The 72089-nt window shown below is 30.9% G+C and overlaps 2 protein-coding genes and 2 long non-coding RNA genes across 14 annotated transcripts; 3 read left to right on the top strand and 1 right to left on the bottom strand.

Moving 5' to 3' along the window:
• Positions 1 to 1964: 1964 nt before the first annotated feature.
• On the top strand, positions 1965 to 3091 carry LOC118070397 (uncharacterized). The gene is made up of 3 exons (XR_004690778.1): positions 1965 to 2452; positions 2546 to 2688; positions 2760 to 3091. It is a non-coding gene; the product is annotated as an uncharacterized lncRNA (long non-coding RNA).
• Positions 3092 to 19523: 16432 nt separating this feature from the next.
• On the top strand, positions 19524 to 19893 carry LOC118070400 (uncharacterized). The gene is made up of 2 exons (XR_004690779.1): positions 19524 to 19652; positions 19733 to 19893. It is a non-coding gene; the product is annotated as an uncharacterized lncRNA (long non-coding RNA).
• Positions 19894 to 31624: 11731 nt separating this feature from the next.
• On the bottom strand, positions 31625 to 36353 carry LOC118070383 (uncharacterized). 6 transcript variants are annotated; one of them, XR_004690768.1, is made up of 5 exons: positions 35214 to 35507; positions 34814 to 35070; positions 34421 to 34640; positions 32126 to 32799; positions 31625 to 31834 (listed from the first exon to the last, which is right to left on the bottom strand). XR_004690768.1 is itself a non-coding variant. In XM_035088960.1 (4 exons), the coding sequence occupies exons 2-4, from the start codon at positions 34897 to 34899 to the stop codon at positions 31820 to 31822; spliced, it is 321 nt and encodes a 106-aa protein (XP_034944851.1). In that variant the 5' UTR covers positions 34900 to 35070; positions 35214 to 35484; the 3' UTR covers positions 31625 to 31819. The 6 variants fall into 6 exon arrangements, 1 of the variants encoding a protein (XP_034944851.1); XR_004690766.1 differs by lacking the exons at positions 32126 to 32799; positions 35214 to 35507 and adding an exon at positions 36020 to 36353; XR_004690764.1 differs by lacking the exon at positions 32126 to 32799 and having other exon boundaries at positions 35127 to 35485.
• Positions 36354 to 41917: 5564 nt separating this feature from the next.
• LOC118070376 (uncharacterized) lies at positions 41918 to 67503 on the top strand. Of its 6 annotated transcripts, none has more exons than XM_035088947.1 (8): positions 41918 to 42151; positions 43101 to 43357; positions 43531 to 43750; positions 65848 to 65975; positions 66053 to 66208; positions 66287 to 66575; positions 66661 to 66789; positions 66859 to 67089. In XM_035088947.1, exons 2-8 carry the CDS (start codon positions 43272 to 43274, stop codon positions 66991 to 66993), a joined length of 1143 nt encoding a protein of 380 aa, XP_034944838.1. In that variant the 5' UTR covers positions 41918 to 42151; positions 43101 to 43271; the 3' UTR covers positions 66994 to 67089. The 6 variants fall into 6 exon arrangements, with proteins under 6 accessions (XP_034944838.1, XP_034944840.1, XP_034944839.1 ...); XM_035088949.1 differs by lacking the exons at positions 41918 to 42151; positions 66859 to 67089 and adding exons at positions 42688 to 42957; positions 67156 to 67503; XM_035088948.1 differs by lacking the exon at positions 41918 to 42151 and adding an exon at positions 42690 to 42922.
• Positions 67504 to 72089: the final 4586 nt, after the last annotated feature.

Here is a 72089-nt window from a genome sequence, read left to right as displayed (position 1 = left end):
AAAATCTGCGTTTTGAATCTATCAATGATTTTACGTTATTCAAAATATAAAAGTTTATCAAGTGTAAAATATTGATTGCTCTAAGTTAGCCTCATATGTAATCTCTACTTATTGATTCTATCATTCTTTAACAGCGGCTCGTGTGACTCCCCAATTTTCCGGCTTATCTGATCCAAACGCTTTTAACTCAATTAGTTTCCTCCCCTCGCTATTTAATGTCCAAATTTTGAAATTTTCCTAAATCACGGAACCTTTTCCCCTCAATGAATTTTAATAGCCAAAAAAAATCACGCAACCAAATTTTCAGGGGATCTTTGATTAGGATTAAAAGCTTGTTAATAGGTGTTTCCGTGTTTTACTAATCCTTTTTTTTATGACCTTTTTGTAAAAATCTTAGCCAGAATTGCTATGACAACTATGTATTCTACAATGAGACGAAAAAAGTTTATTCCAATAATTAATTTATAATAATATTCATTACAACATTCCATGATAGCAAGAAAAATTTCCGTAGAAATCTCCTTGTATCCTTTACACTCCAAGTTGATCAGGTTTCGAGCGTAAAAATTACACAGAATATTGTACTTCAATTCTTACTTCCCCAAAGGAATTTTATGAGTTACGAAAATTTGTTTACAAAAAGGTTTTTAGAGAAATAAAAGATACTTCACCTCTCTTTAAGAAAGAATCTAGTAAAGTTCTACCACTGAACAACGATCATATTTGCGCATTTTGTTATTTATTCATTTTTATTCCATCATGACTTATTTATACATTTTTTTTTTATTACAGCTGAACTAACACGTTTTGTAATTAACCGAAAATACCATACGTTCTGCTAAATATTCAAGTAAACTATTTGATCAAGTTTAACTCCACTTCTATTTTTTTTTTATATCATATAAAAGAAATGACAATATTCGTGCTCGGAAAGAGTCCAACGAGATATCATATGAAAGAAGTATTTACAACATTATTTCTTTAATTTCCATCTGGGCTTTTCTCTAATTTATCCCACTTCTGACACCAAAATTTTATTTGAGTTACGTCCCCGTAACAGAACGGTCTCTTTTTTGAGTCAAGACACAATCGCCTTCTACTCCACTCGGGTGCGGAGACCTCGCAGAGTTTATTTTAGATGGAAAATTAAAGAAATAGGTAAGGTAATCAGTGCTGGCAAACCACTATGGTGCAACAAATGAAGAAGAGAGTTGTTCCTTTTTATTACAGATAATCTTTATTAGCTTTTACTCACTTTAGTTGAACAGAAATTGTTTTACGAGGGTGAAATTGATAGGTAGCAGAAAGTTGAAGCGCTGTTCAGCAGGTCGGTGAGTAGCAGGTTGTAGTGCTGCCTGAAGATACTCGGCTAGGCTCCCTGGTTGGTTGATTTACAGCCGCTTGGGCTCCCTCGCCGTACCGCACCTCTCTCTCTTACTCGTAGACTTCGACTTCGCTCGTTCGCTCACGTATATATATTTTCTCTGACTACAGTTCAAAAATTTGCCCCAAGCAAATTCAGCAGAGACTGAAGTTCCTTGGGAAAATCTGGACTATTTATCCAGGGTTCCAACCCCTCTGAAAAGCTGGAGGTGGTAGCTTTAATGTTCTTTCTGCCAATCCGGTAGATTTGAATATCCAAATTTCCTTTAGTCAAGCTATCCACGTGCGGGCCTCTTGAACTGCCTTTTCGCCCGCTTTCTCTTCTTTCCTTCACCTGTCTGTCCACCTAGCGTCCTTGAGTTTCCCCTTGGTGCCTTCAAGTCTGACTTCACTCACTGATTTTTCTTTACCTGACTTTCCTCTGCTTACTGTTTCTTTTTCTTTTTTAAATTTAATATATTTTATTTTATTTTAACAAAAATGTTGTGTACTCTGGTACATAACAATTCAATAATTAAATGCCCAGCTATTGAATAAATAATGATTACTGGATGAATACTATGTGCAATTTTTAAAAAAAACAGAAATTAAATTTAATTTCAAATGAAAGGTAAAATAACATAATTATCAAGCTCAATTCATTTTTTTTTAAATTAATATTTCACTGGCATAAACGTGGAAATATTTAGAGAATGTTTAAGGCTAACCTTTTAGTAATAGTTGATTGTCTTTAGCTGATATTAAAGAGCGTTTAAATTGGCTGAAACACAACACGAATCCATGGGACCAAGTTACTGAACATTGGGAGAGGACATCTCAAATACGTTATAAAAAACTTATTTCCAAAAACGGTACAATAGATGATTACATACATCAGTACTCGGTTTTACAAAACTCGTCAGGACATGCCCTCATCAGTATAGATTTTGCTGAGCTATATAATAAGAAAGAGGTTGACGCATATAAAGCATGGGAGTCATTTTTTAGTCGGCTTTATCCAAAAATAAACAAGAATAATTTAAGCAAAGCAAATTTTTAACGTCACTGTTAGACGAAGAAATGTCCGATTGTAAGTTGAAAAAAGATTAATTAATGCAAGATTGTATAAAAACTATTTGTTTGTAATATGAAAAAAATATTGTTGCTTTTTTTTGAATTATAGATTCCAGAATACTGGTCCAAATTATGTTATTGTCATACATATTACCACCTCATGATACATTTACACAAAAGAAAGGGAATCATAAATTTATCTATAAACCCACAATATTGGAATTTTAATCAAGCGTGATTGTACATTCAAAAGTAATAATAAAACGATATTTTTCTTGGAAAATTCTGATGTGATATTTTAATGTTCAAAAAAATTTTGTTAGAATGCAGATGAAGTGCTGAATATTCACGAGAAGAAAATAGATGATGCAGTTTCGAAATCAATCACCGTACAACTGTACATTGTGGCTATTGGCCGAACACTAAAAGAAATAGTTAACTATGGTATAGTTTGTTACGCCGCGACTACCTCACATCATTCTTGTACTGGAATTATGCTGACGGTGATGTCCGTCCGCCTATGTCTCGAGACTCAGAGCAGCTATTTCAATTTTTTTTCTCAGGCGCAGTAACACCTTCACGATGCACTACTTTTATATTTGATAATTCATTCATATTTTTTTTTAGTCAGTAGAAAGGAAGCCTTGATCGAAGTAGAAACAAAAACTATTAGAATCAGTAGAAGGATGAGAAATAGAATATAATCAATAAGATAATAGTATTCAATGATCAATTGAAATAACTGTTCACCTATAATATTAGTGTAAACCAGTTAAGTGTAACTAAGTTTAAGTGAATTAATAAATTTGTGATCTCTTAAAATAAAATTTGTGTTTACAAATTAATTAAACTCCTGAAAACTATCCACGGCATAACCAGTTATAGATGAAGTACGTTATATTTTTGAATATCTTTTAAAATCACTACAGATACTTTTTCAAATTTTTCATGTTCGTCACGCAGAATATCCCCATGCATCCAAACATATAATGCATGTTTTGCAATTATTATTTAAAGTGAATACTAAATTTGATGCACCTAGTAGTTTGACGAGTAGTTAAGCAATTAGAACTAAGTGAAAAAACTACAAAATAGAAAATTTTATGATTAAAATTTGATAATATTGAATGCCATTAGTTATAGTTATCGTTAAAAGATTTAAAAACCAAAGTTCCTCAAATTTTCGAAATAACAATGTTAAAGTTGCTTAATGCATTGAATATTCCATTTGACTATGATTTATAAATGTATAATCACATTTTTTTATTAACCAAAGGTATTTTAAATATATATAGAGCTAGACGTTATAAATTTTGAACTACATTTGTTACAATGACGTACATTTGTCCACGTTGAAACATATAGAAAAAACTATAACGCTTTTATCAATGCATATGAAACTAAAACATGCAGGTACTATGTATGATCCTAAATCTTGTGAATAATGTAATTGTTTTAGAGTTTTTAACAATTTCTATACCTTAAAAAACATTTAAAAATGAAAAAATTTACAAATAAATTTGATTTAAAAAATAAGCCAATCTTCAGTAATATTATTGTTTTACCGACATTACATGAGAATGAAATATTAGAATCGCCATCGTCATGTATAAATGATATTCAACCAAAACCTAGCATTAGTGAGTTTAAAAATGTTGTAACCGAAATGTCGAGAGCGTTTGTTGGGAAGTAGAAATTCAAGATATAATAACAAATACTACAGAATTATTTAAATCAGGTTTTATAGATATATTAAGGTAAATGAGCACCGATGTTTCTAAGAATTTAAATGAGTTTGAGACACAAGAAATGTTGCAAATACTCTCAAATCCGTTTGAGAGTTTAAAAACCGAGTGTAAGCGCGAAAAATATTTTGAAGAGGCTGGTTTCCTTATTCGGCCGATTAAATTTTTCATAAGTTCAGAGAGCTGTAAGAAAAAAATCAATAACGTTACAACAATCACAGTAAAAAATGTAACCAGTTAATTTATATCACTTCGACAAACTTTAAAACGATTTTTAGAATTAACAAATGTTTACGATACTATTAAAGCAGACATGGAGAATTGTGAAAGACAAGATCAAATATGATCATATTTAAATAGAGAATTATGGACAAAATTAAAAGCAAAATTCGCAGGGAAATTTGTTATACCACTTATGTTGTTTTTCGACGACTTAGAGATTAATAATCCTATAAGTTCACACAAAGGAGTAAACAAAATTTGCGCTATTTATTGTAAATTACTAACAATTCCTCAACAATATACTTCAATGGTTGAAAATATTTTTCTCGTTCAATTTCACAAATCACAACCCTTGCGTGATTTTGATAATCTAGGTATACACACCATTTTTGGCTTTCATGAAAGCTTTAATTCTAATCATCATTGTCATATATGTTATGCTGATAAACAAATTTCACAAACTGCAATAACGGAAGATACCAAGTATTTTAGAACTAAAGTTAATTTTGAAAAAGATGTACAAAATTCAGATCGTGGTATTGAACAGATTCGGTTCTACATAACATTCCAAATTTTCATATTACTGAAAATTCGTATTGTGATATAATGCATGATAGTGTAAAATATATGTGTGTCCATCTATAAATGGATTGACTAACGACAGTTTGTTAGTTAACGGCGATTGCTTGATGATTAGATTGTTTATAGCAACGAGGGGAGAGTTTGTTTATCTCCAGTATAGGACTGAGACTAGCTAACATTAGACGTCTTGTCTTTGATTCTGCATTTGAATCTGTTATTTTTAATAAACTAACTTTTAATAATAGTTGTTCTCATTCTATTATTTTACAATATATTAGAAGGTGTTTGCCATTATGAAATTTGTAAAATTTTGAAAAATCTCATTGAAATTGATAAATTATTCACTCTTGAAAATTTCAATAACAAAATAAAATTTTTCGATTTTGGTAATGTTAAAAAATCTGGCTATGTTCCAATAATCACACCAAGTAACTGAAATGAAATTTTTATGAGAAAACTTGGGTTTAACTATAGGAAATTTAATACCAGAAAAAAATCAATCATAGAAATTATATTGAACATTAAGAGAAATTTAGTGTATTCACGTTAATTTTGAACAACGGACTTATGAATTCTTTATCAGACTTGCGTTTCGGGGCAAAACATAAAAAGTTCAAAGAAAACGCTCATGTTACTCGGTCCAGAAAAAATATTTATTATTCGTTAGCAATAAAAAATCCAATTAGTTTTGCATATAGACTAGTAGGCAGAAAAGGATTCTAAGACAGAATAGTTTACAGTCAAAGTATTCTGATCATTTTTGATCAACTACAAAACTATGATGATATTCGAGCGCATTTAAATAAGAATCACTTCGTCGATTCTTATCATTCATTTTAATCAGTAACAATTAATGGCATATATTTTCAAAATGACATGGTTATCGTTGTTTGCGAAGAAAATATTTTAATTCAATTTGGTAAAATTGAATACATTATAGTAAATGACCTCGATAGATTGTCTGTAGAATTTATGTTATTAAATTATAAACTGAATGTTTTAGAGATCATATGCATTTTTTTTGTTTTTTGGTAAAATATACGTCACAGTGGGGTATTGTTTTACATAAAAATTTACATCATTATAAGCCGCGGTATATACATCAATTAACAGATAATAAGATGTATGTGTCGAGTTAAAATACAAAAAAAAAATGTCAATGGCATGGAATTTCATAAGTTTTTGCACGTAGATTAGTATCATTGAAATTTCATGATAAGTTTTCTAAATCGACATTTTATTCAGATATCTGCAATATTAGGTTACTCTTTGTATATTAACATATATTTAAAATTCATTCTTTTTCATTCGTTTTTAATATAAATTATAGCAGTGTTTCAAAGATACATCAGAAATAAGTAACATCCGTTTCAACCTTAGTTCAACCATTATTTAAAACATTTTATTATATAAGTAACTGCAAGTTTGTAAAAATACAATATATTTGTGTTAAAAAAAAATATATATTATGATTTAATGATTAATTCGAACATTTATTTAATATGAGATTTATTGAATTTAGTTTTGGCATGTCTTCAAGGAAATATTATTGAAGTGAAGTTGTAATGAAGTTGATTTAAAAATTAAATATTTGACTGACGGACTTTTAGTTTTCAAGATTTTGAATTGTATAGAATCACGTTGTTGAGAAAATCTCAACTTGTGAATTTAACCTAACCGTTTAAGGATAGGAATGATTGTGCCGATACAGAGCAAACAGAAGTCAGGTTTTATAATAAATAAAGTATCTTTATTTTCAGCACTAACAGGTACACTAAATACACTGACAAACTTTTTGTTACTGAATAGGAAGATTAAATATCGCTCGAAATCACTGAATGTCAATTTCGATTTACTGAATTTTCATTGAATTTCTGATAAATGCTTAACTTGGTGTATTTGGTGTTATTGACCTCCCACACGAGCTCAACACGCTTCACAAGTCAAGAAGATGTGATTGAGCACGTGGCGTTAGCCTATCAATGCAATGCAAAAGATGAATTAAGTTAAAATACTCGAAGTTACATTGAATTGTCTTGAACTCTTTCTATTGTAGACTACAACTTGAATGTTTCTGATGATTTACAGTAGCGCTAGTACTGATGATTGACTCAAAACTCTCAAATTTGTTAAGAAAGAATGTGAATGGCGTGTACACGTGAACAAGAACAGTGAAAGAATGGCGACAGGAACTTCATTAGTCAAAAAGGACACTGAAAATTAGTCAAATGAGTAACTAGATCAAGAATTATTGATTATTTGGTCGATTGGTTATCGACCCAGTCCCAAGATGGCCGCTGAAGTTCCTGTCAGCTGGCAAATTCAAACTGAGAATTAATTAATTCTTAACAAATACAGTTAAGGAAGTTCGATAAAGTAAAGTTAATGGTGAACCTGTCAGTTTATTTTTTGCAGTTTGGGGACCTTCAACTCATCCCGTTAGTTAATTTTATTGATTTGTTTTTTTATTTCTTTCATTTATTCGTATTTTGTTGGCCGGACACGACCTCTCTCCACAAGCTACACAACTAAGGACCAGGACATGCCCTGTTCAGGAGGATCCTGATTTTGTAGAACCATCTTAGTTAAGTTAGATATAAGTTTAAGGTTTAGTTTTAAGTATTGAGATTTTGAAATTTTTCTGTGAATTTTGAGTTAGTTAGTAAGTTTTGAGATATTGAGTTTAGATTTAAGTTGGTATTAGTTAAAGTTACACCAGTTTAGTTATTCTGGTGAATAAAAATAACTTTGCGCCCTAGGTGAAGTAGTTGTAGTCTCCCAGGGATGGTTCTAATTAGGATTCCCACCTGAAGGAAGGTGCGTTATGGAGTACAACCTTTAGGGGGCAGGAAATGACGTTACAATATATAAAAATTATGTGAGTCTTAGTACAAAGTACTTGAAAATGTCATAAAATGTCTTGACAATTTTTTTGTAGCTATGTTTACACATGTTTTGTAAGTATATAAATAAACATAATAAAACATGAGAAAGAAGAATTTATATTACTATGATGAAATAAATAACAAAAAAAAAACATTATGAGTTTCCCAAAATTTTCCCCAGACATTTCCTAAAAAGTAGCAGGATTAGTTAGTTAAAATTCCAGGGTTTTTCCAGAAATTTACCAGAGTCTTTGGCAATACTGCCGAAACTCTGGTAATGTTCCAAATCACAGACTTTTTCAGAGTTTTTTCCAGAGTTTTTTCAGAAATTCATTTCAATACGGGCAACTATCATTGGAAACTCTATAAATATAAAATAATGAACTTTTTATAATATGATTCTTTCAATAAATTGTAAAGAGATTTTTTTTCAAAGATTATTACCTTTCAACTCTATCTGATGATGCTGATAAATTTCCTGGGACATCTGCCAATTCAACATTCATAACCTGAGCTAGGGTTATAGTTTGTCTTTTATGTAACTCGTTTGAAATTTTTGTCAAGCTTGTCAAATATTTTGATTTTCCACTTATGGAAAGATCAGAAAATCGTTTGTACATTTTTTATATTATTTTTATTGAAAACTTCCAAAATGACATATACATACACATTTAATTGCTAACGACTCCAATTTTCAATAAGTGTTGTGTATGTAATAATTCCGAATGATTACCCTATGAACATAGCAGCACTAGTATATACCGACAGTGAATGATAGAAATACTTATATAAAAAAAGATCCAAAGAGAATATTAATAAATGAATAATAGTTTCATTAACATGCAAAGATTAAATGTAGAAAAATAATAATTCTCATTAGTTTATTTATTAATTGTTTTGTTTATAGACATTGCTGCTAATGTTGACCAACAAATGAAAGTGCGACGTGGATAAATCCTTATGTCCCAGAAAGGCACGAGGATACACGCATCTAGCTCAACGCCTTGCGACATACCACTACGAGTCCAACTTTAATTGACCGGAAGCGCTCGGTTCCTACATGTCGTTTTTCGACTTTGCAGCCTCGGGTGCGGGCTCGGGGAGCGTGACATCCGTCCCCAATAAGATGTCAGTCAAAGGCATTTTTACAATCTTTTAAATTTAAATCTTTAAATGTATAATCTTACTGATTGTCAATCAAATTCTATGATGCCCAGATTTTTTATCTAATGATTATTTTAAAAATAAGCTTTATTCTTTTAATCTTTTAAAATTGGTTTTTTTTTATTTTCAATCGAGATGAGAATAATAATGAACACTTTATTAATATTATTTTTTAACAAGCTTTCTTGTACAATTTATAACTTACTTCTAAATTTAATGTATCCAAACCAATGTTGTCTATGCTTCATAATGCAGGATATTTTCCATTTATGCATTCTTTGTTAAATTTATCTAATATAGATGATATTTTTGTTCGATTATATAAAAAAAATCCTCCTTCTTTATTACTGATAACTTTTTTATCAGCTTCAGGATTTTCTGCTATAATAACTGGATGACTTGGTTTCTTTTATGTAACTTCACATATAATCTTCATTGAAATTACATGGCTATTTTAAATTATTATTTATTATTATCATTAGATTATAAGCCTAAATATACACTCGGCGTCATTAAGGCTGGGCTGAAGTCAGAGAGGCGACTGATTCCCCCTATCCAAATACATGGGATCGGGATATTTTTAATTTTTTCGCCCATTTACTATTATTTCTATAAAATTAGGTACCAAATTACAGAGGAATCAATGCCGGACTGACGTAAACAACAATTTTTTGTATATAGTTTATATTTTCATTAAAAAAATTAGAAAGAATAATGAAAAAATTATGAATTGACTTGCCGCGCTTAAATTTCAAGATGGCGGCCACATCATTCAGATGAAAAATCACTAATTATTTCATTTTTATACGTTTTTCGCCCAAAATTCGTGTTTGCGTCAGTCCTTGCCACCTGTCTGAATGTTAAAAAAATCAATTCATAGTATAAAATTGAATAATTTAGAAATAATTAGAAATCGTGTATTCCAGATGATATTCTCCGGAAAATTAGTTTTAAAAAATTCTGATAGGTGACAGCATTATGCTCGCAGATGACCTCAGTCATCCATATTGAAAAAATGCTCAATCCGTATCCAGAACTGATGGTGCCCTGCATTTTTGGCGAGTAAATTCGGTATGTGTGTGTACGGGTAATATATGTATGTGATGTAAACATAGTGTATCACTTTACAATGCCCTACACTTTGATGACTATTGCAGTTAGGATAAATGAAAATGATGATACTCATTTAACATTAATTAATATAATACCTGCAAATGACTTCAAATACATATATTCATCCATTAGTATCATTTTTATTAGGTATAAATGTTAATAAGGAAGCTCAATTCCAAGTCGGCGTATCCAAGCATGTAGTGTAAAAACAAATATACATTTACTCAATATCGAGATTATGCTGGCCATGTGGTTAGGGCATCAGAGTTCTATTTTGCCGGGCAGGGTTCGATCCCAGTCATAACCAATTTTTTTTTTTCTACTTTATTCGTTAGATTAGCATGTAATTATAATATTGACATGCTATAATTGATCTTTTATAACAATTTGATTTTTTTTCTCTTTATTCATTGAATTTATTGACGCTAAGTCGAAAAATATTTGAACAGAGCCATAAACTTTCTTTTTGTATAAATACATTGATAATAGCCTGTGTTTAACAACTTATACATCTTTACATGTATTAACAATGTTATGTTATTAACAAGTTAATCATATTATTATCAACATTGAAAAGTAGTTTAAACAATCCGTGGCGAGTTCCGGCACTTCGCTGGCAAGCTCTACCCCTACTCTCTATGCCCAAGCCTGCAGCTTATAATTTTTGAGCATATATAGATGTTTTGTAATCATAATAGCTCGGTGGTTAGCGCATCGATCTTTCATTTTGATGGGCAGGGTTCGATTCCAGTCATGGTAGTTTTTTTTTTCTTTTTCATTTGTTAGATTTGCATGTAATTATAATATTAACATGCTAAAATGAATTCTTACCAACGATTTGATTTTTTTTTCTCAATTATTTATGTAATTTATCGACGCCGAGTCGGAAAACATATGAACAGAGTTATAAACACTTTTTTTACTATAGCTATATGAACGTAGCTTTTTTTTAAGCAATTTAGAAATATTTAGAAGTAGTTGAAATAATCCACGGGGATTTCCGGCACTTCGCCGGCAAGCTCTATCCCCACCTTTCGTACTCAAGCCTGCATTATACAATTTATAAACATAAACATGATGTCAGAGATAATATGTTAGCTCTGTGAGTAGAACACCAAGCTTTCATTTTACCGATTAGGGTTCGATCCCAGTTATAGCCAATTTTTTTTTTTCATAAAAATTTTATATAAATACAATAATTGGTTGTTTGTATAAGTTCAAAATCAATTCCTAGTGTCTTTTAAAGACAACATTTTCTAAAAAAGAGAATTCATAGTAACTCGTTCCTCACCCTCAGCTTATTTTCAGAAAAACAAGTTTTTTTCGTAATTAATTGGAAGAATAATGTAATAAAATATATGAATTGATTTATAAGTATATAAAGTCACTTGAACAAGATACAGAAAAAAAAATTGCCTATGACTGGGATCGAACCCTGCCCAGCAAAATAAAAGATTGGTGCTCTAATCACTGAGCTATTATGGTTTCAATAATAGTGAAGATGCTTGAAAATTATAAGCTACAGGCTTGGGCACAGAGAGTGGGGGTAGAGCTTGCCGGTGAAGTGTCGGAACTTGCCGCGGATTGTTTAAACTATTTTTTATTGTTAATAAGTTGTTAAAAAAGGCTATTATCAATGTATTTGTACAAAAAAAGGTTAATGACCCTGTTCAAATATTGTCTCATTTGTCATCGATTGATTGAAAAATAATTTTACATAAAAATTGAAATTTAAAACTCATTTTCGGCATGATAAAATTGCAATTACATGCAATTTGAATTAAAAAACAAAAATTTTCCGCAATTGGAATCGAACACCGTTCGGTAAAATAAATGTCGAATCTTCTGACTACAGAGCCAACATATGTTCATTTGCTTTGTTTACGTTTAGATATCATAAGCTTCAGGCTTGGTAACAGAGGGTGGGGGATGTGCTTGCTCGTCAACTGTTCGAACTCGCAGTCTTCTCTGAAAAATAAGACGGAGATAAATAGATATATTCTGTGCTCTGTCTTGCTCGAAACAGATTATTCTGAAATTTGTAAATTTCTTGGTGCCCTAAGGCTCCCTTTTTGTAGTGCATCCCTGAAAATTATCATTTTTCGAACGATTTCCCTGTTACCTACTCAATTTCAGTTGATGTCAAGCTTCGGCCTTTTGCCGGACAACACGAGGGCGTAAAGTCAACTCCGGGAAACTTTCTGACTTCAGCCCAGCCTTAAAGCAATTTAGAAGTAGTTGAAATAATCCACGGGGATTTCCGGCACTTCGCCGGCAAACTCTATCCCTACCCTTCGTACTCAAGCTTGCATTACACAATTTATAAACATAAACGTAGTGTAAGAGATGATGTGTTAGCTCTGTAAGTAGAATACCAAGCTTTCATTTTACCGATTAGGAGTCGATCTTAATCATAGCCAATTTTTTTTTCCTTTTTTTTTTCATTAAAATTTTATATAAATACAATAATTGGTTGTTTATATAAGTTCAAAATCAATTCCTATTGTCTTTTAAAGACAACACTTTCGAGAAATGAGAATTCATAGTAACTTGTTCCTCACCCTCAGCTTATTTTCAGAAAAACAAGCTGTTTTCCGTAATTAATTGGAAGAATAATTTAATATAATATATGAATTAATTTATGAGTATATAAAGTCACTTAAGCAAAAAAAGAAAAAAAAATTGCCAATGACTGGAATCGAACCCTGCCTAGCAAAATAAAAGACCGATGCTGTAACCACTGAGCTATTATGGTTCCGATACGCTTATATATGCTCATATATGCTTAAAAATTATAAGCTGCAGGCTTGGGCACAGAGAGTGGGGGTAGAGCTTGCCGGAGAAGTGCCGGAACTCGCCACAGATTGTTTAAACTACTTTTCAATGTTAATAATAATATGATTAACTTGTTAATAACATAACATTGTTAATACATGTAAAAATGTATAAGTTGTTAAACACAGGCTATTATCAATGTATTTATACAAAAAAAAAGTTTATGGCTCTGTTTAAATATTTTCCGACTTAGCGTCAATAAATTCAATGAGTAGAGAGAAAAAGAAATCAAATCGTTATAAAGGATTAATTATGGCATGTCAATATTATAATTACATGCTAATCTAACGAATAAAGTAGAAAAAAAAGTATTATGACTGGGATCGAACCCTGCCCGGCAAAATAGACCTCTGACGTTCTAACCACATGGCCAGCATAATCTTGATATTAACATTTATACCCAATAAGAATAATAATAATGCATGAATATATGTATTTGAAGTTATTTTCAGGTATTATATTAATTAATGTTAAATGAGTATCATCTTTTTCATTTATTCTAACTGCAATAGTCATCAAAGTATAAGGCATTGTGAAGTGATACACTATGTCATATATCTAACCCGCACAAAACAGGCATCTAGGAATGCCTGTAAAAACTGGCGCCAAGTCCAAATTCAAGTAAAATTAGTATAAATGGAAAAAGGTAAGATCAAAAAAACATGTGAAATCAAGTAAAACGCCAAGTCAGCTGCGTCTTTTTTCATAATTTTTTCGAACTAGCAATGTACTATTGACTTATAAAATTTCAGTTAATTTTGAAGTACAAAAAAAAAAAATCTTCAAAACCAAAAAACTATGGAACTTGGCCCAATTTTTTGAATTCTTTCAACAGTTCCATATATTATAGTTCGTACATAAGAACATTTGAAACTAAATTGGGCAGACTTTAAAGACAAAATTGGGCCAAGTTCCATAGTTTTTTGGTTTTGAAGATTTTTTTTTTTTGTACTTCAAAATTAACTGAAATTTTATAAGTCAATAGTACATTGCTAGTTCGAAAAAATTATGAAAAAAGACGCAGCTGACTTGGCGTTTTACTTGATTTCACATGTTTTTTTGATCTTACCTTTTTCCATTTATACTAATTTTACTTGAATTTGGACTTGGCGCCAGTTTTTACAGGCATTCCTAGATGCCTGTTTTGTGCGGATTTCACTTCTTTTTGGAGTGAAAACTTCTTTCGGCGCGTTGGAGCAATTTTTAGTAGGGGACAAACTTGTAAGTTCACATCACCAAATCATCCGCGTTACTGACATAGTAACGTTGATATAATATCTATAGCTATGAAGTTAAAGCGTTCCTCTTGTATAACAGTAGAAGTATATACATATATACATATATATATATATACATGCAAGTGGACGTTTGGTAACATTTTGTGAGACCAAAGTGGAAGTTTGGTGACGAATTGGAATTTTGGTGACTGTCACCAAACTTCCCTACAACGATTATGGAAGTTTGGTGACAGTCATCAAACTTCCAAAATAATTATGAAATCTATAAAAAAAAGAAAAGTAACAGAAAAATACGATAAATGTCGGATATACGGTTAAAAACCATATAATATAATAAGTTCTGTTCTTCAAAAATCTAGGGGAAGCAGAATAACTGAGGAAAAATCCAAATTTGTTACAAAAAATAGATTTATCACAATTAGTTATTTAATTTTTTACCTAATAACGGATATTGAAGATTAAAACAAATAGTATTGATATGGAATTTTGGTGACTGTCACATTTACATTCTGTGTTCACTGGGTAACTCCTCCAGTTACAGGAGCACTCTTACTGATGATGAAAGGAAATGATCGTAAAACTCAATTTCTGTTCTTTTACAACAAATGGTATGTTACGAACAAAAGAAGTATGTTTATATTCATTTTACACAGTGGATAACATTGTTTCAGTAAAAGAAAAAATTTCCCGTTGAAAGATCTCAAATTGAATAAATCCTGTTTTCAATTGTTTATAACAAATTTAATTGTTATAAACAATTCACATTAACAAAAAGTAGCATATAACTTTCCGAACAACCCCCTCTACATATCTGTTAAATTTGGTCGCAATCGAATTAACCGTTTTGGAGATTACCCCGAACAGACAGATAGACACCAGAAATTAATATAGTAGTATATATACGTGCAAGTGGAAGTTCGGTAACATTTCGTGCGATCAAAATGGAAATTTGGTGAAGAATTGGAATTTTGAAGACAGTCACCAAACTTCCAAAAAAATTTTCTTCTTCCAAATTAATTTTTTTTTTCAATAAGGTTACTAGAAACAACGCGCGCTCTCCGAGCGCGCTGTCTCAAGACAACAACGTTAAAAATTATTGAATTTTTATTTTTATTTATTTCGAAAATTTAAAAATTTATAACAATTTTAGATAGTTCCTATGCTACATAGGTGTATTTTCTGCTTTTTCATTACTCTGCAAAGCCAGTTTCTTATTTTTCTAGAATAGAAAAAAGTTCAACAAAAAAATGTCTTATAGAAAGAGTGAAAAATATGATATTTCAATAAGACATTATTTAAAGCCAATCACAAAATTTATAACAATTTAAGGTAGTTCCTATGCTACATGGGTGCATTTTCTGCTCTTTTATTACTCTGCAAAGCCAGTTTCTTATTTTTCTGAAATAGAAAAAGGTTCAACAAAAAAATGTCTTATAGAAAGAGTGAAAAATATGATATTTCAATAAGACATTATTTAAAGCCAATCACAAAATTTATAACAATTTAAGGTAGTTCCTAGGCTACATGGGTGCATTTTCTGCTCTTTTATTACTCTGCAAAGCCAGTTTCTTATTTTTCTGAAATAGAAAAAGGTTCAACAAAAAAATGTCTTATAGAAAGAGTGAAAAATATGATATTTCAATAAGACATTATTTAAAGCCAACCACAAAATTTATAACAGTTTTAGATAGATCCTATGCTACATGAGTGTATTTTCTGCTTTTTTAATTACTCTGCAAAGCCAGTTTTTTATTTTTCTGAAATAGAAAAAAGTTCAACAAAAAAATGTCTTATAGAAAGAGTGAAAAATATGATACTTCAATAAGACATTATTTAAAGCCAATCACAAAATTTATAACAATTTAAGGTAGTTCCTATGCTACATGGGTGCACTTTCTGCTCTTTTATTACTCTGCAAAGCCAGTTTCTTATTTTTCTGAAATAGAAAAAAGTTTAACAAAAAAATGTCTTATAGAAAGAGTGAAAAATATGATATTTCAATAAAACATTATTTAAAGCCAATCACAAAATTTATAACAATTTTAGGTAGTTTCTATGCTACATAGGTGTATTTTCTGCTTTTTTATTACTCTGCAAAGCCAGTTTCTTATTTTTCTGAAATAGAACAAAGTTCAACAAAATAATTCCTTATTGAAATTTCATATTTTTCACTATTTTCATAAGACATTATTTTGTTGAACTTTTTTCTATTCCAGAAAAATAAAAAACTGGCTTGGCAAAGTAATAAAAGAGCAGAAAATACACCTATGTAGCATAGGAACTACCTAAAATTGTTATAAATTTTATGGTTGGCTTTAAATAATGTCTTATTGAAATATCATATTTTTCACTATTTCTATAAGACATTATTTTGTTGAACTTTTTTCTATTTCTTATAATTGTTTTTTCATTCAATCATCTAGAACATCATTTTATCCATGATTCCAAATGAAATCTACTAAAATCGATATGCAACACGCGGGAAACACTTTTTACTTTTTTTAATCATATTCTTTTGTTGTTATTATTCGACAAACACTTATTTTTCATTGATCATTTAAAACTTTTCTTTACCAATAATTCCTAAAAAAGTTTATTTAAATCGATATACAACACGCAGGAAACATTTTTCATTATAGTCCAGTCAATATAGGAGGCTTGGCTCCATTTGTCTTGAAAATTTTTGTACAAAGGGCAATTTTTAATTTTCTAATGTCAAAATATCCGTAATGACCTGTAGAAAAAATGTGCCCAAAAACGAAAGTGCGCTGATTTTTTTTATATGATTTTTTCGCATTTTAGTGGTCCCGTGTATCTAAGCGAGACAGCACTATAGGCGGCACCACGCGCTAGAGAAGGACATAACTATCGGAATGAAAAAATCGTATTTTCGATAAAAAAAATTGTAGTTTTCTTGTTCAATATTATTTTATTAATTATTTGATGAACAAAAAAAACCTACAAAATCATCAATTTCTTAAAGTTGGTAATTTTTTCATTTATTTATAAAAATTTGTTTTTTTATTTATGTATAAAAAATTTCTTCATTATAGTAAATAATATATTTATTTATTATATTCATTCATTATTTATTTACTTATTTTAGGCAAATATTTCATCAAATAATTAATAAAATAATATTGAACAAGAAAACTACAATTTTTTTTATCGAAAATACGATTTTTTCATTCCGATAGTTATGTCCTTCTCTAGCGCGTGGTGCCGCCTATAGTGCTGTCTCGCTTAGATACACGGGACCACTAAAATGCGAAAAAATCATATAAAAAAAATCAGCGCACTTTCGTTTTTGGGCACATTTTTTCTACAGGTCATTACGGATATTTTGACATTAGAAAATTAAAAATTGCCCTTTGTACAAAAATTTTCAAGACAAATAGAGCCAAGCCTCCTATATTGACTGGACTATTATTCAGAACATAGATGTCTCTTGGTTAGGCAAGAGAGAAGGAAATATTACGAGGTTAACGTGAAAGAGAGTGATAACAATACGTAACGCAAGAAAGAGGGCACTGTAGGGAGCCCAATGTGAAAGAAAGTGACAAAAGACATATTCAGTAAGAGAGAACACATGATAGAGCGCTCGATTAAGTAGAGTGAAACAGCGAGCGAAAAAATCTTGAATAGCAGAAATATCGCTGTTAGGGGCATGGCTTATTTATAACTCCGTTAATAATTAATAAAAAATTCTCGTTTAACGTTTAATTGGAAGCTCATGATATAAGATAACTACCTATTAAATATGAAATCATAATATGTAGCAATTATAATGATATTTGCATATAAAGATGCGTTGATGACGTCACACAAAATTTTTCGTGTATAGAGTAGTCGGTAGCCTCGGCGCTCATGGGGGAAAGAGCGCGCTAGTGAGAAAGAGAGAGAGAGGGAAAAGGTGAATGTGCACTTGGCGCCGAGTATCTACTGCTACTCTAGATACTCCTATATTGTTAGTTCCCGTAAGTGGGCGCGTGGCCTCTGAAGTGAGACAGAAAATGAATATGTCTGTCTCTTTTCATTTGAACTGTTGTGCGCAAGCGTCACTACCGTAGAGGGAGAATTGGCAATTGGAGAAGGGCAAGCCACCTCCCTTTCACAACTTAAAATTGAGTTATAGTAAATAAGTTTTCGTGTGCTTCGTAGCTCAGCGGGGGAGCGTGACATCCGTCCCCAATAAGATGTCAGTCAAAGGCATTTTTACAATCTTTTAAATTTGAATCTTTAAATGTATAATCTTACTGATTGTTAATCAAATTCTATGATGCCCAGATTTTTTATCTAATGATCATTTTAAAAATAAGCTTTATTCTTTTAATCTTTTAAAATTGGTTTTTTTTTATTTTCAATCATTTAATATTCAATCAAATTATAAAAATTTTTCTTTTTTTAATGTTTATCATTTCGTTGAACAGTCAACTTAAGAAATTAGGACTGGTAAGTTATCTTGCGTCGGTATAGTAGAAAAATAAATTCAACTAGTGTCACTGTTTTCTAATAGATGACAGTAATTACACTGTTTTCAATCAAAAATTCAAAATACTTATATGATTTTAAATTTTGAATTGTTTAATAGCAACTTTACTTACCAAAAATAAATATTAGATTGATCTTCTTGAAATGGAGCATAATTTTCTTCAAAACCAATTACTTATATCGATATTTTTCATCGTTAGAGATATACCACATCAAGTTATATTGAGTTAATTTCTTTACAATATCAATTACACAATTCAAAATAATAAAAAAATACTTTACTTTTAAATTGAATTTTTCTTCAATATATTTCCTTTTTTTGTTTCATCAATCATTTAAGTTACTGAATTACTTGCTATTTCTTCAGTTAGTTTGTGTTTTAATTGACTATCAGTAAGACAGTCTTCTAGTATTATCGTAATTATAAATAAAATAAAATATATTATTTGTATCATTAATTTACGCTTAGTTTAACTTTTCTAATAAAGTTAGTTTCTTCCATTGTGTAATGAAATTTTTTAAACAGGTTTTTTTTCAATATAATTTTTATTTCAAACTCTTTTTTCATTAATGACATATTTTTTAAAAATCGAAATAAATTTTCACACAAATAAATTATATATTGAAGAGAAATAAAATTAAGATCCTATTAAATTTTTATTATTACTCAATTAAGTTCACACGACAATTAGTTTTAACACAAAAAAGTAATTTTTTGGGTAAATATTAAAACACATTTAATATATATATTTATACATATTCATAATTCTGTATTGAATTAAATTTCATTTTTCAGATCGATTAATAAACATAATTTGTGACAGTGACATTGAATATTGTAGAATAATGAATGAAACTACACGACAGAATCATTCTCGAGCAATTCAACATACAATTGACTTGTACATTAATAATTTACAAGAGTCCTTGAGAAATGGAAGGTACTTATATAATTTGTTAATTTATTCAATCATTTCATATTAAATTTAAATAATTTGTTATAATATCAATTTATATATAGGATGACATTGTCAGAATATTTGTAGGCAGTAGTTGAACGCACAAATATTCGACGGGAGCTGAGACAACGTGGCTCATAATTTGGAAGTGTAGAAAACCAAAGTTAAAGAGATACCAGCAAATGTAAATTTTCTTAAATATAAATAAAAGTTATACTTATAACTTCAGGAATGATTTTTGAATTCTTTAATTGACCCTGATTATTTTATTTTAAAATAATTGAATTGAGTAGTGATTTATATTAAAATTTATTAATAAATTTATATTCATATTATATTTATATTTAAATTCAGGTAAATTGAGGTATTTATTACAAATACTGATTTATTTTTATAAAAACTTAAGTAATAAAACTTTTTTTTTTCGTTGCACAAAAATTGTTTATGTTTATTAAAGAAGAGAATAATACTGACAGAGATTATTTTTGGAGTTTTTCAACTTTTTAATAACTCAGTTTTCAAATTTTTTTCACTTGGATTACGTTATTACGTTAACATTAAGATAAAAATGTTATTATCATTAGATTATAAGCCTAAACATCGTTATTTATGTAGTAGGAATTACATGACATTACATGAGCCAGAAAGAAGACTTTTCTTTGTACAAGCATTTTGAATTTTTGATTCGAAACAGTGCAATTACTGTCATCTTTCAGAAAACAGTGACACTAGTTGAATGTTTTTTCTACTATACCGACGCAAAATAATTTACCAGTCCTAATTTCTTAAGTTGACTGCTCAACGAAATGATAAACATTAAAAAAAGAAAAATTTTTATAATTTGATTGAATATTAAATGATTGAAAATAAAAAAAACCAATTTTAAAAGATTAAAAGAATAAAGCTTATTTTTAAAATGATCATTAGATAAAAAATCTGGGCATCATAGAATTTGATTAACAATCAGTAAGATTATACATTTAAAGATTCAAATTTAAAAGATTGTAAAAATGCCTTTGACTGACATCTTATTGGGGACGGATGTCACGCTCCCGCTCAGCGGTAAAGCTCCCGACTCCGGCAGTGAGTCTCGGGTACTCAAATCTTTTTTTTTCTTCATTCTTTTCTTTTCTCTATTATTATTATTATTATTAGTAGAATAACTTCAATTAATAATTGTTTAAACATGTATAATAATTAAATCATTTATATATAATAATTTAATATCTAATTTCAAAGGTATTTCTATACATTATTTCTTTGTAAATAAATTTATAACAAATAAAATAATCTAAAGTTGTAAGAACAAATTAATTTTTATTGTTCAATAATTCTAATTCAATTCGATGACTATAAATAATATTTTTAAATACCAGTATAAATTAAATTGTTTTATAAAAATTACAATTGAAAGTTTTTGGAGAATTAAAATTTTAAAGTCTTTTCCCCAAGCTGCCCCAACTCCTTGAGTTTGACCCAACATCCACAGTAGTAAAATAACATGTAATAAATGCGAAAAATAATAATTAAGTCAATTATTGTTCCTTTGAGTTATTATTTTTGTATTAGATTTTACAAACTACATACTAATCACTTTTGTGCATCACCACAATAGTTGACATTGCACTCCTATTTTTTAATTATACATATATAAATGTGATGATGATAAATAAATATTCATGATTATTAATTTAAAAAATATTTTTTTTCCTGTCTATATTTTAATGACAATTATTATACACTAAATACAATTAAAATGTGATAATGATAATGAAAAATAGCATACAAGCTATTGGATTTTAAATATCTTTATTTAATAACTTAAAAGTTTACTGTATAAAAAATGTAGCATTCATGAGCTCTGAAATTAATTTTAAACAATTTACAAATGGAAATGTTTTTTTTCTTTGTTAATGAAAAAAGATTTTATTTCATTTTTTTAAAATAAAGTTTGCATATTCTACTTCTTATAAGCACCTTCATTCAAATGAACAACATATTTGAAACAGGCATTTCAGAAAAAATGGGGAATTGATTAAAGGATATAAGGAAATAAAAAACTAAGATAAAAAAAATAATATTTAACAATAAATAATTTATTATTTACACATACCAGTATAACAAATTATACATTATTAAACTTATTGGTGTTTAAATAATACGAGTTTTGTATATTTTTGTCTTATAAAATGATCCTTCTTGGACATTTTTTTGGCTTCATAATGTAACCGAGTATTTAAATATAATTCAATAACGTATTTGCAAAGTTGCGATCGATGATTATCCAAAATATCTTGTGATAAAATGTGTTCATTCATGATTTTATTGTCAAATTGCATCCCTATGTTGTTAAATATTTTATTTATTAAAAAATGGTTTAATTGAAGGTTTACTTATTTCCGATTGATATTTTCTGATAATCTGTTCGCAAACTTTGCAAATAGCCATGTGATCCTTTGATGGTGTTATATATGGTCCGCGATTTTTTATTTGCGATAATAAAGGCATTGTGCCTTTAGTAGCGTCGCCTTTTGATTGTATAATACAAACTTGACATTTTACATGGAGTCAATTAAAATATATAAAAAATTGGATGTAGCATGTAAAACAGACGCTACTTCATATGCAAAATGAATATCTCATATCTCATTTCTTGTACAAATTGAAATGCTATCTAATGCGCACGCTTCATTTACGATCATGCGCACAAGTCGCAGCGTATAATAAGAGAGACAAACGCATATATGTCTGCACCGTAATGTCTAAGTCTCTCTCCCTATACCGACTAGCAATATAGGAGTATTACATGTATGCACTATGTTTACATGACATACATATATTAAACGTAACACTCATACACAAATTACTTACCAAAATGCAGGGCACCATCAGTTCTGGATACGGATTGAGCATTTTTTCAATATGGATGACTGAGGTCATCTACGAGCATAATGCTGTCACCCATCGGAATTTTTTCAAACTAATTTTCCGGAGAATATCATCTGGAATACAATATTTCTAATTATTACTAAATTATTCAATTTTATACTATGAATTGATTTTTTTGACATTCAGACAGATGGCAAGAACTGACGCAAACACGAATTTTGGGCAAAAAACGTATAAAAATAGCATAATTAGTGATTTTTCATCTGAATGATGTGGCCGCCATCTTGGAATTTAAGCGCGGCAAGTCAGTTCATAATTTTTTCATTATTCTTTCTAATTTTTTCAATGAAAATATAAACTATATACAAAAAATTGTTGTTTACGTCAGTCCGGCATTGATTCCTCTGTAATTTGGTACCTAATTTTATAGAAATAATAGTAAATTGGCGAAGAAATTAAAAATATCCCGATCCCATGTATTTGGATAGGGGGAATCAGTCGCCTCTCTGACTTCAGCCCAGCCTTAATGACGCCGAGTGTATATTTAGGCTTATAATCTAATGATAATAATAAATAATAATTTAAAATAGCCATGTAATTTCAATGAAGATTATATGTGAAGTTACATAAAAGAAACCAAGTCATCCAGTTATTATAGCAGAAAATCCTGAAGCTGATAAAAAAGTTATCAGTAATAAAGAAGGAGGATTTTTTTTATATAATCGAACAAAAATATCATCTATATTAGATAAATTTAACAAAGAATGCATAAATGGAAAATATCCTGCATTATGAAGCATAGACAACATTGGTTTGGATACATTAAATTTAGAAGTAAGTTATAAATTGTACAAGAAAGCTTGTTAAAAAATAATATTGATAAAGTGTTCATCATTACTCTTATCATTAACGTAGGAAGAGCGGTAATTTATTTATAATTTTATTTTTGGATATCCAATGATTGTATCAAACTGAATAGATTTCAAACTTCATCACGAATTATGTCTACAAGTAATATGTTCATTTCTGTCACACTTAAGTAAAAAAATTCAGTATTTATTATCATTGATATCGTATTTCAATGGTAAGATAAAATAAGATATAACTCATATATGTATACAATTTTTCATAAAAAATAATATCATCCAACAGGAAGGATGTACTCATTTACTACCAACATTAATGGCCATAATTTATTTACTCAAAGCTCTTCAAATTGTTTATAATAATTCTCTTAATATTAAATATTAATTCAATATGAAGAATGTGATGTAAAAAATATAGAGATAAATAATTATCTTTTTTAATGATTTTGAATTTTGAACTGTTTAATAACAACTTTACTTACCAAAAATAAATATTATATTGATCTTCTTGAAATGGAGCATAATTTTCTTCAAAACCAATTACTCATATCGATATTTTCCATCGTTAGAGATATACCACATCAAGTTATATTGAGTTAATTTCTTTACAATATCAATTACACAATTCAAAATAATAAAAATATACTTCATTTAAGTTACTGAATTACTTGCTATTTCTTTAGTTAGTTTGTGTTTTAATTGACTATCAGTAAGACAGTCTTCTAGTATTATCGTAATTATAAATAAAATAAAATATATTATTTGTATCATTAATTTACGCTTAGTTTAACTTTTCTAATAAAGTTAGTTTCTTCCATTGTGTAATTTTTTTTTTTAATATAATTTTTATTTCGAACTCTTTTTTCATTAATGACATATTTTCTAAAAAACAAAATAAATTTTCACACAAATAAATTATGTATTGAAGAGAAATAAGATTAAGATCCTATAAAATTTCTATCATTACTCAATTTAGTTCACACGACAATTAGTTTTAACACAAAAACGTAATTTTTCCATTAAGTATTTTTAATTACTCAAATAAAAATATATTATACGTGTATGTAAGTTACATAATAATAAGTATATTTTAAAAAAAAATAACTTAATTTGTTTTTTCTATTCTAAAGAAGTGTAGCACAAATGAGGTTGAAGAAAATAAATTTCTGTCTAATAAATAGTATTATTGATCAACATGTAACGAGTAACATACTGCTTTAGAAAAATTAAGAAAGGTTTTTTTTGTACTTTAAGGTTTTTAGACTGTAAATGTAGATTTTTATATTTTTTTTACTCGTCCATTGAACATAATAATTAGCTCGTAATTTTAATCTTAATAATTATAATTTACTTTTCTTAAGACTTAATATTCTTTCATTTGTTCATTATTTTAGAGAGTAATGAAAGTAATTTATAAGAATATTTTTTACTAAAAACTGAGATTAAATTTAAATCAATTGGATAGAATAAACTATGAAAATTAAAGTCTATCCCTGAATAGAAATAATAATTAGAAAATGACTCGAACAATCGCCGGTGACTTTTGTCTGCAAATTATGTATTTATACTTTACGCTCAAGTTACGTCGCCGATATGCAGCTGCACAGTGTTCAATCATATATGTGCATTTAAGGCACAAGCATATATGACGACACATAGAAAATTTGGCTTTTGCCTTATTTATTAAACAAATAGCGCATATTTCTTCATCATTGTCTTCTTCCATTTCTACGTCTTCAAAGTCGAAACCATCAATACTTCTCCACAGCCCTGATCCATTAGAGTTGTTCTCTCTTGCTGGAATATTAATTCAAAAAATTTATTATCAAATCGGTATAGAGTCATAGAGTATATATTAAATTCAGGAAAAATGAATTTTTATTACCTATTTGCATCATTACAACATCATTTTCAGCACCTGGGAGAATTATTATTTTTAACTCCTGGGAGAGCTTCAGTATCATCCTCTTCAACACTTAAGACAGCATCATCATTCTCAGTTTCAGAAACAGCTTCAGCATCATCATCTTCAGCTTCAGAAACAACTTCAGCATCATGATGTTCAGCTTCAGAAACAGCTTCAGCTTAGTGATTATGATTTGAATTTATTCAATTATTTTATATTAAATTTAAATAATTTGTTATAATATCAATTTATATATAGGATGACATTGTCAGAATATTTGTGGGCAGTAGTTGAACGCACAAATATTCGACGGGAGCTGAGACAACGTGGCTCATAATTTGGAAGTGTAGATAACCAAAGTTAGAGAGATACCAGCAAATGTAAATTTTCTTAAATATGAATAAAAGTTAGACTTATAACTTCAGGAATGATTTTTGAATTCTTTAATTGACCCTGATTATTTTATTTTAAAATAATTGAATTGACTAGTGATTTATATTAAAATTTATTAATAAATTTATATTCATATTATATTTATATTTAAATTCAGGTAAATTGAGGTATTTATTACAAATACTGATTTATTTTTATAAAAACTTAAGTAATAAAACTTTTTTTTTTTCGTTGCACAAAAATTGTTTATGTTTATTAAAGAAGAGAATAATACTGACAGAGATTATTTTTGGAGTTTTTCAACTTTTTAATAACTCAGTTTTCAAATTTTTTTCACTTGGATTACGTTATTACGTTAACATTAAGATAAAAATGTTATTATCATTAGATTATAAGCCTAAACATCGTTATTTATGTAGTAGGAATTACATGACATTACATGAGCCAGAAAGAAGACTTTTCTTTGTACAAGCATTTTGAATTTTTGATTCGAAATGTGGGGACTAGGGAACATCCACATATATTATTTATTAACGTGAACACTCAATTATTGTTTAACTATAAATTTATTTATTTAAGATACGTAGAGAATTAATAACAAATATAAATATAATTGCAAGTGCGTGAAGCGTCACAAGCCTGACAAATACTGAATACTCTCACGCCCGTACGGCGATTGCAGGAACTCTTGAGCTTGTGGGTGCTCCGCGCCGGTAACTTCCCAATTTACCAACTAGCGGTTCCCCACACCACCCCCTCCTAGTGAAGGCAAGGCGGCAGAGATCTCATGGATTTGATTTTTAGAGAGATCTATGTTGACTCTCTTCTTCTTCTTGGCAGGATACGTCCGTAGAGATGAAGAAAACGTTGTCTGACATGGTTGAAGGCTTGATGGCTGAGGTAGGTCTCGTTGTTGAAGTAAAGTCGGTTGACTCGCAGTCTCTGACTGCTGAGCAGTACTTGTCTGTTGAGAAGTACTTGGAATTGGGTCCAAATTTGATTGTTGAAACTGATTAGTCTGTTGTAAGGCACTAGGTTGATTTGGAGTGTTGAAAACGTCATCAGTTGCTAAATGTGCTGGTTTGAGACGTTCAACGTTTACCACTGTTTCTTTGCCGTTTAAATTGATAAGAAAAGTGCGGTCACCCTCCAATCTCTTGATAACTTCATGAGGGCCTGAGTAGGGTTGCTCCAACGGTCTCTTGACACCGTCTACTCTGAGAAAAACATGTGAGCAGGTATACAAATCTTTGTAACAGAAGGTTTTCTGTTTACAATGATGAGCAGCAGGAACTGGCTTGACGTTTCTCATGTGAACTCGAAAGTCTTCTAAGAAAAGGTTAGGATCTTCTGGCGGATCTTCGTGCGTGAAGAATTCTCCTGGAATTCTAAGTGTCGACCCATATAAAAATTCAGCTGGCGAGGCCTTTAACTCTTCTTTGTAGCACGTCCGCAGGCCTAAGAGAACTGTAGGCAGCACTTTGGTCCAGTGAGGATTCTGGTGGCACATGATAGCTGCCTTCATTGTACGGTGCCATCGCTCTATTAAACCATTGGCAGGTGGATGATAAGCAGTGGTACGGATGCGTTTGCCACCAACTAGGTTAAGTAAAGAAGTATATAAGGCGCTTTCAAATTGAGAACCTTGATCTGTGGTTACTATCTTGGGACATCCAAATCGGGCGATCCAATGAGTAAAGAAAGCATTTGCGACCGTGTCAGCTGTGATGTCTTTAACAGGTATGGCTTCCGGCCATCTGGTGAACCTGTCCACCATGGTGAGACAGTATTTGAGTCCATCAACTTCTGGAAGTGGTCCAACTAGGTCGATATGCACATGATCAAATCGTTGGTCTGGATTTGTGAAAGTACCTGGTTGTGTGTGTACGTGACGACCGATTTTTGATTTCTGACATGGGACGCAATTGCGTGCCCAATAGGTGATGTCCTTGTTCATCGATGGCCAGACATACCTCTGTGATATTATCACATTAGTACTTCGCCCACTAGGATGAGACAGGTTGTGAAATGTATCGTAGACTTGACGACGAAATTGCTCAGGAACGTACGGTCTGATATCGTTTGTAGACACGTCGCAGTATATGACCTGATGATCTTTTCCATAGGTGAGTTTCTGGAGCTTGAGGGATGACTTATCATCAGCTAGAAGTTCTTGAAGTTCTTGATCTGTAGCTTGAGCTTGAGCCAACTGGTTAAAATCTATCGTTGTAGGAAATCGCAAAGCATCTACACGTGACAAAGCATCTGCCACACTGTTAGATGCACCGTTGATATACTGGATGTCTGTTGAGAACTGGCTGATAAAACTTAACTGTCGAAGTTGAACTGGTGTAGTCGATTTATCATTCTTACGTCGAAAAGCGTGTATTAACGGTTTGTGATCTGTTCTGATAACAAAATCTCTTGCTTCTAACCAAGGTCGAAAGTATTTAATAGCTTCATAGATAGCTGTCAGTTCTCTATCATATGTACTGTATTTTTGTTGACCTGGTGATAACTTGCGTGAAAAAAATCCTAATGGTTGCCAAAAACCATTTGCTGATTGTTCGAGGACTGCACCAACTGCTGAGCTGGAGGCGTCCGTCGTTAACCGTAGACTTGCTGAATGAACTGGATGAGCTAACAGCGTGGCTTGAGCAAGTTGACGCTTCATTTGATCAAACGCACTTGATGTTATCGAGGTCCAAGGAACTGGACGTTTATCACCTTTCTTAGAATCCTTGAGAAGGTCGTTCAGTGGTGCTTGAGTTGCAGCTGCATTCTTGATATGTCGTCTATAGAAATTAATTGCGCCTATGAAGCGACGTAGCTCAGCAATAGTTTCAGGCTTTTTGAAGTTGACTAGTGCATTAACTCGATCAGGTAGAGGTGCAACACCATCAGGAGTAATGCGATAACCAAGAAAATCAATTTGATCTGAACCAAAAACACATTTATCAGCGTTGATGCATAGTCCATACTCGTTGAGTCGCTTGAAGACAGAACGAAGGTGTTCTTCATGCTCTTCTTGAGTTGTAGAAGCGATGAGTAGATCGTCGATGTATGCGTAAACAAATTCTAAGCCTGATAAAACTTCGTTGATGAATCTTTGGAAAGTTTGCGCAGCATTCCGAAGACCAAAAGGCATACAGAGAAATTCAAAGAGACCGAACGGTGTAAGCACTGCGGTTTTAGGCACATCTTCTTCCGCAACAGGAATATGATGAAAAGCCTTTTTAAGGTCGATCTTTGAAAAAATTTTCTTGCCTGCTAAGATTGATGTATAATCCTGGATAAGAGCGATAGGATATCGGTCTGGGATTGTCTGGCTATTGAGTTGCCGATAATCTCCACAAGGTCTCCAATCTCCCTCTTTCTTTGCTGCCATGTGTAGGGCACTAGACCAAGGACTACTACAAGGTCTGACGTTACCCAAGTTAATCATGAGTTGGAACTCTGCCTTAGCTTGTTTCAAACGCTCTGGGCGAAGTGGTCTAACTCTACAAGAACATGGCGAACCAGTTGTTGGAATGTAGTGTTTCACTGAATGTTTCTTTGAAGCGTTGTTGGAAGGATTGCCTAAAAGACCTGGAAATTCTTGAAGGATGGATGAGTAACGTGAATTACTGCTTAACGATGTAATTGTATTAAAAGGTGCAGGTGCAAACGTACCTGATGATTCAGCGCCAGTGCTAGTGTCAATGATTTTACTGTGACTTAAGTCGACTGCTATATTATATTTATACATCAAGTCGGCTCCAATGATTGGATATGGTAGATCAGCGATGGTAAATATCCAGTTAATTGGTCTGCGAAGTCCAAGGTTGAGTGTAAGAGCTTTTTCTCCAAAAACTTGAATAACTCCTTGGTTAGCTGTGTATAAAAATTGACCAGTAGGCTGCTTTCTGTCACTGTGAGCTGGTGGAATGACCGAAACTTGTGCTCCAGTGTCTATGAGAAATTGCACTTGAGAAATTTGATCTAAGATGAATAGCCGGCGAGGACTGTTTACACCATCAGCAGTCGCCGAGTCTATTGATGGCTGGCCTCGTTTCCCTGGTTGCTCTCAAATGAACATGGCCTCAAACATTTCTTGGCCTTGTCGCCAAATGATCTGTGATAAAAACAGACTCTTTCACTAGAGTTAGGAGACTTAGAACGGCTTCTAGACGAGCTTGAATTTGAACTGCGTGATCTACCGCGATTACCTCCCTTATTACTCACTGAATCTACCCTCAAAGACAGCTTGCGTACTTCCTCAGCTAATGCTTGCAATTGTTCAGCAATTTCACTCAGAGGTTCAGGCTTAGATACTGCTGCAATTGTGCTAACTTCAGTTGACTTGGGCTTGAGAATCTCGGTCATTTTATCAGCTAGGAGAGCTAGGTCCTTGTTACTTAGAGATTCAGCTGCTGTCAAGGTGATTTGAATGTCTTTAGGCAGCCTATCCAACCACAATGTCCTGATGAATGAAGCATCTAAGGCGTTGTCAGCAAGACGACACATCTCGGCGTAGAGCTCTGAAGGTTTTTTTCCAGTAAGAGTTAATCCCGAGACCAATTTTCTGAAGCTACTCTCTTGAGTCATAGCATATCGAGAGATGAGTGCGTCTTTGATGGCTTTGTATTTATCTTGCTCAGGTGGCCTGCTAATTATGTGCTCAATGGCAGTAAGGTGCTCCTGGTCTAACCTGCCAATGACTGCTTCATATTTGCTTTGATCATCTACAACTTGCTTGCTGTTGAAGGTTGTTTCAATTGATGTGAACCACAGCTTGACATTCTCCGGCCAGAAGCTTGGTAACTCTTTACGTTCGATTCTAGCTGCACGAGGAATCACTGGGTAAGCATATGGATTAGGTGGCAGATAAAATGGCGGTTGACCAGGTGGTAATGTTGGTGGAAACCTCATTCTCACATCCCCTGATGTGGCTTGATTTACTGCTGGGTTGTACATACCGTATTGATAAGGTGTATGACCTTGTGGCACATGAAAATACCCTGGCTGTGACACTAATGGTGGTACCCTGTCTTGATGTGTTGTAGTAGATGTTGTAGGAATACTTTGAGCAAGATTAACTTGTGATGATGCTGCTGTTGTAACAATCATTTCCTGGTTCTGAGATCTTGAAGAATCTGCCGTCGCGGTGTCAACAAGTAAAAGCGAGTTTAGATTATCTTGATGCGACTGATCAGCTTCAGTGGTACCTGGTGCAGGTGGTTGAGGCGAATGTTGTATATTAGGCATGATACTTTATCAGTTCTGTACGGTAAACAAGTATTTTTTGAAAAGTCAATTGTCTACGTGCACGTGGAAAAACCACAATGGCCGCTCTGAACAAAGGGTATCTTGCACACAAAAGGCAAATCACGTCGGGGTCACCAATATGTGGGGACTAGGGAACATCCACATATATTATTTATTAACGTGAACACTCAATTATTGTTTAACTATAAATTTATTTATTTAAGATACGTAGAGAATTAATAACAAATATAAATATAATTGCAAGTGCGTGAAGCGTCACAAGCCTGACAAATACTGAATACTCTCACGCCCGTACGGCGATTGCAGGAACTCTTGAGCTTGTGGGTGCTCCGCGCCGGTAACTTCCCAATTTACCAGCTAGCGGTTCCCCACAGAAACAGTGCAATTACTGTCATCTTTCAGAAAACAGTGACACTAGTTGAATGTTTTTTCTACTATACCGACGCAAAATAATTTACCAGTCCTAATTTCTTAAGTTGACTGCTCAACGAAATGATAAACATTAAAAAAAGAAAAATTTTTATAATTTGATTGAATATTAAATGATTGAAAATAAAAAAAAACCGATTTCAAAAGATTAAAAGAATAAAGCTTATTTTTAAAATAATCATTAGATAAAAAATCTGGGCATCATAGAATTTGATTGACAATCAGTAAGATTATACATTTAAAGATTTAAATTTAAAAGATTGTAAAAATGCCTTTGACTGACATCTTATTGGGGACGGATGTCACGCTCCCCGGGCTCGGATTTCGGTCTCCTGTAGTACTAGTTTTATTCGGTTTGGTTGGCGGCCCCAGTTGTTTATGGTGTGATGGGGGCTCCATTATATTATCGACAGCTGAAAGAAATTTAATGTTTAGTGTTTCCTGAAATATGTAAAAGTTTTTATTGTTAAAGATTGTTAAGTACCTGAAAGTATAGTGAAGTAGATAGATAGAAGCAAAAGTAGGAGAAAAAAAAAGAAAAAAAAACGGAACAAGCAGAAAAGTAAAGTGAATGGAGAATAAAGTCCCTATGCAGTGGATCAATGAAGTTCACGAGCTATGTTTTACGGCGCTGGTAATAACCTACTACTTCTAAGGGTTGGAGGATTCTGTGTGTTGGGCATTGCTGCTCCCGTTTACGCTACCTTCCTTTTTTCTCTCACCCCCTTGCGGATTCTCCGAATTTCCTCGAACAATTTCTCTTTTGCGTACGCCTTGACAAATTTTTCGAGTGCCTTATATGTGTCCTTTGTTTGGACGAATTTTTGCACTATTTCAGTCCACGTTAGGCTGAGGTCAACGTTCGTTTCCGAACGTATGACCATTATGAGATCATTACGTTTGTCTCTATATGCGGGACAGTGCAACAGGAAGTGCTCCACTGTGTCGTCGTCTCCCCTATTGCAATTAGGGCAGGTTGGGTCCGTTTCGGTAGCATATAGTGCACGATGTGCACGAAATATGCCATGTCCTGTGAATATTGATGTCATTAGGTTGTTTAGGCGTATCCAATTATTATCAAGTCTATCTGCTATGTTTGGGAAGAATTAGTATGTTTTGCGACCTGTCTCGGACGCATCCCATTCTGCCTGCCATATTATGTGTGTTTGTAACCTGAGGTTCATCATCGGCGTCGACAATTCTTCTGACGTCTTGTCATTCAGAAAAATTCTGACATTATTGTACGTAACTGCTTCGTCAGTATGAAGTATATATCGCGCATTGAGATCACCGACTTCGAGCACGTTCGCTTGATTGATCTCTCCAGTAAATTACGTGATAAGCAGCTTTGTTTACGCGGCGTTCTGCCGGTTCTTTCCTGTCGAAAAAAGCATTCGTCAAAGCGAACGATTGAAAAAAAAAGCAAAGATGGCTGATCAATTAGATAAAATAGATTTATTTGCGCTAATTCATTGGATAGATTCTACAACAAGTGTTATATCAACAAAAAACATAGTACGTCGTAATTGTACTGAAGAAATGATAACAGTAAATCACGATGAAAATCAAGTAAAAAAATTCTCTTCTGTACCACAAAAAATAATAAATTCTGATCTTTATAATGTTCATGAGCCTAATGATGAATTAACTGAAGATAATATGATGATATATAATGAAATGCCTATGAAATTCCAGATGATGAAACCGATATTGAAGATGAAGAAATATATGAAAATGAATTTATTGTATCGGAAGGTGTGTTATGTCCTATTTATAATATCATAAATAACAGAAAGCTTTATTTTTATTGTATTTCCATACTAAAAAATCTTATTATAGTTTCTCTGGAGATGATAGAATTGGTGGAATAGTTAGTGAATTTTCTAGTCTATAAATACACTAAAAAAACACAGCAAATGAGGTAATATTTAATTATGGTAAATTAAACAATAATAACAAATGATTGTACTTTTTTCCAAGTTTCCTTAAAGTTTATTCATTGTAATTAATAAAATTTTCAGCATCCAAAAGAAGTTTTTAAGGATGGTTCAGGAAAAATTGAAATAGCTGAAAACTCTGGAGTTTATGCGGATTCAAATAGATTGAATGCTATGGAATTGCGATTTGATCATTACCAAAATTGGAAAAAACTAACGACTGGAATACTTGTTGAAATCTATGGTAAATTTTTGAAATTTATGTCAGATAAAGGCACGCGTGTAACTGTAGAAATACATCCAAAAATGTTTAAAGCAATTTATGATAAGTAGCCTTATAATAAGTAACTTTGATAATACTAAAATATAATACATTTAATTTTTTCTAAGATTTAATAACAAGAAAAGCTGGAGATGCAAAACATGCTATACTAAACACTTAAATAAAGTGTGAAGACAAAAAAAAAAGAATTCAAATCAAAGATGAACCACAAAAAGAGAATAAAAATTTATTACAAGATATTTCGAACCAATCATTATCAGAAACAAGATCAACAGATAAATCAAATCTATCAACACTCCAAAAGTATGAGTATCTTTCTGGAATTGATGAAAATACTGCACCGGTGATTCCATATAATGAAGATACATAGGTTGAAGACATGTATGCGGGAGATCTGGGTAATGAAGATACTTGTGTATTACAAGAATTATAAATAGATGTATAATTTCATTTGAAGACATTTAAATTAAATAAAAAATGAAACTACTTTAAAAATCTATTTTAATCTTTTTCCTAAAACTATTTATTAAATTTAGAACAGAATCAGGTTTTCAGAACCTTATTCTGATCTTACACCAAGACCTATTACTAAATCTGTTTTTGAAATTGCAGAACAAAATCGGGTTTATATTCTAACCTTATTTAGTCATGGGTTTTAGATCAGAATAAAGTTTTATTGTTTGACTCGGGTTGCCAACTACACAACGCCCTTAAATGTTAAAACAATTTTATAACCGATGAGTGATTTCTCTGAAAATAATAATACTGTTTATAAGTACCTTTATGAAGAACTGCTCAACTTTATCCATTTTTTTGTTAACATCATTAAATTGAGATTCGAAATTATCAATCAGTTGTATTCTCCTACTAATAACCATTAATGCTTTTCGTAATTGTTCATCTACCTGACGATCACGGAATTCATGCCTTTCTAATTTTTCTGTATTTTCTCGCATAATATGAGCGAGACTGAGAATTGCACTTCTGATATCTTCATGACTAAAAGAAAAATACATAATTAATTTGATTAAGGAATATCATTATAAAAGTTGATCGATAAGAGAAGTTAGTTCGGATAAATTTGTTGTAAACAATTAAAAACAGAATATATGTAAACAGTTTTTGCATTATGTCAATGATATGATTATATCATTTTTAATGCACGTACTTACGTTATTTCAAAGCACAAATAGCAATTATGACTCATATACAAAAGTATTAGTGGTATAAAACTTCTTTTAAAATAATTTGGATTCATTGTTGGATAAAACTCCAAGGCACCATCACTTTATAACGTTATGATAGAAAAAAAAAATCAGTTCAGTGTAAAAACCAAAACCGTTGAACTTGAATCGATGAAAATTCTTTTAATATAACTATCATCGTGTTTCAACATGTATTCAGTAATATCAACGTTCTTGATATATTCCTAAAACAATTGAATAACATTACTACGACTTTCACGGAATGTTAACATGCACATACAGAAAAATAATTATTTTTGTCCTCAATGATCATGTTTTATTGGAAGTTATTTAAATTTGAACTAATATTTACATATAAAACTACTACCAAAATTCTTTTGAACGATTGATTATTCCACTCACACAAAAATTTTAAGATTTTATGGATAAATTTGGAAAAAATATAACACGAAATTGAAACAATTTTTCTGCTATTTTTTTTTTATATATTATTGGACAGACATTAATCAAGAGTATAGAAAAGTTGACTGTAAGAATCCACAATACTTTATAGACTTCGCTAATAATCTTCAGAGAAAAAAAAACATCAAAAACGATCCGTGTTAAATAAGTATTCGAATCGATTTAAATTCTTATAATATTGATATTTCCATAGAGCAGATAATACAAAATACATGCTCAACCTAGTTTTCGGTTCACTGCCAAGATGTAAATGTTTATGAAATTCAACACAAGATAATCTTTATTACTCTTAGTTCATAAAACTTGATGATAGAGACGTATAGCGTCGTATGATCAATCAGTACTCTGTTGGATATAAATTTACAACAACAGACGATTAACATAACAATTAACAAAATTTATAACTTTTACAATATTGTAGAGAACCGTACTTTCAAAAATTAATAAATAAATATTAATTATGTAGAGTAACAATAACATTACTGATCTAAACAATCCTGAATTTATAACTTTAAATTAGAGACACAGTTTCACAAGGTTTTTTTTTTATTTATAAGGCGTATGACTTAATTTTTACCAATTTTTTAATGAAAATTAAGTAGAAAAATCTGTACAAACTGAGTCATACACCTGATATTCTTTAGAAATTAAAAAATTATCAGGGAAATTGAATGAGTTATTTCTAATGTTCATAAAAAAATTAAAACTTACAGTCTATCGATCATTTATAATTTAGACGAGAGCAGATACTCGGTGAAAATGCATTTAGAAATATCTTGAACAGTAAAAGGTAAAATACATGTTGAATGCGTCGTAACGTCCAAAGAATCATTTTCAAATTATCATTATTAACTTCACTAATAGCGTTTATTTTCAAACCACGTTAGATTTGGTCACTCTAACCGTAACATCGACAAGTTACAGTACCGCTTACTTATAATCAACTACCTTCTCCTCTTTATCTTAATCTTGCAGATATTCTTGGTTCAACCTTAATACATAGACAGAAAATAAGATGAATTTAAACATCGTTCTGATGTCGGAATACTTTTTCAAAACGTAACAAATCGTAATTACTATTTGCTTCTAATGTGAAATGTAGTTATTGTGTATACAATATTTTTTATACTACTATTATGAATGTTCTACATACATAGATGAGAATAATGGTTGCAGTCAGTATAAAACGTGCATGAATAAAAATTTAATGTCTCATATAAATAATATGTCTCAGGAATAACTGTGCTAAAACTGTCTTGTTGAAAAACAAAGTTTTAATAGGACAAATGCATAGGAAATTTCCTGTAAAATCTTTTTGGAAATTATTTCCTTTTTGAAATTTGTTTAATCCTATTAAACTATCCTACAGAAAAATACTAAATCCTTTAATAGGAATATTTGATGGAATTTTAATATTGTCGAAATTTCCTATCAAATTAAGAGTAAACCTATTGATCTTTTCAATAGGATCTTATAACTACAAAAAAAATATCAGTGCTCTGTAGTGGTCTGGGTGCGTATGGAAAATAGAAAGATTCAAAAGATAATACGACTTCGAAGAAAAACTTTATTGTTTCAATATGCCACAATAGGATTCAATATTGTTCGATGAATGTAATTTTGTCAAGTTTTTACAGAAAATCAATAAAGTTAAAAGGCAAATACAACTTGAAAAATATTGTCTCGCATTGATATTTCTTGATAGAATTTTTTGCTTTGTAATTTTGTTGAAGGGCAACAGATGATTAATTAAAATAATACAACGTAGAAAATATATCTTTACTATTAGATATTCTCATAAAATTTTATATTTTTCGAGTGGTCTCATTCAATGAAGTTTCTACAGGAAATGAATACGCGCAATGTTTACGCGCAGTCTAACATCGAAGTTAGGCTCCTTAACATTGATTTTAACATCGATGTTAGTGTGCGTAAACAGCCTTAACATCAGTTGCTTAACTGCAGTTAAGGCTTTACTCAATGCGATTTTAAATCGCACCGATGTAACCGATTAAACACCGATGTTTAGTCTGCGCGTAAACATAGCATTATTTCAGACTTCGGACAGGCCGTAGGAACTTGGAGCCCTACTTGTGGAATAGAGGAAAAGATCTAGAAGATAGCAAGTATGGAGAAGCATTGAGACCAAAGTTCCAGAAAAGTGAAGATAAGCTGAGTCCAGAAAGCCAGTGCTTTGGAGTCCAGTCAATCCAGGGACGGGTAAGATCCAATTTACATCTAAATCTGCTTCTGCTGCTTCCGCAAATTATATCGAGTCAATCATTTACAGGAAGGAATGATTATAATCTTCTTTTTGGGGTTCCTTTTTATGCGAAAATGCCCGGGACCTTCCAGGTTTGGTTTGCTCTCGTAAGGAGTTGGTTACTTGTAAACTAAATCGGAGAGATGTAAAATTTTATTTGATTCCTGGATGATTTTGCTCTGGGTGTTACTGCTATTATTGTTAATAATTGAATGCAGAACTTATAGAGAGATTTAGATAATCGTTTCATTTCTACAGGAAGTTGTCCGAGTAAAGTTTAAGAGTTGGTAATTTTTCCGGCCGAACACGACTTTCTCTCTATAATTCACATAACTGAGCTCCACAAGATCCCCTACCAGGATATTTTCACTAGCAGCATCTTAATTTTAGTTAGTTTTAAGATATTGAAGATTTTTTGATCCTCAATAATCCTCAACCCTTCAAATAAAAATATCAGTGCTCTGTAGTGGTCTAGGTGCGACCCGAAAGGTCCACACGACCAACTTCCCAGTGAAAAAAATGAAAAAACAATTCGAATAGAACCCGTTTCCATTCTTTATAACCAATGGAATTGTTATAAACGTAATGAGTCTGTTTTTATTCATTTGATATGGTTAGTTACTTTATTTCAGTAAAAGAAAAAATTGTGCGTTAGAAGAATTCGAATTTACCTCATAGATCCTTTTTTTCATTGTTCACAACAAATTTCATTGTTATACACGAAAAAAATATGTTTTCATTGATGTCATACGGTTGGTAACATTTCTTTAGTAAAAGAAAAAATTGTGCGTTAAAAGTACTCATATATATAGAATGGGTCCCTATTTTTATTGTTTATAACAATTTAAAATTTTTTATTTAATTATTACCATGATCAATAATCACTTGTTAGTAACAATATTCAATTGTTATAGACACAATTCCATATTATTGACAATTATTATTGACTATTATAGCGTCTTTAATGCTGTTTTCTCAATCCTGACACAAGTTTGAAATTCTTTTGTTTTTTGTTTTTTAAAAGTTTTTTTTTTCGATGAAATATAGTCACCATATTTTCATACAAGTATTCTAATCATTTAATATTCATATTTTTTCAAAGATATCGAAATTTTGTCTAAAAAATGGTATAATTTATAAATTGAGAAATTCAGGTCATTTTTCATTTTCACTAGTTTTTTGGTTCTACAAAAAAAAATGGCTTGACCGATTTTGCTGAAAATCTAATCAGTTCTAAGTTACATAATTACGCGTCGAATGCAATTGGTCCCACATCGATATCATTTTTTGTTCTCGAGATAATCGACCAGGAAAATTCGGAACGAACGTACGCACATAAGCACATGCACACAGACGTCCACTGAAAGACGATCGTATTCGACTCTGGGGACCTTAAAACGTGGAGATATGTCAAAATTCGGGATTCGCAAAATCGGACCCATTACTATAACTTCTCACTGGGAAGTTAATAATTACCAAAAAATTAATACAAAAAAGTAAATATGTACTAATTTGAAAGATTCATAACTACAACTTAGTAATTATTCACTTTTTTACATTTACAAATATTTCGACTCGGGTAGGTACAGTAATTGAAACGAAAGAGTTATTGCTTCAAAGTCAGCCCCAAATTTTCTCCTATGTTAAATAAAATTATCATTCGCGCCTCGATTTAAATGGGACTATTGTGTGGGCAGGACATTTTTAACAGGAAATGTACCAATCGAGTTACTGCCTCTAAATAAGCTTAAATAAAAGTTTAAACATTCTTTTATTTGAAGAACATTAATACCAGGTTCATTTCGGGTCTAAATCGGTGGTAGCAAACGTTGAACATACACTACAAATCCATGTGAATTAAAATGAAGCAGGTTAAAGACGTATATGCGTTATTTTAATGCGTATAAGTAAGTCAAATAAATTTTTTGCTTTATTTTAACACAGTGAGAGCACATTATATATTCTTTTATCAAAAAAAAAGCAGTTAATCATAACACATTTAATATATGTTTATTCAATAATTCATCAAATATGTGTTAAATTATAACACGGAATATTTTTCCATTTTTTAAAATGTATTAAAATGGGAAGTTGACGGTTATTTAACACATATGGTTCATCCGGCATGCATTATTAAACATACATCCAACACGATCCGTTATGATTAATATACATAAGATATTTCAATAAAATAAATATATTAAAAATAATTACACGAACATTTGTGTATCCCTCGCGGTTTCTCGGAACTGCAATTCTACGTTGAAAAATCGTTGAAACTCGGGTAAATTCAAGTTAAATCCCAGTTATTTTCTGATTGAAAAATGGTTAAAAACAGGTTAAATAATCGAACCAAAATTCAACCGTTTTTTCTCGGTTTAAAACCGGTTAAAAAGCAGTAGAATAACTCGCGTATTGAATGATTATTCGCGGTTAAATCTCGATTGAATTCCGGTTAAATCCCGGTTAAATATTAGGTATTTAACTAAATAAAAGGAGTTAAACGTAAGTTAAAAACTAGTTGAATAACTAAAATATTTTTGATATATCTGGACGTATATAACGGTTGAATGTGGGTTGAATGATAAGAATAGATCTCGCGTATTTAACTGCAAAAAAATATTCGTAAACACAAGTTAAATATCAGTTTAAAAAAAAAAATTTTTCAGTTAATGATTGATTTTATATCTACTCTCGCCACTATAATTTATTTATAACAGCCTGTAATCGTTATCAACAATAAAAAAACGTCAATAATTGTTGAATTTGAGTTTTTCCGGCGGATAATTATCTAAATCTCTCTATAAGTTCTGCATTCAATTATTAACAATAATAGCAGTAACACCCAGAGCAAAATCATCCAGGAATCAAATAAAATTTTACATCTCTCCGATTTAGTTTACAAGTAACCAACTCCTTACGAGAGCAAACCAAACCTGGAAGGTCCCGGGCATTTTCGCATAAAAAGGAACCCCAAAAAGAAGATTATAATCATTCCTTCCTGTAAATGATTGACTCGATATAATTTGCGGAAGCAGCAGAAGCAGATTTAGATGTAAATTGGATCTTACCCGTCCCTGGATTGACTGGACTCCAAAGCACTGGCTTTCTGGACTCAGCTTATCTTCACTTTTCTGGAACTTTGGTCTCAATGCTTCTCCATACTTGCTATCTTCTAGATCTTTTCCTCTATTCCACAAGTAGGGCTCCAAGTTCCTACGGCCTGTCCGAAGTCTGAAATAATGCTATGTTTACGCGCAGACTAAACATCGGTGTTTAATCGGTTACATCGGTGCGATTTAAAATCGCATTGAGTAAAGCCTTAACTGCAGTTAAGCAACTGATGTTAAGGCTGTTTACGCACACTAACATCGATGTTAAAATCAATGTTAAGGAGCCTAACTTCGATGTTAGACTGCGCGTAAACATTGCGCGTATTCATTTCCTGTAGAAACTTCATTGAATGAGACCACTCGAAAAATATAAAATTTTATGAGAATATCTAATAGTAAAGATATATTTTCTACGTTGTATTATTTTAATTAATCATCTGTTGCCCTTCAACAAAATTACAAAGCAAAAAATTCTATCAAGAAATATCAATGCGAGACAATATTTTTCAAGTTGTATTTGCCTTTTAACTTTATTGATTTTCTGTAAAAACTTGACAAAATTACATTCATCGAACAATATTGAATCCTATTGTGGCATATTGAAACAATAAAGTTTTTCTTCGAAGTCGTATTATCTTTTGAATCTTTCTATTTTCCATACGCACCCAGACCACTACAGAGCACTGATATTTTTTTTGTAGTTATAAGATCCTATTGAAAAGATCAATAGGTTTACTCTTAATTTGATAGGAAATTTCGACAATATTAAAATTCCATCAAATATTCCTATTAAAGGATTTAGTATTTTTCTGTAGGATAGTTTAATAGGATTAAACAAATTTCAAAAAGGAAATAATTTCCAAAAAGATTTTACAGGAAATTTCCTATGCATTTGTCCTATTAAAACTTTGTTTTTCAACAAGACAGTTTTAGCACAGTTATTCCTGAGACATATTATTTATATGAGACATTAAATTTTTATTCATGCACGTTTTATACTGACTGCAACCATTATTCTCATCTATGTATGTAGAACATTCATAATAGTAGTATAAAAAATATTGTATACACAATAACTACATTTCACATTAGAAGCAAATAGTAATTACGATTTGTTACGTTTTGAAAAAGTATTCCGACATCAGAACGATGTTTAAATTCATCTTATTTTCTGTCTATGTATTAAGGTTGAACCAAGAATATCTGCAAGATTAAGATAAAGAGGAGAAGGTAGTTGATTATAAGTAAGCGGTACTGTAACTTGTCGATGTTACGGTTAGAGTGACCAAATCTAACGTGGTTTGAAAATAAACGCTATTAGTGAAGTTAATAATGATAATTTGAAAATGATTCTTTGGACGTTACGACGCATTCAACATGTATTTTACCTTTTACTGTTCAAGATATTTCTAAATGCATTTTCACCGAGTATCTGCTCTCGTCTAAATTATAAATGATCGATAGACTGTAAGTTTTAATTTTTTTATGAACATTAGAAATAACTCATTCAATTTCCCTGATAATTTTTTAATTTCTAAAGAATATCAGGTGTATGACTCAGTTTGTACAGATTTTTCTACTTAATTTTCATTAAAAAATTGGTAAAAATTAAGTCATACGCCTTATAAATAAAAAAAAAACCTTGTGAAACTGTGTCTCTAATTTAAAGTTATAAATTCAGGATTGTTTAGATCAGTAATGTTATTGTTACTCTACATAATTAATATTTATTTATTAATTTTTGAAAGTACGGTTCTCTACAATATTGTAAAAGTTATAAATTTTGTTAATTGTTATGTTAATCGTCTGTTGTTGTAAATTTATATCCAACAGAGTACTGATTGATCATACGACGCTATACGTCTCTATCATCAAGTTTTATGAACTAAGAGTAATAAAGATTATCTTGTGTTGAATTTCATAAACATTTACATCTTGGCAGTGAACCGAAAACTAGGTTGAGCATGTATTTTGTATTATCTGCTCTATGGAAATATCAATATTATAAGAATTTAAATCGATTCGAATACTTATTTAACACGGATCGTTTTTGATGTTTTTTTTTCTCTGAAGATTATTAGCGAAGTCTATAAAGTATTGTGGATTCTTACAGTCAACTTTTCTATACTCTTGATTAATGTCTGTCCAATAATATATAAAAAAAAAATAGCAGAAAAATTGTTTCAATTTCGTGTTATATTTTTTCCAAATTTATCCATAAAATCTTAAAATTTTTGTGTGAGTGGAATAATCAATCGTTCAAAAGAATTTTGGTAGTAGTTTTATATGTAAATATTAGTTCAAATTTAAATAACTTCCAATAAAACATGATCATTGAGGACAAAAATAATTATTTTTCTGTATGTGCATGTTAACATTCCGTGAAAGTCGTAGTAATGTTATTCAATTGTTTTAGGAATATATCAAGAACGTTGATATTACTGAATACATGTTGAAACACGATGATAGTTATATTAAAAGAATTTTCATCGATTCAAGTTCAACGGTTTTGGTTTTTACACTGAACTGATTTTTTTTTTCTATCATAACGTTATAAAGTGATGGTGCCTTGGAGTTTTATCCAACAATGAATCCAAATTATTTTAAAAGAAGTTTTATACCACTAATACTTTTGTATATGAGTCATAATTGCTATTTGTGCTTTGAAATAACGTAAGTACGTGCATTAAAAATGATATAATCATATCATTGACATAATGCAAAAACTGTTTACATATATTCTGTTTTTAATTGTTTACAACAAATTTATCCGAACTAACTTCTCTTATCGATCAACTTTTATAATGATATTCCTTAATCAAATTAATTATGTATTTTTCTTTTAGTCATGAAGATATCAGAAGTGCAATTCTCAGTCTCGCTCATATTATGCGAGAAAATACAGAAAAATTAGAAAGGCATGAATTCCGTGATCGTCAGGTAGATGAACAATTACGAAAAGCATTAATGGTTATTAGTAGGAGAATACAACTGATTGATAATTTCGAATCTCAATTTAATGATGTTAACAAAAAAATGGATAAAGTTGAGCAGTTCTTCATAAAGGTACTTATAAACAGTATTATTATTTTCAGAGAAATCACTCATCGGTTATAAATGCAAGCATGATATGAACAAAATTTTTGATTATATATTTTCATATTTAAAATTATTTGTAACGGTTTTATGATAAATAGGCTTGAACTTAAAAAAATGAAATATAGCGTTCTGAAACACAGAAAATAAGATCTTAAATGCAACTTATTAATGGCCTAGGTGGATTACTAAAAGGTATTTTACACAAGATCTCATAAGCTTCTCCTTTACTTGCTCAAATGCCTCTCAGTACCCCAACAAAAAGTGAGATGCATCGAACATCTGATGCCGCTCTGTAGGACACGTTTCATCGTAACATCTGGTGAAACGAGAGTGTCTATTGGAGCAGTACTATTTAGTACTATTTAGAAGAGGTGTATACTAGGAGGACACCCTGAGTCCTCTTCTGTTTTGCGTTTTACTGCTGCCATTGTCACACATACACAAGTGTGACCGTTTCCTGACAGAGGTACGATCAATATCAGTCTGTGGTAGTCAGTCTGGAATTCTCGCGCCTTGTATGCAGAAAGCGGTCATCTTTGGTTCTCTCCGAATCCTGAGACATTTAAAATAATTACTGAACGGCTGCAGCCCTGGCTCACCCTCAAACCTGAGGGAGTCGGGTGTCTGCAGGATAATTCTGTCTGGTCAGGCCCCAGGTGGGTCGGACCACTGGGATCCCTGGCCAGATACATTTGACGAATCGTAAGATAATAATAATATTAATAGTAATAATAATTCCATGAATGTTACATCAATTTCAAACAATTCAGTTTCAAGTTCAATCGAAAAATGTAGATTTTAATCAAAATTAAGAATAAATACCATAAACCTATAGAATTCTGATTTTTTCTATTAACAAATGTTAATAGGATTACAAAAATTATATCTATTATATATCAAATCCCAATAAGTTTCTGCATCACTTAATAGCTTGAACTCTTTCAACATCCATTAATCAATACTCTTTCTTTTATTCCCAGCATTTCATCAATTAAAAAGCGAAAGCTGTCACTAGGAAACATTATGTCGTATTTTGTTTTTTTAATTTATTTACTTCCTATTATTCAATCCTATTAAAGCTTCCAGTGATATAAAAATATTTTTTATGTCGTACATTACTCTTCTGTCTGTTTATTCCCTCTAGGAACTGAATTAAATCAGGCCAATTAATAAATATAAAATTATATTCGAATATCTATAGTAAAGAAATCTTTTTCATTTTGTATTGTTTTTTCAAATCTTCCTTTTTCCGATCAAAAAATATAGAAATTGTAAATAATAAAAAAATTATAGAAATTAGTTCTGTTGAAAGACAGCAAATTCTAAAGAGAAATATCAATGCGAGACAATATATTCTCCAAGTTGTATTTTCCTTCTCAATATACTTAACCCTTATGAAGATTTGACAAAATTACATTCATCAAACAATATTGAATCCTATTGTGGCATATTGAAACAATAAAGTTTTTCTTCGAAGTCGTATTATCTTTTGAATCTTTCTATTTTCCATATGCACCCAGACCACTACAGAGCACTGATATTTTTTTTGTAGTTATAAGATCCTATTGAAAAGATCAATAGGTTTACTCTTAATTTGATAGGAAATTTCGACAATATTAAAATTCCATCAAATATTCCTATTAAAGGATTTAGTATTTTTCTGTAGGATAGTTTAATAGGATTAAACAAATTTCAAAAAGGAAATAATTTCCAAAAAGATTTTACAGGAAATTTCCTCTGCATTTGTCCTATTAAAACTTTGTTTTTCAACAAGACAGTTTTAGCACAGTTATTCCTGAGACATATTATTTATATGAGACATTAAATTTTTATTCATGCACGTTTTATACTGAGTGCACTTTTTATTGCACCAATTTATCAATATTATCGGTATTACAAGTTTTTAATCGATCGATAGTACTGATAAATTGGCGTGATGAGCAGAAAAAATGCCTGCTACCGTAAATAATTTTTTAACTTTTTGAGACAAAAAATCTCAAAAATGAAAATGAATTCAAAAAAAGTGAGGTGGCTAAAATATTTCTTTAAGTATAAGAAATTTTTTTTTTATTCAAATATGTTTGATTTCTGCTCCATTCCCAATATATAACAAAAAATATGTAGATTTATCGGAAAAAATAATTTTCAAATCAAAAAAATCATCTTACACGAATGGTTTTTTGGCTATGAATTAGTTCATTAAATTCAGCGCATTATTCTCTATGAAATGAGCCCGATCGTGATTCGTGTGACAAAATTTCGTATTAACCCTGTTTTTTTACTACATATTGACTGGACTAGTATGAGAAACTGTTCATACTACCAATAAAACTTTACTATAATTTCAGCAACGTTTTCTGGGATAAATTGACTTGACTAGTCAACTAATGTGGCTCCTATCATCTTCGTAAGTTCAGTCATCATCACCTTACATCATAAATTGACTCTGCTTGATTTTTCTGATATTATCAATCAGATATTAAAAGAAACTGTTTTACACTGTGACTAGAATTTTATTACAATTCTGATGACCTTAGTCGTGGGCAGCCCTATCAGACTCCCCCACTCTTTTGGTTAAAATGTGACTTCATGAGCGCTAATTGTGCTGACTGCCAAGACAGATGCATCAACCTGCTCACCCTTGAAGGTGAAAAAATAATGTCTAAGGTATCTTTTACACTGTAGTTGACGCTCTCATAATTGCCCACCAACTAAATTAGTTGCTCTAAATACTTTTAATCATTGTAAATTATAAATTAGACTTTACTTTATAGCCTTGTCAATTTTTATCCTTTAATGTTGATAAATCAGGATGTAATTAATTTTTATGAGTATAAAAATCATGTGAGAGAATGATATTATTTTCATTTAATTAAAAAAAAAGAAATATTGTTCAAAGCGCACCGATGTTTTTTGAACTCAAAATTTATTTAGTGCGCAATTCATCGTTCAGGTTGACCCATCTGTCTCAGCTGTCAGTAGTACAAGCGCTCATAGCAAAATAATTTCTGATGGAGTCATAAGCGTACGTATAGGGCTGGTCGTGGCCGCTACACATTCTTATAGAGCATGCGCAGTACTGACTTTTCTCGCAATTGGGTATAATATTGGTAAATATTGTACTATACCAAATTGCAATCAGCTTTAATAGCTGTAAGTTTAAGCAAATAACAATAATTGTAAGTTTAGACTTGAATAATAGTAAAAATCTCCGACTACGATTCTCACTCCTTTTATGATCCGGAAATACAGTGTTTCTACAATTATAAATTTTTACTATATAAAAAAAAGAAGCTACTAACAACCCTGGTTATACATTCCGATAAAATCTTATGAAAAAAACTTCATAAGAATAAATCAGATAGTTGCATCAGAAATATCACACTTTTCATAAGTATCTATGAGACATTTTGGGATAAATGCTTGCAAAACAAATGATATTTCTAAAGTAATTTTCCGATCCATTCTTATAACTTTATAGGAATCTATAAGTACGTTTTGTATCGTTTTCTATCGGAATTCATGAGAAATTATTGAAAACATTCTGCTTGCTTTGTATAAGAATTTATAAGCGCATTTCGCATCGTTTTTTATCGGAATTTATCTTCTTACCACAAAAAGATCAGTTTAAACAGAGGAAATTTCAATTCACTCTAAAATTTTTTCATTTATACGGATTTGTTATGTAAATATATATCTGAAATGAAATTGTCTGAAAATATCCTGCTGATGGTGAGCTTCGATCCTGACATCCTCGGGTCCTCAGTCCAGTACGCTGTTAAAAGTTTTTTATTGAACATATATACAAAGTTATTTACATCTATCAGGTACAAATAGAGAACTTATTAACTAGTTACCTAAAATTAAGTTCAACATTATGACAAACATGACTACAGCATGTAGTACTCGAATCTCTATTATTATCTATTTCTTAAAATTGGGTTGGAGTATCGTTGCCCATAACAACGTTAGTTCATATTGAATTTTTGCTTGATGGTGGAAAAAATTTGCATGTATTAATAAAAAAACCACTGTGTATTGTTTTAATTTACTGTAAGTCTGCTTAATCGGCAGGTCCAGTACGCTGTCGACTGTGCTATTCTAACATGGAAACATGACTTCCGCCTAATCCATTTGGGTTGAAAATTAAAAATAATTCAAACATTAATCAATTTTGCTCCTTAGCGAGTATTTCAAAGCAGGAATAAAATAATTTTTATTAACATGTCAACTATTCTTATAAGAAACAACCGGACCGTTTGTCATAAGATCCTATGAGAATTTGTGAGTAAGTGACACCGTTCGATGTTCTGTTTGATTTTTATACGATTCTATTAGAATGAATGTAATCAGATTAAATAAGAAGTTATTGGTAAATGATTTTTGTCAACATATCAACTTGTTTCATAAGAAACTCTAGGATCGTTACTTATAAAAACGTTTACGAATTTATCAAGCACGGAAACGTGACTTAGAAAATATTTTCTTATCATGATATTCTCTATTAGGATTTTGTTTTTCAGTTGACACAATGCTTAGAACAAAAGAAAGGGTATTTACTATTAGATGTTGGAACAGTTCAACCTATTAAATAATGCTAAACTCTTTTGCGTCATTTAGAAATAAAGATAAATGTTCTGAGTTGAATTATCTTATTGAATCGATCAATTTCTTGTTCAAATCTCTGCTCTCATTAGAATCATTATAATCCCATTCAGTTTTGTCAATAGGAAAGTTTAATGACTTTTATTTTAATAGAATCAGAAGAAGAATCAAACGGTATCACTTACTTTCCAATTCTTATAAGGTCTAATTAAAAATGGTCAAGTAGTTTCTTATAAATCAATTCAGAAATTTTATTTGCTCATTGCTTCTTGTAAAGTCTTGGAGTATTATTTGCTTATAATTTCTTATTGGAACTTATGTTGTTCTTATTCATTCTTACATATACTTTTAAAATCAACCAAAAGTTTTTTCACTCTTATTAATTCAAATTAATCTTTACTGAACAGTAATGAGACCATATTTGGTCTTCCAATAGACCCGAAAGGATCTTATTCATTCTTATAAATTGTTTATTAGAATTTTCCGGAAATTATGAGTTTTCGAGCATAGCGGTAAACGTACCAATTTTGAGTGGAATTATCCTGATATTAAATTACTTATCCAATGTTATGCATCACATCCTAAAGAATTGGATTATCCAACAGCAAAACCCCATTTGTAGAATAATGTTCCAAAAGATTTAATAAGCAATAAGTATGATGTTACTAGTGAAATGAGCCATTTCAAGTGGAATACTGTGAAAAATCGAACGAAACTTATAATGGCAGTAAAAGTGGTTGTGGAATAAATAATTTCTTATTTTTTGGAGATTGTCACAAGACAAAGTATTTTTGCCCCTTCATGGAAGACTGGCGCCACCTCTGTCATCTCCAAGACTTCAACAACCAACTCATGCCTCCACCTGTGGGAGAGAATCCCGTTATGTTCCAGGACGTTGCCAACCACCGACCATGTATGCTATGCCGATATTGCAGTAGCCCGGTTGACCTTCAGTGGTCAAAAGTAACTACATCTAACAGCTTGAGGCAGAGCGGCGCAACGATCATCAAGGAGGCGGAGCCTCTCCTCAAGAGAGGATGCCGCCTGTGTAGCGAGCAGCACGTTGCGTTGCCAACGGCTCAACAGTGGGACTAACGCCGTCAAACCATACGCACGTGAGAGCATAGCTCGTCTAAGTTAAATCAAGTACAAGTAATTAGTCAACGTGAAAGACCGGAAACACCGTGTGGTCGTTGTGGGAAAGCTGACTGGAGTATTGGAGGAAGTCTTTGAGGAGTTGCGCCGCCCGAAAGACCTTCAGGAGGAACGCAGGGTAGTTCACCGACGGCTGGAAGCGATTCCTAACGCAAAAAGTCCACTACGACGCTGCGCAGGTAAACGGAGTCCAGAGAGTTGCACTAAATCTTAGACGAGATCAACGCTAGGTGAGCCATCTGCCTTCATTTTATGTTAATGTTAGGGCATTGGGCGATGCCAACGCGTGAAGATTATTGTAAAATTCATTAGCAACAATCCTGATCTGTTATTAAGTTTTGTCAAATAAAAAGATCATTCTTATTAAGCCGGTTGGATGCAATTATTCCGTGAATTTTTCCTACAGAGATAGATTTACATGCATTTTCAGGTCTCAAGGGTGCTGAAGGAAGAGGTGTTGCTGACGCTGAGATTATCGCTGGTTTGCTATGATAACTCTACTCTCACATCGCACTTGACTTTGCAATGCAAGTCTAATTATCGATACATTGCTATTCATACCACATTGGTTCATTATTTGCATTGCTTTATCCGCGTTGTACATCGTCTCCAGAAGCTGAAATCTGAGGTAAGTGCAGACAAATACACGCAGCATACAGCACTAGGTACTTCAAGTATAAACCATATAAATCTATCGACCCGAGTACCCTGGTAAAATAAACATCACAAGATTATCAAATGAGAAGGGAATTGGATTCATAACTTCCACGAGAAAGGATTATTTATTATCTTCTTTATTATTCCTGCGCAGAGAACAATTTCCCGCCAGAATATCTCAAGATATAGATGAAATTTCAAGAAACGAGCCATCTAATTCATCAGCATTAACAATGAATTCTTTAAAGAAAAAATGTGACAATGATAATGGAAATAATATGAATAAATGTAATGATAATAATAACTCTACGTTCAATACTGAGTATGAAAAGAAAAATGAAGTTAAAGAATAAATGTTCATTTTTCAACAATAGTGATGAGAAAAATAAATTTACGAAGTAAAGAATAGCGTTGGACCAAGAGAAAATTGAAGCTCAAAAGCAAAAAATGGTGCTAGACGAAAAAAAGTTCCAAATGATCTATAAATTGTTTAATTCAAGTACCTAAATTATGAAAAACGTATGTTTCAGTATTATGATGTGATTAATATAGTCGTTTCTTAGTTGATAATAAGTAATACTTTTGTGACTGACAATACTTAAGATATATACATAAAAATGTGTATATGTATTTATGTTTACACGTTTATGTTTGATGGTATTTTTATTAATGAGTAAAGGAAATTCAAAAAAATTATATTATAAAATATCCAAAGGTACAATTTAAATCAATATATGTAATTTGTTTCATAGAAAGGATTATTAAAGATGCATAAAATCAAAATGTAATATTTACATTAATGAAATATGTATTGTTGTTTGATAATAAAAAAAACATGTGGAATTATTATGTTTATAATTTTATTTTATGAATTGTCCCCAACATACATTACTTTTATATACAATATAAACATACTTTAATAATAAGTTAATGCTTCAATATTTGTGTATAACTATTTTGAACTTGCTATCGTAAGATACACTCATGCTTTATCGTACATCAAATAACTTTTTCACCAATTTATAAACAAAGCAATTTATCCAATTTCATCTGTCATCTGACCTCTCCTATCAACACTACCATCTTCATCATCAGAAGAATAATTTTCATCACTACTGAAATTGTCACTATTTATACTACTTATGTTTCTGAATTAGATGTTTCTTCAAGTAAGCGTCTTTGAACATACAGATCATGTAGGATACACGAAGCCATAATACGGTTTACAGTAGTATCTAATCGAAGATTGTAAAACCGTATCAAATCTTATAAATTGACTCTTCAATAATCTATAAGCATGTTCTACTCTTATTTAAGTAAAGTTGGCACAAGCCATAAGAGATTCAGGTATGCTGAGTCTCCAAGAAAAAAAAACTACAAAAAACGATGAATCTCGTGCATATTAACATAGAGGGGACTTCCTTAACACTCTTGCGTCATGCATGAATCCAGGTTCTCCTATGTACACATCAGTAATTGGCGTTCGCTTCTCACAACTGCTTGTAATATCTCTGCTTGAACGATCCTATTGGGAAATAAAAATTGAATGGGAAAATTGCATCGAAAATTTCCTACTGAATACTATTGGAAGAGCATTGCCTATAAAAAAACTATTGAATCCCAATCAATTTTCCCATAAAGATTTGCCGAATCCTTTTCAGTTTTTTTACAGAAATAAAAAATTTTTGTAGGATTTTAATATTAACTTTATAATCCTATTCAACTTTTTTCTTTTCTCTTCAACTTTCCAATAAGATTCGATGTCATTCAATGAGATTTTAATACTTTCGAATTTTCCTATCAAATTAAAGGTAAACCCATAGAACATTTGAATAGGACTGATTGTAACTTAATAGGATTTTGACATGTAACGCATTCTTATTAGATATGTACAAATCCTATTTAATTTTTCAATAGGATTGGATGTTATATAATGGAATTTTAATTCTGTTGAGATTCGATCCTGACATTCTCGGGTCCACAGTCCAGTACACTGCCAACTGAGCTATTCTAAAACACCAAGTCATATTTTTCACCTAATCAATTTGAGTTGAATATTGATAATAATTGACACATCAATCAAGTTTGGTTCATAGCAAGTATTTCAGAGTAGAGACAGAATAATTGTCATTTGTAAAAATATGACGAGTAAAATGCAACTCAAAGATTATATTTTCATTTCAATACGTCATGATAGGATTTTATATTATTCAAAAGATGGACATTAGAATAATTCCAATAGGGAATCAACAGATTCAGAAGGAAAATATGACGAAAAGAAATATACAGCATAGAAAATATTTTCTTAGTACTCGATGCTTTAATAAAATTTTGAACATTTAAAAATGCTCAATTCGTACATACTTCAATAGGAAATAAATAAATTGAAAAATAAAATAGAACGTAGTACTTTCCAGTGGCAATATTTTTCAACAGGATTTGATATTTTTTTACACGGATGATTCTATGAGGAATAACTCAGTAAACACTGGTATATTGTTGTTGTACATCTTTTACATAATTTTTGCTATACATTTTATTGCAGTGATGTACCATATATGTTATAAATATGTTTTTATCGGATTTTATTTATTTTATTCATTATTCTGTATTTTTTAGTGTAATGTGGTTTTTTAAGTGGGATAAATTCTTCTTTTCAGGGGGATTTAAACTTACGACCGTCTACGTATACCCAACGAAAAACTACGTTTAAACACACTCGACTATTCTGATGATCGATTCTCAAATTGAATATAGGCCAATATGAACATATATTTTCGTTGCATTGCGTAAATATGAAGCAAAATGAAAATAATCGTGTTAATTATAAGTTAATTCAGTTATTATGCAGTAATTGTTACATATAATGTATTTAGGCGGTATTGAAATATAAAAAATATCAGTGCTCTTAGGTGGTCCGGGTGCGATCCAAAAGGTCCACACGACTAACTTCCCATTGGAAAAAAATCATAAGATTCAGTTTTTTACCAGTGTATTGATTCTGCAAAAAATGACTTGACTGATTGTGCTGAAAATCTAATCATACACACCCACATACAGACGTCCACTCAAAAACCATTATGATCGACTCTGGGGGTCTTGAAACGTGGAGATATCTTAAAATTCGGGATTCACAAAATCGGACACTTTACAATAAGTTTTCACTAAAAGTTGATAATTTTTAAGTATAATTTTTCCATTGAAGTCATCCAAAATCTATAGAAACTTTTTGTTTCCTGACCTACAGAATCAGACTGCATTCTATTGAGCAGCTTGTTAATAGAAAAGCAATTATTGAGTATTATTATCCTATTAGAGTGACTCAAATCCTATAGAAACTTTTTCTTCTTTTACCTACAGGATTCTACTGCATCCTATTGGGCAGTATTTAAATAGAAAAATAATTTTTTAAGATTATTCCCTCATTAAAACATGTCGGATCTCATTGAAATATATTCCGTTCTGTCCTGTTGATTTAACGGCAATGCTTGAGTAAAATAAAAGCACCAAAAACTATGACCTCAACAGTGCTAAGTAACCATAATAATATCTCCGTTCCTAAATCATCGATCGAAGTTCCTATCAACACCCTCTATTAGGATCTATCAAAACTTTCTAGCCAAGTCCTAGTTCGACGTCCACTTCGATATCTCGTAACATTAGTACACTCGGCGTCATTAATGCCTGGTCTATCAAAAACTTTGATACCATCCGAGCAATTATCAATAAAATAGTTTTTTTTTCCAAACAGAGATTCCACATCTAAATTAATTTAATATAATCCCCACTAAAAAATTTGGGAACCTCCATTTAACTAATAATAAAAATAAATTTGAATAATAATAAACTTAAGTTTATAGTTACTATAATCAAACTAACATTAATGGTAACGATTATTCCGTGATGACTGAAGAGGTACGTTCAAATTAGAATTATTGTTATTCAAATTTATTATTATTATTCAAATGGAGGTTCCAAAATTTTTCAGTCGGGATAGTTTATTGTTATAGGGACTATCTAAAAGAGTGTTTAATCATAAACTTTCTAAATTAATTTAGATGTGGAATCTCTGTTTGGAAAAAAAACTATTCCATCGATAATTGCTCGGATGGTATCAAAGTTTTTGATAGACCAGGCATTAATGACGCCGAGTGTACGCTTAGACAACTCGATTGCCACTTACCCAAGGAGTAGTGACCTGTTCTCATAGAAGGCGCTAAGCATATTAAAACCTAAATATGAACGAAATAAAAAATGTGTTAATCAACATGCAGCAAGATATAAAGCAGCAAAAACAGGACATGCTAGAGATGAAAGAGGATATCAAAAGTACAATAATCAACAGCCTTAGCGAGATGTTCAATCACTCAGAACTGAAAAATGAGCTTTTGGAAAAAAAAAAGAGTAACCAAATAAAATTAATAGCCTAGAAAGACATTGTAGACGCTAAAATCTGTTCCTTTTCGGCGTAGAAGAGGAAGAAAAGTCGTATGATGAACTGGAAAAAATGATAATAAGTATAATAAACACATACATAAAAGTTTCATGCGAAGCTGATAACATAGAAGCTGTTAGAAGGTTGGGGAAAAAGGGTAAAGAAGTTCAGCCGACAGTTAAATCATTCATTGCCCTAGATTTCAAATCAAAAATACAAAAAAATAAACATAACCCTAAAAATACTTCCTATTACTTAAAAAAAGACTACTCAATCGAAGTCCTTAATACACGTTGTTGAGAGAATCTCAACTTGTGAATTAACCTAACCGTTTAAGGATAGGGATGATTGTGCCGGAACAGAGCAAATGGGAGTCAGGTTTTATAACAAAAATAAAATGTCTTTATTTTCAGCACTAACAGGTACACTAAATACACTGACAAACTTGAGTTGTTCACTAGGAAGACTGAATGTCGCTCAAAATCACTGAATGTCTAATTTTAATTACTGAATGTGAATTGAATGTCTAAAGAATACTCAACTTGGTGTGTTCGGTATTATTGACCTCCCACACGAGCTCAGCACGCTTCTCAAGTTGAGCAAGAATGTGATTGTGCACGTGGCGTTAGCCTATCAATGCAATGCAAAATGAATCTTGATGAAATGTCTTGAATTACAATGAAAAGTCTAGAAATATTACTTGATTCTAGCTCTAGAATGAAGCTTGAATGGCTTTGATAATTTTCAATAGCACTAGTACTGATGATTGACTCAAACTTGTAAGATTTGTTAAGAATGAATAAGAATGGCGTATACACGTGAACGAGAACAGTGAAAGAATGGCGACAGGAACTTTATTAGTCAAAAGGGACACTGAAAATTAGTCAAATGAGTGACTAGATTAAGAAATATTGATTATTTGGTCGATTGGTTATCGACCCAGTCCCAAGATGGCCGCCGAAGTTCCTGTCAGCTGGCAAATTCAAACTGAGAATTAATTAATTCTTAACACACGTAAAGAGCTACAAGTCCAAATACAAGAAGAAAAAGATGCAGGAAACACCGCTCTTATAAAATATGACAAAATTATTATACTGAGTAACAAAAAACCCCTACAGAAACAGCCAAGCAAAAAAAACTTATCAGAGTCCCCGGAGACGCTTCAACCTGACAATCAAAATGTCCAACAAAATAATAAGCAGCCATCTAAGAAAAAAAAGGGCACATAAATAATTATATAATACAAAAGCCCAAACTGACTCTCGCTCAGACACAATCAACTCAACTCCAATCGAGGATATTAAACCACAACACAGACTAGCAATCAAAATCGGATCCTCTTTCAATCCCTAATCTCTCAGTACGGCCGGTCTTTCCGGGGGAGACCGACCAAAACCCCCCAAGAACAATTATCAAAACAAAAAATACTGTCTACATTTGCACCCTTAGCGTAAGATCATTCTGCTGACTAAAAATATATTGAGCTCAAAGCTGCACTAGAAGATATTGAGCATGATCTAAGAGGTTTGTGTGAAGTCCGCCGCCTAGGAGAAAGGATAACCAAAGACGACGGATACATCTTCTACTAAATTGGTCGAATAAAAAGACTATATGGAGTAGGCTTCCTAGTAAAGAAGAAACACAAAGATAACATCATAAAATTTACTGGGATATCTGAAAGAGTGTGCGTGCTGGAAAGAAATAGACAGTTTTTATGAGGACTTAGAGGAGGCTCATGATTCCACATTTACTGAGTACGTATTTTCGATGGGCGATTTTAACGTGCAAATCGGAACTCTAGAAAAGAACAAACGTTCCGCTACAGGAAAGTATGGTTACGACATCAGAAGCGATCGAGGCACGAGACTAATTCAATGCGTGCAAGAGTATAATTGTAAATACAATGTTCAAACTAAAACCAAAAAACCGCTGGACATGGATCTCTTCAGACAAAAACACAAGAAATAAAATCGATTATATCATGACCACGGATACTACATGATCTCTAAATATAAAGTACTGCCATCTTTTTCTTTCGGGTCGGACAACAGACAAGTAATAGTCTAGTAGCCGTATGGGTAATCGGCGTTATGATCCGGGGACGAAAAATTCCCGACAAAATAGCCTGGGACAAAATATCTTTGAGACAGAAAATTCTTAAGACAAATTATCCTTGGATAAAATATCTTCATACAAAATATACTTATAATATAATATCTAGACTATGAGGTAATTAAATACTGTACATATTTTTATCATTGCATTGAATAATGTTAAAATATTTAAATTCAACGCGTAACATTTCTGCTATATTACAGTGTCGTCATGTGATATTTTGTTGATACACATGTAGCCGATGTGATAATCACGCCATTATTAGTTTGTTCTATAGCAGTAGCTTGTGTAGTGTATATTATATTATTTCCTCCAAAACGCTCAATTACATCGATTTTTGTTTGATCTTTCGTTGTTTGATCTTTTTAGTGTTATTAGTGTACTATATTTTCTATCTAAATCATTAGTTTATGTATTTATTGATATGATCCCATTAAAATTTATATTATCACAAAAACAAAAGAAATTGTTACTTCACGACGGCTTTTATACTCCAAAAAATCATTTAACAAAACAAATATATCACGGCGTTGTACTTTAAGATTTAATTGTAACGTATTAATTCATACAGATTCTGAACTAAAAACTGGTGATTATTTGGTGATTTATCATTATTTTTAACTTCTCATGAGGAAGTTATTGTAATTGGGTCGATTGGTGAAATTTGGATTTTCATTAAATCTCCACGTTTCAAGATATTTGCAAGCATAATGACATATTTTTAAAATGATGTGTGTGTATGTATGTACGGACGTCAACATTTTTTTTGTTTTCGATATCTTAAGAACGGATCAAGATATCAACTTCAACCAAAATTAATTCGAAAGATATTATTATAAAGAAGACCTGAAAGAAATTTGAATGAATTCGATGAAGCCGTTTTTTTTTTTTATAACAAAATATCTAATAAGAAAATGAAAAGATTAGCTATTTAAAATACTTTTAAGCCAAACAATAACAATTTCATTTGAAAATTAAGTCGATATTGACTAGACATTATTGTTCACAACCAAATATGACTCTTAACAATTACGCATTTTTTATAACAATATAAATTTGTTATAAACAATTAAAAATTGTATTTATCGATTAACTGATGCGTATATCACATGGATTTGGATGTTTTCAACAAACATTGATTACAACTATTAAAATTTGTTATAAAAAATTATCAATGGGAAGTTCTTTGTGTTAGCACAGACAAAGTGTGCTCAGACCTATTTTTTTATTAAATATTTCGTAACAATGGTAATTTATTACTAACAATATTTCAACTGTTGTACATAGAATTCAACTGTTTATTAACAGAAAAGAGAAAAAAAAATTATAAATCAATGTAGCACAGTGGGAATCGAACGGTAAGCGCGATCTTAAAGTAAGCAACATTTAGGCCAAAAAATAGATGGATGCCCGAGGCGAAATTTTTCTAAGGACTTTTACATTGCCTACATTGAATTTAGAAATATGAGAAATGTAAACTCAATGTGAACCAAATTCAAACTTCAATGTTTAGGATGACATTGCTTTCATATTAAAAATGTGGCATAATTCCCTTTTCAATAGTAGCAATGTGAATCTAAGGTCATCTATGAATAACAAAGCAATGTAATAATGACGAAATAAATGTCATAAATTTAAGGTAGGCAATGCAAAGGAAATGTGACAAGAAATGTTAGGCAAGGTAGAAGGAATGCAATCGTTCACTAAATTTTTCAGGGTAATAATTAATGTTTTCTGCAAAGTTCATTTCATATTCTTTTAAATTCGGCCTGCAAATATTCACTGATTTTTAGTGCCAATCTAATTATTAGGAAGTTTATGAAAACTTTTGATTGACACACAAGTTCAGAAAATATCGGCTTATCGATTTCAAAAGTATATAAAATGAACTTTGCAGAGAACATTAATTATGACCCTAAAGAATTTGCTGAACCATTACATTAGAATAAAATATTTACAAACAATTTCTTTTACCGATAAATATATATTTATAAAATGAAATATATTAAAAAACCTTTCAACACTGATACAATTTAGAAACTATGAAACTATTATATTCTTCAATGAAATTCTTATATTAATTTAAACATCCATTAATTAATTAAGAAATGATACAACTAGTGATATTATGTGTCTTTTTTATTATTTCTATTTTCTTCTTTCTTTTCAGTTTTTTTTGAATATTGCCTTTTATTGACTATTAATTGATTTATATAATGAATTATCTGTCCCCTTCGAACCTCCGGATGTCTCTCTCTAATCCAGGCTGAAAAGTATCAGTTAAAAGTTTAATTTGAAAAAGTTAAGAAAACGTTAAATTGAAATCTGATAAATATAATAATAATTATTACCAACCGATTATTCCATTTAAGAGTCTCTTATTGATTTCCGATCTCCCAGTTTTTCTGGTGGCAGAAAAATGTATGAGACTCTTTCCGTACACTTCCCCTAAAATTTGTCTCAAAAAGGTAGTCCAATTTTTGTCTCTTTCATATTCTAAAGTGAGTAAGGTTAAAATTTCACTTGGCAGATAAAATTGACATCCTGGTGATAGCTCTACCTATAAGGTGAAAATACAATAAATAATATGCAATGTAATGCATTATAGTATTAGGTGAACTATTAAAATTTGTTATAAAAAATTACCAATGGGAAGTTCTTTGTGTTAGCACAGACAAAGTGTGCTCAGACCTATTTTTATTATTTTTATATTAGTGATCCATATTTAATTGTTGTTTAGGAAACATTGTCGGTGTTATACCAAAGCACGAGCATGCCAGTGATATTGCTGCAGTTCAAATGAACAAAAGATTCGAAACCAGCCATTGTAATTACTCAAGCATTACGTAGTGTGCTATCACCTGTTTCGGCTTTGTTGCCGAATCTTTCATCCATGAGTCGAACAGTAAATCGCAATAGAGCTAAAGAAAACTTTCAACTCCCGGCTGTATCATCACGTTGTGAATCGATATTAACAGAAGAATTTAAATATACTCACACTGGAGAACTATTTTTATTATATAATAATGGTGGTTCGGAGAGGCGATTTTTAATGTTTACAACGCATAAAAATCTGAATGTTTTAAGTAGACGTCAACAGTGGTTAGATGATGGAACTTTTCGAGTTGCATCAAATAATTTTTCGCTACTATATACTATACATGGCTTCATAGAAGGTAGATTTGTCCCATTTGTGTATGTACTATTACCGAATAAATTGAAAAATACTTATATTCAAGTGTTGAAAGTTTTGCGCCGATCTTTGCCTAATTTTTCACCAAGTGTTATTACGGTAGATTTTGAAACGGCATTCATTGAAGCTTTAAAAGAAGTACACGCAGGAGTTAAAGTCACCGGCTGCAATTTTCACTTCAACCAATGTTATTGGCGTTGGATTCAGGCTTGCGGGTTACAAGCTCATTATAACACAGATGTTATTTTCGCTTATGATTTACGTTTACTATCAGCGTTAGCCTTCATTTTACCAGATCATGTGACAGCTGGATACGAAGCGATTGTGGAGTGTGATTTTTATGATAATAACAGTGAGTTATTGGAGCCTCTATTATCTTATTTTGAAGCAACTTGGGGTTGTGAATTACGGTACAATAAAAAAAAGGACCAAGCCCTTCTTTGCCATCGAAATCTGGAATTGTTACCGTTCTGTGATTGAAGATCGTTTACGATCTAACAATCATATAGAAGGATGGCACAATGGGTTCAATCATCGTGTAGGTATGTGTCATGCATCTGTAGGATTATAAATTAACAAATTAAAAGATAAACAATCAAGAAGTGAAACTTTGATTTCTCAAATTGATTTAGGATTAAAGATAAAAAATCAAACGAAAGCTTATCAAGATTATAATGCTCGGTTAATGAAAGTTGTTATTGATTATAACTCCGAAAATAAACTTCAATATCTTAAAAATATTGCAAAAATAATTTCAATCAATATCGACAATTAAAGCTTTGTTCATGTAAACATGATTTTCATGAAATCCGAATGTTTGGTTATGTTAAAAATAAATGAGATAATTTATGAGGTGTTTCATGATGCTAATTTCGAATAGGTTATATTATTATTGAAATTTAAATCTAAAATCATATATGTTTAAATTTATTACTAGACACTGTTATGTAAACATTAATACTATATTTTTTCATATGGCTTGTTTCAATATTCAATACTATTATTACACAGGTGACTAGAATAATTGGTAGACTACCAAATACTAACAAGAAAACCTCGCGAGGTGATCACCGTTGATTTAGTTTAGGTTTCTATATAATCATCTACGCTGGAAATGATAAACCATTTTTTTTTCTTTTGGCGGAAAATGTTTTGAAGGGGTAAAAATCACCCCTAAAATTGAAATCCTATGAAGGTGATTTTTAATTTTTACATATTTCTAATCGAAATTTTCCGATACGATCTTATACGTTAACAACAACATAAAAAATCTTGAAAAATACAATTATTTACATATTTATAAAACTTGCGGATATACATTTTTTTTATTAAAAACAACAAAAAATCGGTACCTCAAAAACTATTAATTATTCTTTAATGAGACCAATTTCAATCGAAAGAGCATAAAAAATTACGAAATACGTGTCTTTGCAATGCTTAAAATAATATCAAAATCGATGCCAAGAAAACTATTCTTTTTTTCGAAAAAATCCATAACAAAAAATCTATAACTCAAAAACTAAAAATTATTTTTTGATAGAACTAATTTTTATCAGAAGAGTATAAAAATTTACAGGATACGTGTCTGTGCAATTCTGAAAATGCCAAGAAAAATATTCCCGTTTCTCCTAGGTTTACACATTTGTGTTATTTACTATTTAAATAGCACTACGTAATTATAATAAAAATAGAATAAATAATTTGATGAGAAAAAATTGATGTAAAGTAATAAGATGGAAAAAAAATTGTTTTAAATAAAGTTTAATTTATTATTAAAAATTATTTTATACTTACTTTTTAAATTAAACAAATTTTACGCTTGAATTGTTTTATTTATTTACTATTTAAATAGCCGTATCTAATTTTAATAACTTCAACTAAATTCAAAATCTTCGTAAACAATTTGTAGAGAGTATTTAGACATGCAATGGCCTGTATTTTTTGGAATTAGACAGATCACCACTTTTGGGGATCAGCACAGTACGCCCTTCAACGAGCCATCCAGGAATGGGTGTATCTCCTCCTAGATATTCTGAGAAGATACGAGCCAGATGCTGGTGGAATGATGTCAATTTCTTCCACCGAAAGGTAGGGATTGCATCTGGCCCAGGGGCAGCCCAGTTCTTTGTGCCCCTTAGCGCATTCCTGATCTCATCAATGCTGACTCGTTGAAACTCTTCAGGAATTCGTGATAGGTATTCGTCACAGAATTCTCTGAAAAGTTGAAGGGCTGGAGTGTCTACATCTAGCGCACTAGTGCGACCATATATTTCGGTCCAGTAGGTTTCGACTCTTTCTGCATTTGGCGGCTCATAAGTGACAGGGGCTTGCGGCTTAAGAAAGCGCGAAGGGTCAGATTGGAACAATCTGTTGTCCCTTCGCCGCTTGAACCGCTTTGCTAATGACTTTTTAATGACCATTAGCGATCTTATTTGCCTGTGTACCTTTTCTCTAGGATCAGTAACACGGCCGTATTCAAAGTGTGATGTTCACGTCTAATACTTGCCACGATACGCCGAATTCTTGGCGTATAAGGCCTGTGAATATTTAAGTGATCCATCACACTTTGGATACGAGATGCACCCTGTTGAGCCTTTTTGATGTCATTTGCAGTCTGTTCGATGCGTCTTTTCAGGCTTAACTCAGGATTGACAGGTGTTTGTCTGCCCTGAGTAAACCCTCGTGCCACAGATGGGGGTTCTGCAGTGAGAGAAGGGCGGAACGTGAGTATGCTCCACCTTGGTGCGGCTGTCTCGGGTGTCAGTGAGACTTCGTCCTTGTTAGGGCCTGATAATATCCATAGAGTATTGTTATAAATAACTCGATGAGATTAAACAATCGTATACTGTTTATAACAATAAGTATTTTTTGTAAATAAAAAAACTAAATGTTCTGACGTTGAATCGGCTGACTGAGAAGTCGGGAATTTGTAGACTGTATTTTTTAGGATATTTGGATGCTAGAACCGTCAGGACTTTTGAACGATGTAAATGAATCGGCTGTCACTATTTAACAGTAACAGTTAACGATTTATTAAACACTAAAGTAACAGCAACAGACAAATAACGATAAGAGAGTCTTTGAATTGTCTGTACAATGTTGAGTTCACTGAAATTTCACTTAGAGAGTTCACGGATGAATAGAGATCACGGGAAAGTTGTAAGTTTTCTTGTACTGGTCTCTGCACCAGGAGTAGTCTGATTTTTTTTGAGTAGTCTGAGTTTCATTGTGTTGGCATCAGTCACATAGACACAAGCGAGTTGTTCTTATGGATCTAGTGTGTGTGACTGTCTGCATCTTTACAAATAGTAAATCAAATATACTATCATCACTATTAGTCTAGCCAAGTTAGACCCGAAATGGCTTTAAAGTTACAAATATTTTGAATTGAAATTTTTGTTTTTTATAAAATTATTAATAATGAAGTTTGCGAACGAAAAGTATTCTACCATTTTTTGAAATGTCGTGAACTCTAAAAGTTAGAAAAAATTAGGGTGCTGAAGGCCCGACACTTAGCGCGAGAGAGACAGCGTATCGGACGCCCTCTTCGCACTCATTGAGAGATTTGAAGCACAATAAACGTGCTTAAAGAAATCGTAATATAAACGAAACTCATAAAATGGGAAGACCGGGTTCTGTTCATATACTGAAAATGAACAAAAGAGAAGCTGACGTCACAAGGTCAGCATTCTTGAAATATGAAATTGAAAGAAAGTTAACTTTCAAACCCGAAGTGGTAATTTGATTTTGAGTCGATTAAAAATATAATTGTTTTTTTTTGCAAGACATTTCGTTCTCAAATTTCATTAATAATCATTTTATATAAAAAAAAATTTCAATTCAAAATATTCTAGTTTAAGAATCGATGATACTTTTCATAGTTTTTATTAGCTTCAGAATTGGATTGAAAGCGATAATTTAACCGTAATTGAAGCTTTATAGCTAATGTTCTACAAATATTCATACGATTCAAAGATACATGAGCAGTAATTTTGAAATCTCTATTTTGACTTTTGCATCTCATTGTGCATATTTCTCATTAATCAAAGATTCTAGATAATCGCACAAGTCCTCATGAACAACACTTGATGTAACAATATTTATAATATCTTTCAACAAAATACATAGTTTTCATTGAAGATTTTCACGTCGAATAAAATCCCCAGTTATCACACTAATATTACGAACAAAACACAATGCTCCAACAGCAGACATTTTGACATATTTTTCTCTGATATTAATAAATTTTATTTCACAAGGCTCATAAGGAAACACATCATCACCATAAAATAAACTTCTAATTTTATTATTCAAATCAGTTATTGAAAAAAATTATTTACTGTAAGAAAAGCGATTCAAAATTAAACCAATATCTAATATTTTTTGTATCTTTAAATATTCCTGATAAGAGAATGTGTCTTCAAATATGCCTGACAATTCAAAAATTTTTTAAAAACTTCTTTTGAAGCAACAGTTTGTACGCTTATATTTTTCTTTATTAAAAGTACTTGGTTGTTTACTTTCTTATAAATTTCTTTAGACCCAACTACAATTTCTTTTAGTGCTATATGAGATTTGGCATTTCAAAAAATTTGAAACACCGCCATTCTAAATCAAAATCATCAAAAGGATTGTGTAGCGTATTTATCATTATTTTTAACGCTTGCATATTATCTAAAGGTTCACCAAGTACTTTTAATCTGTTCAAAATATAAGTAAATACTGATGTGATTGAATTATTATTGAGCAAAGTAGTGAAACTATTTTTAAATCAGGGCAATTATATAATTTGCTGATAACAAGGCGGCTGCTGCTTGCACCTTAAGTGAAAATAATTGAGGATCCATTACTTGCAACTGATAAAATATCGGAAAGAAAGTTGAATATAAATAGCTTATATCGTTATTAATAACAACTTAATCTATATTTAGACTGCGTGAATCTTTTGATTGCGTTGAAACTTTTATTCGATCGTTGTTTTTAATGTTTCTTCAATAGATGTAAGAGCTTTGTTCAGCTGAACACTCGACTTCTCAGTAGGCAAGGTGATTCTGTAGCAAAATTTTTGTAAAAATAATCATACATTCCTTGCCGCTTCCGGATATGAGCAAGTTGTTACTAACAAGGAAACCTCGCGAGGTGACCACCGTTGATTTAGTTTAGGTTTCTATATAATCATCTACGCTGAAAATGATAAACCATTTTTTTTCTTTCGGCGGAAAAATGTTTTGAAGGGGTAAAAATCACCCCTAAAATTGAAATCCTATGAAGGTGATTTTTAATTTTTACATATTTCTAATCGAAATTTTCCGATACGATCTTATACGTTAACAACAACAGAAAAGTTGCGGATATACATTTTTTTCTTATTGAAAATAAGTGGCACAGGATAGTCACCACAATTTCTGTACAATCTCCACCCGGAAGAGTATACGAAATCACGAGATACGTGTCTCTACAATTTTTAAAATAACATTAACGTCCGTAAACAAAATCACAATTTCAAACTTTCCAATTGTTAAAAAATTTGGTCGAAATGGGAGGTGTTTCCAGTACGGAACTTTATCCACACTAGAGAAAGTTCACACTACGGGAAGCTACATTCCGAGCCGTGTGCCTAGAGCTGCAAAGTCAAAATATAACAGGTAGGACTAGGTCATGGAGAATAGAACCAGGAGAATAAGCTTAGAATGTTAAAGTAGAGAAGGATTTATTAATATCTAAGTGAAAAATTTCATCTGTATTCAAAATTCATCAACATAAATTGACAAATATATCGTGTGTAATCATGTGGTTATATCTGTATAAAGTTAATACAGCATAATATTTCTTATGTAAATTTGGAACTAAAATGACTTCTGTTGAACATTAACAAAAAAAAGTCATTAAAATGATTTTTTACAGTCTACTAATGACATAACGGTGTCACATATAAAACTCATTGAAAAAATTGGCAATTACTTGAATAATTCGTCACCATCCCGCTGTTACGATGAAAATTCAACTGCATTAATTCTAGAACCACTGCAAACGTAATTATTTAATCAATGAGATACAAAAATCAATAAATTCTTTTCATATAAATAAAATTGTTGATCTTTTATTACAGAATATCTGAATTCAGAAAAAATTTAACTGAAGTTTGGATAACATCAGCCGAATCTGAGAAGAACTTAAAATTAATTTTACTGAAGAATCTTACAGACATTGACGCAAAGTATCAGCTAAATACGAATAAAATAAAACATTTAATTCATAATTCAAGGTATTTACTCACCTTTCATGTAGTGTTCCTTAAATTAAACTTATGTAATCGACTGTAAGGTAATAAGAATCATTTCAGTTTGGATATAAAGACACAATACGAAAAAGTAGAGAATGACCTAAAAATTTTGACTAATGGACAGACTATAATAATAAATATAGCTGACCATATACTAGAGATAAAAAAGAAAATCGAGTATGGAAATCATCAATTATCGGCAAAAATGGATTTTTTTTTGGATTTTCAGAATGAAAAAGTTGATGCAGCTTTAACGAAAAAATTTCTTGAACTAAACAAAAATATAATTACTAATTACGATCAACTTAATGGTAATATATCTTATAAAATTGAAATAGAAACAAGTCAGGTAAAATCTAGTCTACTTCAGTTATTTTTTTTTGTCAAAAAACATATTATAATAGTCATTTTATGAACTCATTTGTTTATTTTAGATTTGGCGTCAAATTAATATTATGAGTACACAAATAATGCATAATAGCGAAGCAATATCGAAATTTAATAATACGAGTGAAGCCTTTATAAATAGAACGACAAAAATTTTCGACATTCTAACGACTAAGGTAATGATGATACATTATTATTTGTATTTGTCACAATGATACAATAATCATTTGATATTGACTCAATAGGTCGATTTGATTTTAAAAAAGATACCAGAAGTTGATGAGAAGATGAACTTTTTTCTCGGTAAACTTGCACTTTTAATGCAGGAATTCAATCAAGTGACAATTATCTTAAAAAATTCCCTTAATACCATAACTTAAAACTAAAAATAAAGTTGTTGCAATTAACGATAATTCCTATAATAATGATAAGGGAACTTCAATAGTTATTTTTAATAAACAAACACTATAATCAAATTTATGTCATTTATTAACCTATTAAAACGTACAGACTATATAATATTAACCTTCTAATATGAATAGGCGTTTCTTCTACTCCGCAACCGCTTGCACAGACAGAGAATTACGACCACCAAGAAATAGCAGGTAATTCGCACCAACTGTACTGTACTCATAACTTGCTCAAATGCCTTTCAGTACCTATAACAGGTATAAGAAATATCTAAAAAGTATCTTTTCTCATGATTTTATTATTGTATAGATAATTTAAATAATTTTTTATCGCATTGCTACGATTATTAATATTGTTATTATCATCAATATCATTAATAATTAATATATTGAAAGTCTTGTCTTTTGTATCATTGACGATACAATACATTGAAGTTAAGCGATAAAAAAAACCTTTTTTGCAGATTTCATAAAAAAATAGTGGATAATTTTATGAAGGTTCACACCATACGATTATTTGTTATTTAACTTTTATTTACTTTATTCAAAATAATTATATAAAAAAGTTTTTTATGAATTAAATGTTAAATAAAACGAATGATGAAATCTTTTATAATGGTAGTGTAAAGAATAATACAAGTGATGATTATAATATTTGATGAAATGATAATTTTAATTACTCTTTTAATAATAACAAAACTAAATAACATTTATCGAAAAAAAATTTTTTTTTGAAACTCTATTATAATAAACGGAAAAAATATTTTTTAGAAGAATTATTTATTAATTTCATGAAAAATTATCATTATAATCATTAAAAGTATTATGAAAAGTATTATTGAATGATAAAAAATGATTCACTTCTCATTTTCCTCTTCATTTGTATTTGGAAACCCAGTTTTACGACGCTTATTCCGTTCGCCGTTCCAATCTTTTACATTGTTTAGTACACTTTGTATGCTCACTTGGATTTCATTGCGTTTAGGGGGTTGATTATCAACTTTAAAGCTAGCTGACATTGCATCTGAAACATATATCATAACTCAGACAATGATTAAAAAATCATTATTATTTAATCATAAATAGTTCACTTACTTTCAAGTATAGAATATAATGTAGTATTTTTAAATACTTTTTTTCAGCAACTTGTTTAACCGTTGTGAAACGGAGCGCCAATTCTTTGGATAAAAATCTGCGGAGAATATCACCCATATTTTTCGTTATTCCTCGTTTAGTAACTATAGATCTACATATGTTTTGTATCTAGAAATAAATAACAAGAATTTAAAAGTTAAAGTCAATAATAGTAAAAAAATAAAAATAAAGTTTTTTAGAACTTACAGTTCTTTTTTTATATTTATGATTAGTTTTCAATTTTTCTTCTAGTAAAGAAAAATCATCTTCAGTTACACATGGCAATGTAAGTTTTCATTCATCGTCAGAGTCACTATTTAAAGTACTCAAATCAACAATTCCTTCGAAAAGTTTTTTTTGAAGAAGCTTTTCTATTGCCACAATTCTGGCAGTTTGAGTAATCATTTGATCTCGTAATTCATTCATTTGCAAAGATAATTTCATGAGTATCGGGTTCAAAACGTTGACGACACAAATTTCAGTACTGTCATTTGAATCGTATGACTTCACGTTCTTTGTCATATTTTGAGGTAGTTTTTCTTGCGTAAGCTCACTGGAGGAGTTGGAATTGTCTTCATATACACATTCGTCATCATATGATGTTGCTTTTGGAACTGTTGAATTTTTGCTCATCTTTGAATTATAAGAGACCTTTTTTGAATATCGAGTTTAATCACTATTTACGTTAATAATCTTTTTTGAAGAAGTTTTTGTGTTCTTTACTAAATTCTGAGCAAGTTTTTTCTGAGTAAGCTTCTGAGAGAAATTTTATTTGTCTGCCAACACATATTCATCATCATAAGATTCTTCTTGTGAATTATCAGATTGATTTGGAGAAATAATAATTTTCTTCTTGCTTTTATAATTCTGCTTGTTATATCTTTTTGGATTGACTTTTGTAGTTTGTTTTGATACAGATTGATCTGTGTCCGAAGAATCCGATATCGCCGGAAGTACTGTTTCTAAGTATGGAAATAAAGTTTGATACATTCAATCTATTGTAAAAGTATCATGCCCAAAGTTTCAATTATAATACTAAATGAAATCGATTATAATACAAACTATAAAGTCCATAGTAATCAGAAGAAAAGATGAACAGAAATTGTTGAAGAATAATTTTACTTACGTTTTTTCAAATTTTTATGTGATGTCCGAGCCTTACGATTAGAAATACTATCAGTTGAGTCACAAGCTGCAAAATGTAAATCTTTTTCCGAAGATGAAGTGTTTCAAGTTACTGCATTCAACTTATAAGCTTTTTTTCCAGCTTTAGATTTTGATTCTGCCCTGGCTTCATTATCTGTACTAAAAGCATACCGTTGCACTTTAAGCTTATCCAAAGATTCTTCGGCTTCCTCAAAAGTTTCTGTTGTAGTAAAAATTTATGTATTTTAATGAAAAAGAAAATCTATATATTGTACCAGGAATATATATTTAAACCAATTTTTAATTAGTTCTAAATAAGATATTGCTCAACTAACTTGCATTTCCTCGTATTTCTATTGCATACCCATCCCATGCTTCATTAGGTGGACCTCGATTTTTTACTAATTCATGCAATTCCACAATATTTTCTTTACTATATGGTTCAGGCATAAATGGAGTCACAAGAGAATCCAGTTCATGATTATATTTAATCCAAGATGATGAAACAATGTCTACTTGTGAGGGAGCATGTAAGAAAACTATATAAGTTTATATAAATTTTCCATCTGAAAGACAATTTTTATTTTAATCTCACATACGTGTGTACACTTATATAATATTAGTCTTGCAAATCTTTCAAATTGAATTTTAATTACTTTGATTATTATTATAAATAAATATTAATGTCCCCAGTAAAAAAAAGTAACAATGAAGGTTATAGTGCCATAAATGTTGACGCGTTGTTAATAGATTGAATTACTTCTTATTGTTTTAGAATATTTATAAAAATTTGCAATAGTACTCCCAATAATATTTTAGTTTCAAGTTCTTTAAAATTCTATGAATAAATTATCCAATTGATTAAAGAGGACAATAACTGTTAAGAATCACATAGCGTCACTTGCTTGAAGCTGAAATGGCGGCAAACGGAAGTCACATCAGAAACTACGTGAGATGAAAAAGCTCACAACACTACTTGAGTCAACTAAAATGATGTTATTTGAGAGTAAAAAAAAAGTATTGTTTGAAGTTAATAAAAAAATTTAACCATTGATTTGCATTCAGATAATTTATGAGTGGTGAAAAATTGAATTACTTTAAAATTTAACAAATTGATTATTATATAAAAGCCTTGTAGTTTTTTAACAATACATGAAGCATTGAATATATTACATGTGAAGTAAAGGCATAGTGTAAATTTTTTCTTGATGTCTATCCGAGAGATCAAAAATTGCCATTTTGTAACGAATTGCATTTAAATCGAAATTAATTTCCTGTCTCCTTCTTTTCGATACTCTCCACATTTTTAAATCCTTCGAATTGCAAGGATACATAAAAATTGGTCTTTCTTTTTCTAAAATTATGCCATGAATAGTAATTACATCAGCATTAGCACTTTTATAAATATTTCTGATTTCCACTATCGTATCATTAAATAATAAAATTAAATTATTTGGTGGTTGAGTTGTTAAAACGGCTTCGTTAAATTTTAGAGATTTTATGCGTATATCTCCCATATTATTAGACAATAATTTTCGGAGTATTTGAATGCGAGGTGGTGCTGTGACTTTTCCAATATTGTTAAAAAAAACTTCATGTAATCGTCGACATACTTGTGCTAGTGGTTTGTTTCCACAGCCAACCACTTTTTTCAATTTTCTCAATGCATCTTCGAAAGGCAATGCTGCTATTTTAGATAGAGGACATCCCATATATGTAACATCGTCTGCTAGATGCACTAAATTATGTATAGTACCAGTGAGAAATTCTTTTTCATACAAAGGTGGTGCCAATCTAACAAAATGTCTTAAATAATATTTGGCATGATTGCAATAAATAAGTGCTAAATCTCTTGAATTCAATATTCGACAAGCTGTATGAAGTAACATGAAATGTTCATAAGCACACGTAGATAATACTCGTTTAAAAATAGAAGGTCCTGCATATAGTAGCAAAAATTGAAATTCAGTTGCTTTAAATTTCTGCATATCAACTAAAGATCTTGTAGTACGTTGAAACTCTGTTGGTATTTGAGACTGCAGTAACATGAAATGTGATAACTGACGTTGAGAATTTTGACTTAATTTATAAATGGTGTTTCCAGATAACCAGTACTCCAGAAGCTTCTTCATAACTCCTAAATTCACTAAATGCATTGAATTGAGTACAAAGTCATTTATCATATCGATTGGGGGATTGACAGTAACTAAAGGACTAACACCAATATGATGAGCCGTATTTCATTGATCTCGAAATGATCTGTCTGTCCTTTTTTTACACACCCTATATCTTGGATCATGCATCTTAGTAACATAAATAGTTCTGTTCATATATCTTTCTCCTTTTACAGTGCACCTTTCGCAGGGAAAATAACCTCCATGTCCTTTTATTTGCTTTATCAAAGATCTTGCTGGTCGATCACATATGAAGCTTTTAGTTTTGAGATTATAAAATTGCTGGTTTATTGTAATTCCATTTAGATGTGATTCATTCAATTCGTCTATGAATCGTTCAAAATATCTTATTAAATTATCTCAATATTCAATATTATAACTGGCTGCATTTGTTTGAAGAAGAGTTTTCGCAGTTTTAGGTAGCTCAGAAAATTTTGTTTTTAAAATACATAGTAGAAAACTTAAACGAGTCAAAGGAATTGCTGGAGGTTCAAGAGCCCATTTAATAATGTCATCAGTAATGCTGTCAGCTCCAATATTATTATCAAAGTTTATATGTTCTTCTTCGACAGTATTTTCACTAATGTCTAACTGCTCCAAAATCGATAAATT

The sequence above is a fragment of the Chelonus insularis genome, unplaced genomic scaffold (genome assembly GCF_013357705.1).
Source record: "Chelonus insularis isolate UGA/USDA-ARS -01 unplaced genomic scaffold, ASM1335770v1 contig_57_pilon, whole genome shotgun sequence".
Classification (NCBI taxonomy): domain Eukaryota; kingdom Metazoa; phylum Arthropoda; class Insecta; order Hymenoptera; family Braconidae; genus Chelonus; species Chelonus insularis.
This window is presented reverse-complemented; position numbering and strand designations above follow the sequence as displayed.

Bases quoted from the DNA above. Each gene is read 5' to 3' on its own strand.
- LOC118070383 (XM_035088960.1), bottom strand. From the start codon at position 34,899: ATGAATCCAAATTATTTTAAAAGAAGTTTTATACCACTAATACTTTTG. The intron at 34,641-34,813 runs GTAAGTACGTGC...TTTTTCTTTTAG, and splicing joins TATTTGTGCTTTGAAATAAC to TCATGAAGATATCAGAAGTG.
- LOC118070376 (XM_035088947.1), top strand. From the start codon at position 43,272: ATGAATCCAAATTATTTTAAAAGAAGTTTTATACCACTAATACTTTTG. The intron at 65,976-66,052 runs GTAATTATTTAA...CTTTTATTACAG, and splicing joins ATTCTAGAACCACTGCAAAC to AATATCTGAATTCAGAAAAA. The intron at 66,790-66,858 runs GTAATGATGATA...TTGACTCAATAG, and splicing joins TCGACATTCTAACGACTAAG to GTCGATTTGATTTTAAAAAA.